This window comes from Phaseolus vulgaris, chromosome 8, assembly GCF_000499845.2.
Source record: "Phaseolus vulgaris cultivar G19833 chromosome 8, P. vulgaris v2.0, whole genome shotgun sequence".
In the NCBI taxonomy this organism is placed as follows: Eukaryota; Viridiplantae; Streptophyta; class Magnoliopsida; order Fabales; family Fabaceae; genus Phaseolus; species Phaseolus vulgaris.
Genome location: NC_023752.2, coordinates 36,981,102 through 37,053,190, shown reverse-complemented (window position 1 = coordinate 37,053,190; position 72,089 = coordinate 36,981,102). Strand labels below are relative to the sequence as shown.

The 72,089-nt window shown below is 40.2% G+C and overlaps 3 protein-coding genes across 3 annotated transcripts; 1 reads left to right on the top strand and 2 right to left on the bottom strand.

Annotated features, from left to right (window-relative positions):
• Window positions 1-11,760: 11,760 nt before the first annotated feature.
• On the top strand, window positions 11,761-36,109 carry LOC137823626 (protein ANTHESIS POMOTING FACTOR 1). Its single transcript, XM_068628835.1, has 10 exons — window positions 11,761-11,899; window positions 12,304-12,404; window positions 14,025-14,134; window positions 14,238-14,304; window positions 14,830-14,929; window positions 15,369-15,485; window positions 15,566-15,703; window positions 15,804-15,885; window positions 18,559-18,608; window positions 35,729-36,109. The coding sequence occupies exons 1-10, from the start codon at window positions 11,825-11,827 to the stop codon at window positions 35,912-35,914; spliced, it is 1,026 nt and encodes a 341-aa protein (XP_068484936.1). The 5' UTR covers window positions 11,761-11,824; the 3' UTR covers window positions 35,915-36,109.
• Window positions 36,110-36,597: 488 nt separating this feature from the next.
• On the bottom strand, window positions 36,598-37,605 carry LOC137823627 (P24 oleosin-like). The gene has a single exon (XM_068628836.1). The coding sequence runs from the start codon at window positions 37,504-37,506 to the stop codon at window positions 36,850-36,852; it is 657 nt and encodes a 218-aa protein (XP_068484937.1). The 5' UTR covers window positions 37,507-37,605; the 3' UTR covers window positions 36,598-36,849.
• Window positions 37,606-59,610: 22,005 nt separating this feature from the next.
• On the bottom strand, window positions 59,611-61,430 carry LOC137825042 (uncharacterized). Its single transcript, XM_068630716.1, has 2 exons — window positions 61,193-61,430; window positions 59,611-61,016 (listed from the first exon to the last, which is right to left on the bottom strand). The coding sequence occupies exons 1-2, from the start codon at window positions 61,428-61,430 to the stop codon at window positions 59,611-59,613; spliced, it is 1,644 nt and encodes a 547-aa protein (XP_068486817.1).
• Between the last annotated feature and the right edge of the window lie 10,659 nt (window positions 61,431-72,089).

Here is a 72,089-nt window from a genome sequence, read left to right as displayed (position 1 = left end):
CGGTATCCATAATCGCCTGAGAGAACGACATGGGACGTGCCCTGAGTGGTATGGGTGGGGCACGCTCATCCACCACGTGTTCCCCTGCTTGTTGCAAATCTCTGCGCAGTTTCTTATTGGTTCTTCGCAGTTCTTCGTTGTCCGCCTGTGATGCGGCTATTTCAACCCTAGATGTCGCTACCGCCTCCTGGAGGACGCGCATGGTTTCCATGAGTTGCTACATGGTGACGTTATCCCCTCCAAGGGACACGGCACCTGCAGCTACAGCAGATCTTTGCCTCGTACTCCTCCTATTGTTGGTAAAAAAATCTTAACACGATTGCGAGTGAGACCTTGTTTTATCGGGCCCCACGGTGGACGCCAAATGTTCTTGCCGGTTGACTCGCTTCGCCAGTTGACTTGAACGGCAGCCTTTGCCCTCCTATTTTTGCCTGAGAATCGAACTTCCTTGGTTGAAGAATCTCTCACCTGCAAAGACAAAGGGCGCCTTGACACCCGTTTGCACTCCAACGCTCAAGTCAGTATAAGGGCAAAGAAACACTAAGTGTATAAAGTTGTTTCAGTCTTATAAACTATGTACCTTGTTAGGGCTCTTAGCACCCTTTTTATAGGTTGAAACTAGGGTTTACCTTTGTTCCCTTACCCATGTCTTGGGTTCCTTGGAGAATGTCCCTGCGCCGCTATTATATAATCTTAACATAATCTGGCACATGGAACTTCCCTTAACTAGAGTGCAACGACTAACAGTATGGCCGCCTAGGTACCAACTTGTGCACCAAGTCTCTGGGGCCATCTGTTCAGCGGGTGCCCTAAGTGTTCATGTGTCATGCATGCAGCTTCCTTCGGAAACCCTAACCCTAATGGGCCTTAGCGCCTTTAAGGACGGTTTACTCGTGTTGCGCCTGAATGCGCTATACACACCACTTGCATGGATCCCTCGTGACTTAGGCTTTTCTCATATCTGATGTTTTCAACTGATAATTGTGTAATTCTGGGACCCACCTTACGTGGCCCATTATAACTATTCAGACCGTCGACGTCCGATCTCTCCCTCTTCTGTTGAGGTCTGATGTCGATCTCCAACGTCGAGGTCCATGGTACCGAAGTCCAAAGACTGACCAACACCCTGATATGTGTATATGGGGCCGACCTTATGTGGCCCATCTTTACTATCAGGCACCGGTGTGCGATGTCTGAGGTCAGTCACTGGAATCGATGACCGAGGAGTGGTCAGTACACAAACATATTACAAACATGAATCTTGAGGTCTTTTCCAGGGTTGTAATGAGGTTGGGCTTCCAAAAATTATTGGTTTTTCTTAGATAACAAAATGCACATCTTAAAGAAGAAGAACATACCTACAATTCAATTATAGAGAACATATATGTTATCTAATTACCATTTTCTTTCGATGTCACCTTTTTCCTTATTTTCTTTCTGACTTTTCATGATGATTTTTTTTTCCCTTTCTTTTCAATTTCTTTTTCTTCTTTTGTTTCTTTTTTTTTCTTTTTTTCAATAATAGGAAAAGATTCTTCCTATTTTCAACTTTTTGAGCTTTCACAATCAAAACCAACCATTCTTGTTTCTATATGTATTGCATCTATCTTCTCCTTCCTTAAACATGCTAAAGGGTAGGAAAATATATCATCAAAAGTTAAGGTGCAATAATAACAAAAAATCTTGGCTCAAAGGGGATACATAAAACAATGGAATTCTAATAAGACAAAGGTTGGCTATTTGGCCCCGAGTTCCTAATTAACACAAACAAATGCCTCAATCATCTTCATGTTCTTTTATGATGTAACAAAAATAAAAATTAAGCAACCACAATTGTCAATTTATCAGGAAAACTCTCAAATTGTTTAAGGTTCACACACTCACTTGGTTTAATTGGCCTCATTCCTTTTTGTTTTGTCATTCTTTGTTTTAATCAATCATCCTGTTAAATTTTCATGTATCACAATTTCAACTACATTTGAATAGAGATTCAATCATATTTTCTTTTCACACTTGTGTCTAATTCATCTCACTATTTAATATTTAAACACAAATTCTTTTATTCACAATTCAAAATTAATATTCTAGTTCTTTTTTATTTTAAAAAAAATAAACTAGAAAAGAAACAAATTAAAACTGAAATTTATTCAAGAAAGATAATTCAAGACATAAAACTAAAAAAACCAAATTTATTCAAATTACCAAAGAATCAAATAAACAACTAAGCAAATAAACAGAAAACAAAATAACCAAAAAAACTAAACAGAAAAATAAGACAAAATTCAAATAACTGAAAAGAAAAGAGAATTAGAAAGATAAAACCATATTTTTGCTCAATCCTCCCTTCTTAAGAAGTCATCCAACTTTTTGTTAAAATCTTTATCTAGAGTCTTGCTTCATTTGCTGGATCTGCCCCCTGAAAAATAGAACCTGTCCCCAGGCCAAAATACATAACATAGGTTGGGTTTCCCTTGATATTCTCCATGGTTTACCAGCTGGACTTATTTGATAGGAGTGATTGGCTAGACAGAATTTCCTAGCCACTTCATTATTAAAACCATATATTCTCTCTCAACTGGTAATAGGTATAGTCATCATCATCTCTCAGTCTTTTCTAACTTCTCATTTCTTTATTTTTAACTTCTATTCTTTTGAGTTGTCTTCTCAATTTCTCAATCTATAACAACTTATTTTCTTAATATCATAAGACAACTCAAGTAAGGATTAGTATAACAAGCAAACAATTTTTTTTTTATAAAATGAAATAAAGAAAAACAGAAAATTTAAAATAACAAAAGAAAGAGAAATAAATAGTAAAGGAAAAACAGAACAATAAAAAAATAAAAGAAACAAAAACTTACTTAAATAAAAACTAAAAACTAAATAAAATAATAAAACTAAAATTTTGAACGAAGAGAAAAATAAAATAAATAAAACAAGAATAATATATAAAAACTAAAAAAACTAAAAAATAAAAAAAACTTAAATAATTAACGAACTAACTAACTAAGAAAACTAAAACAAAATATACAGACAGAAAAAAATACATGCGTAAAATAAAATCTAAGAATGAAGTCAAAGAAAATAATAAAACTAAAAATAAAAAATAAAATAAAATAACATAAAATAAATAACTCTTAAGAATAAATAAATAAAATAAAACAAAAATAAAACAGAAACTAGTAGTAATAAATAATAAATTAATAAAAACTACGTAAACTCTAAATAAACAACTTAAGCTAAACGTAAAAAAAACTAAAATAAAATATGATAAAACAAAATCCAAATCAAAATAAAATAAAAATAAGAATAAAAAAAAGAAAAAGAAAATAATTACAGAAAAAAAAAACTATGAAACGAACATAAGAACAAAAAACTAAAACTAAAGAATAAAATAAAATATAACAAAACAAAATCAAAATAAAATAAAATATAACAAAACAAAATCAAAATAAAATAAAATAAAATAAATAAAATAAACAAATAAAAAAAACTTAAAAGAAAAAATATTAACATAAAAATAATAGTTTTATAAAAAAAAAACATATTCACATAAAAAAAAAACTTTTTACATATTCAAAACTAAGAAAAAAATCTTTACAAAAAATATATACAGATCTAGAAAACAAAAAAAAAAAACAAAATTATTGACATCTAAAAAGAAAAAAAAAATTATTCACATCTAAAAAGAAAAAAAAATTATTCACATCTAAAAAAAAACAAAATCTTTACAAAAATATTTAAATCTAAAAAAAAACTAAAAATTTATTTACATAAAAAAATAGTTAGTATATTCACAATATTTAGGAAATTATACTCAACAACTCAAACATGTTCTCCGACAAAGGTGCCAAAAACTTGATGACTTTTTACGGCAAGTGCATCGCGTTTGTCAGAAGTAATAATTGTCTCTAAGGACGGATATCGATCCTACAAGGAACAGTGAATTATCGAGTATAATATTCGTTAAATATAACAACAGAACAATAAAAAGAGTTTGAAGTGATTATGTTGGCACTGATCAATAAGAAAACAAACAAAGAATTAGTTGCTTCAATTGGAAAAATAGGGATTTGATTTCATCTATCTCACTCTCATGTATTTTGATTAGCATGTTAATATAAAGTTCTTTGATTGAAGTTGATGCCCGTAGAAAATTCCTTTATATCGAGATATAAAATTCTTAAGAATGTTTCCTAAATATCGATCTCTCGCATACTTATAAAAACAACTTAGAAATCACAATCAGACGTTAATGGCAATTAACATTTCAAGTCTATCTCTAACACTCAAATATGCTAAGTATTGATGTTTAGGTCTGAACCCCAAAAATACCTCTCGGTCATATTTAAGATTCTCAATTTGTCACGGAAAGTTAAAAGTAAAACAACAATACTAATAATCAATCAAGAACTGAATATTAATATATAAAATATCACCTCAATACATAAGAGTTTGAACAGATTACTCTCAATCCTAAAGGGTATAATTAGCCATGCATACTTCTAACACCTTCCATTCTCCCAATCGGGTTACAATTCACTCTATGGTGTTTTCCTCTCAATCTGGCACACTAGGGTTGAGCCTCTAGCCCCCTATTTAACCTAATTTTTTAGGGTTAGGTTGCTTCATGTGTCACGCTAATGGGCTAAGTGATAAAACATAAAAAAAAGGCTCAATTTATCTATGCATCTTTTTCCATTCTGGGACCTTCCATCTTTCTCTCTTTAGATCAAATCATTCCTCTTTAATCCAAATCTCCAATCTTCCCTAGAAATCTGCAATTAACACCAAATTTGGGAATACAATACTCTTATTCAAATAAAGATCATAAAAATATAAAAAGGTATAAATTCATAAATTAAGGATTATTTTATATGTAAATTAACAATAAATCCTCATAAGTGCCTATATTTTAATATGAAATATTACTGAAATTAGGCTCTTATCACCAATAGGACGTTAGTTCCTAAGCTGAAGGCGGAACTGGCCGAGTCAGCTACCATTAGTTTGTGGATGTTCTACCGAACTCGTGATATGCTTAATATGAAGTTTATCATAGAATTTCGCCAGGCTTCGGTCGGTTAATTGTCGACCATTATCGGTGATGATGACGTGGGGTAGGTCAAACCGGTATACAATGTTTTTCCATACGAAGCTCTGAACGTTTCGCGCGATAATTGTGGTAAGGGGCTTAGCCTTTATCCATTTGGTAAAGTAATTTATGCCTACCAACATAAACTTGCATTGTCCTTTACCTGGGGCAAATGGTCTGATGATGTCCATCCCCCATTTCACGAATGGCTATAGAGAAAGAATGTAGTGAAGGTTCCCAGGCTTCTGATGGTGTAGAGTGTCCTATTTTTGGCACTTTATACATTTTTGCACAAACGTTGTGCAGTCGCCTTGTATCGTCGGCCAGTAGTAACCTGCATGCACTACTTTAGCTGCCATTGTCCTGACTCCTAAATGAGTGTCGCAAACTCCTTCGTGTAGTTTGCGTATGACATAAGCTTCCTAGTCAGGTGTGAGGCATTTGAGGAGTGAGCGAGTATAACCTCGTCGGTAGAGTTTTTCATCTATTAGCACAAACCGGGTTGTTTGTTGCTTCATTGTCTTCTCAGAATGCTCTCCACACGTTCCATCGATAAAAAAACATTTAATAGGTGTCATCCAGTTCGGCTCAGTTTTAGTTGTCATGCATTCTTCTGAACCCACACTAGGATTAGTCAAGGTGACATGAATGACCGATCGATGGAGTCCCTTTTTCGTAGCTGTTGCCAACCGGGAGAGTGTGTCCGCTCGTGTGTTTTGTTCTCGTCTGATGTGATGGATAGTTACTTCGGAAAATTTTTGAAATAAGTTTTTCATGAAGTGATAGTACTGTTGCTATAATGTTTCCCGAACTTCAAACTCGTCCTTCAGCTAGCCTACCACCAGCTCATAGTCGCTCTTGCACAATAGCTACTTTATATCCAAATCAATAGCAAGGTTGAGATCAGCTATAATGGCTTCGTATTCTGCCTGATTATTCGAGGCTTTGAAGTCAAATTTCAAATCCTGTTCAATGAGGATGTCGCATGGCTTCTCTAATACTACTCCCACATCGCATGATTTGCTGTTAGAGGAGCCATCAACGCATAGGGTCCATAGTGTGCCATTTTTTTCCGCAGGTCGAGGACTGAGCTCCACTGCAAAAACGACCAAGGCTTAGGATTTGATTGCCCCCCTGGGTTGATATTGGATGTGGAATTCAGATAATTCCACGACACATCCTATCATCTGTCCTGCCAAGTCGGGTTTTGTTGAAATTGAAGCTTTGATATCTCCAAATCCATGAAGATTGCTTGGAGATTGTGTTGTTGCTCATGGGCATGGGTTCAGGGTAGTTTAGAATTTGTTAAATCCACTCTTAGTCAATTCAAATCTGAATCAATCCAGTTCCTTAAAAGAAAATGTGTTTTTAAAAGTAAAGTGAAAAACAACCTATTGATTTATCGTTTTAGTCGGTTGTGTTTTCTCTTAGTGTTTGAAAGGTTGTTAAACTGGTTTGGCTTTGGTTGACTTAACTGTCAAACTAATTCAATCGGTTGATTCGACAATTCAACCGATTGATATTTGAAAATCCTTAATAGATTTAGTTAAAACTGTTAAATTTGTTTTCTATGATTTCAATATGTTTTTGGCTCATGATTAACTGCCTTAAACGACTATTTTTGAAAGCTATAAAACTGGGATTACCTCCCTATTTCAAAAACAAAAAGAGAGATTCAAAAACACTTTTGTGAAAGATTGGATTCAAGATTGTAAGATTGCTTTGGCTTTGCATTGGTTTAAGAGTGGAATAGATTCAACTGTAATTCCTTGAAGTAAGTGTAATCCTTCCTGCTTCCTTATTGTTTCCAAGTTTGTAAATCTATAAATTGTTGGTACTGTAAGGTCAAAAGGTGTTCTGACTTTGTGTGTGTGGTTTATCAAAGAGGGTGAGTGTTATTGAGAGGTTAAAATCACCTCTTTGTTGGTGTGTGTGTTTGTAATCTGTTGTTGGTTACATAGTGAAATCTCAGAGGTTTTCTGAAAACTGGATGTAACTCTGGTAAGAAGTGAACTGATATAATTGCTTGTGTGATTCTCTCTCTCATTCTCACTCCTTTAAAACTATTTGATTTGTGATTTTAACATTTGTTGGTATAAACAATTGGTTGATTCGTATAAACAACTGATTGATTTTTTGGAATCAATTTAAAACAGTTTTTTTTCTTGGTTGATCTGAATGCTTTGTTTGTACTTCTTCATTAATCTTCATTCCACTCCATTATTTGCGAAAATCTTCCATTAAACAACTCACTCCCCTATTGTTTAAGCCATTAAATCTAATAGGATTTTGCCAGTATCTTCATGATAGGGTATTCCGTCTTGACCATGATTTGGTGATTTTGAAAATACATTCGCATTCGTCGTGCGATTATCACCAATGCCAAGGTGACTTTTTCAATTGTTTGATATCAAACCTCGACTCCGTGTAGTACCTTACTGACAAAGTAGACCGGTCGTTTCTCAGTGTCTATCTCTTGAACTAGCACTGCATTGATAGCGTCTTCTGACATGGCTAGATATACCAATATCAGTTCCTCGACAATCAGTTTTTGAATAACTGTAGGGGATGCCATGATTGCTTTTAGCTGTAAAATTATTTCCTCTCACTCGCCCGTCCACTTAAACTTGGAAGCTTTCCGTAGTAGTTGTACAATGGGCTTGGTCCGTTTTGCCAGCTTGGGCACAAATCTTGATAGGGATGTTAGACAACCGATCAACCTCTGTATCTCCTTTACACTTGTGGGGCTTCACATTTTAGCGATTGCCTTACATTTCTCTGGGTTGGCTTCTATGCCACGATGAGTGAGCATGAACCCTAAGAATTTCCCTTCTTCTACCCCGAACACACACTTGTCAAGATTGAGGCGCAACTGGTAGCAGCGTAGGGCTTGAAATACCTCTTGTAAGTCTGAAATATGTGGTTCGAATGAGTCGGACTTGACAACAATGTCATCTATGTAGAATTCAACACTTCTTTCGATCATTTCTCGGAAGACAGAGTCCATCATCCATTGGTATGTGGCTTTAACATTTTTTAGGCCGAAAGGCATGACTTCGTAGTAGAAGTTGTCTGTATCGGTTCTGAAGGTTGTTTTTTCTTTGTCCCCCGGATGCATCTGTATTTGGTTATATCCTGAATATGCGTCAAGGAAGCTTAAGATGTTATGACCGGCGACTCCATCGACAAGTCGGTTGGGTCACGCTTTATTAAAATCCTTGTAGTATACGCACATTTGCCATTTACCGTTAGATTTTTGGACCATCACGACGTTGGCCAACCAAGTCGTGTAGTGTGCTTTTCGGATGAACCTGACTTTTAACAGTTTTTCGGCTTCTTTTCGGGCGGCCTCACCCCTTTCTTCGCTGAGCTTCCTTTTCTTTTGAGCGATTGGTCTGGCCTCTTTGTAGATGGAGAGGCAGTGTATGATGACATCGGGACTCACTCCCAGGATGTCAGTAGTTGTCCAGGCAAAGAGATCAGCATTATTCATCAACGTGCTGCTAATTGACCATCGGACGTCCGATTTCAAAGATGACCCAGTATATGTTTTATGTTCATCATCACCGAGGGGTAGAGGTTGGAAATATTCGCCTTCTTCCATGCGAGCATCGTCCAGTCGAGGATCCGGGTCTATCAGTGCCACCATGTGATTCGCGTTTCTCTTCTTGGGGGGTTTTCGGGCGCCTGGCCTCCCTATTCTCGAGATCAGCCTCGTGGTGTAGTTTTGTATAACCGTTTGGTAGGTTCAATTTTTAGGCTTGTGACACAGCATTCACGCACGACCTTTTGATCCACATGGACCGTGGCAATGTCTCCAGTTGCGGATGGAAATTTCATGGCCAAGTGAGGGGTGGAGACTATTACCTTGAGGCAGTTTATGGACGACCAGCCGAGTTGTATGTTGTATGAGGTGTTGGCATTTACTAATAAGTATCAGATCTTTATAGTCTTCGCCAAACTTCCTTCTTCCCCGAACGTGGTATACAAGTCGATGTAGCCCCTAAGATCTATTCTTTTTCCTGAAAATCCAACGATCTATTCTTCATAAGGTTGGATTTCCGAGTCAGAAATTCTCATTTTGCGAAAGGTTTTCCAGTAGAGTATGTCCACTGAGCTGCCTTGGTCAACCAGGACTTTGGTGATTGCGAATTTATCTATCTCCACGGTTATTACTATGGGATCATCTTAGGTTGTGTCGATTGCAGTAAAATGGGATTTAACATGGAGGTATCCTTGGTTTGCTTTGGCGAGATTTAACATCGGACGACTAGATGACCCGAAGGTGTTTCTTCCTAGCCGAATTATAGCAGCCTCCTTCTGCAAAGCCTCCCTCAATTGAATTGATTTCTTCGTTCGGGATGCCAAACGATATTGGTCCAACTATTGCATTGATAACTTCTTGCACCCTTCGCCTGGTGTGGCTGCTTCGTTCGGGACTTTCACTTCGGTTTCTTCTGGTCGCCTGTTGGTGGTCATCCCGTCGAGGTACATCCCCTCTGGCGGGTCGGTCACTTGGATATCGCTGGGTGTATTCTTTCTGTCTTCGTGATGAATGTCGGTCTCTATGTGGGGAACGATTCACCACATCATTAGTTTTTATGAACCTTTGGAAGTGATCTGCCTGGATGAGTTCCTCCACTTTGTCTTTCAAGGCCTGGCACCCTTTGGTAGTATGGCCGTAATTGCGATGGTATTGGCAATGTTTGGATGTGTCAGCGTTTTGCGAGGTTTGAGATTGTCTCAAGGTCAGGATTAGCTCGGCTTGGAGGGTTTCATCCAAAAATCTTCCCCTTGGGACTGTGAGGGGTGTATAGTGTTGGAATTGCGGCCTGCGATTTTCCCTAGGTTGGTCCGATTGCTTTTATCTTTTTCCTTCTCTTTTCCCTTTTCGTCGGCTTCAGCCTAGTGTGTCCTATGATAATCAACATGCTCTTCTATTTGCATGAATTTCGTGGGTTTAGTTCTTAGTTCGTCCATGTCCCTTGCTGGCTGTTTGATCAAGCTTTATGTGAATCGACTCGGGCGGATGACACCAACTAAATGATGCATGGCTATCTCGGGCATCAAGTTCCTCATACCCATGCATACTTTGTTAAACCTCTCCATAAATGCTCGTAAGGACACACCTTTTTCCTGTTTCACATTGAGGAGAGACAGGGAGGACATATGATGTGGTCGGTTGGTCGCATACTGCGTGATGAATTTTGCGGTCAGATCTTTAAAATTCCCCATAGAGTTGGTCGGGAGTTTGGTAAACCAACCGAGTGGTCTCTCCTGAAGAGAAGTGGGAAAAACCTTACACCACAACGTCTTATCGGTTGTGTACAAGGTCATCTGCGTCTTGAAGACGTTGAGGTGCTCGTTCGGATCGGTGGAACCGTCGTAGGGCTTAATGGTTAACCCTTTACACATCGGTGGGAGTGAAGGGTCAATTATCTCTTTTGTGAATGGATGTCCCCTCAGGTCCTCTTCTTCAACAAAGTTGTTTTTGGAACTTTGGTGAGTCTGGACAGTGTGCGGTGTGGGATGAGTCGGCGGGTTTGGTGGCAAAGTCCTGGATTGGTTGGTTGTATGAGGCGTTCGGGATTGTCTTTCCCTTTTGGGGTTACCGATCCGTTGTAGTAAGCTCTCATTCTTCCTTCTCAATAGAAGCATCTCTTCTTCTTGTGGCCCAGACATTACTTGTAACTTGGCGTAGAATGGCTGTGTTGGCAATGCTCGAATGTCCACAAGTCGGTTGACCGGTGGATACCTGCGATTGCACTCCGACACTCAAGTCAGTGCTCAATTTAGGGATGTGTTATGGTGGGATTTGAAAATGTACCTTTCTCCTTTCTCCTTTCTCCAGCCCCCTTTATATGAGTCTGTTTCCTATCTCTAGCCCCCTTTAAATGAGTATGTTTCCTGTCTCCATCTGTTACACCTTGGAGATACTGCATCCCTACTTATTCAATGCTAATGATCACTATTAATGATATTTGTTATTCATTTAACGCTCATGAAGGCTATTAATGATGCCTATTATTTATTCAACGCTAATGATAAACCCACTAACACCCATTACTTACGATGCTCTTTACGTTGTTATTTGTTTCAGACGGTTAATTTCAAGCTCGTCCAGTACCGATCGGTACAATTAAAAAAAAAAAAGTTTTTATAAGTTTCTTCTCCAAACAATCTTTCTTATAATTTATAAGTTTTAGTTTAAGAAGATTTGGATAAACCTTTTCAATTTCTCTCGGCTTTACATAATTTCCGTTGCACTTCTTTTCTAAAATCATCCATGGAATTCAATTCAAACATCTTCTACACCATTTTTTTTATAATTTAAAAAAATATCAAAAATAAATATATTTATATAAAATAATATAAAATGAAATGATTAATTTTAATTAAAAAATTATGTACTTGCTATTATATAAAAGCTATAGTTATGCATTTAATTAAATAAAAAATAAAATAAATTTATTAAATAATGAGAGTCGTTATAAAACACTAGCGAAAATATATATAATTTTATTTTTTTTATGAGTAATTAACTAAAAATAAAAAATAATATAATTTAGAATATATGTAATCTTGTAAATATGATATTTAAAAAAATTTATATAATTATAATTTAAAAAAAGAAATTATTTAATTATTTAAAGAACTGTGAAAAAGAGACGACGGATTGTTCTGCTCTCTTACTTCCCTTGCACTCTGTTGATACTTTGCTCGGCGAAGATGACGTCGTCTCTTACGGAGCTTGACGATGATTTGGTTCGGAGCATGTCCATAGGAGCCGTCTTCTCTGAATTCGTAACTCTTCTATTCCCTTTAATTTCATTCTTTTCACTTCCATTTTAGTGCCCTCAGTCACATTTAGGCGTTTCTCGTTGCAAGGAAAAACAATCCTGTTAGGGTCCATTAATCTATTACGGAACCTTCTGTTCATATGTCTAGCGTTACGCTTTTATCTGAACTTATTGCCGTTGTTAGCTTGGATTAAATTACTGAGATTATTAAGCTTTTACTTTATAAATTAATATATTATGTTATTTTTATTTGATTTAAAGCGTGACTGATTTGGAATATCAACGAGTCAAATATCTTTGAGGAACAATTCATTGGTTTCTTATATTCTTGTTGTTTTTGGTGAGGAAATGGTGGCTTCATCACGACTATGCCTTTTCTGTAGGGTTTAATTATCTTTGTATTTGCAGGGTGGAAAGATACATTCCATTGATTTCCATCGAAAGGATGATTTACTTGTCACTGCAAGTGAGGATGACTCAGTGCGACTTTATGACATCGCTAATGCTAAGTGAGTTTACTTTTATGAGAAAGAAGCAAATCTTAGTCTTAATAGTTCAAAAAACTGGTTTAGTCATTGGAAATGAAACTCACCAAAAAAACATTATGAGCCTTGTTATTAAGATAAGTTGATATTTTATTTCTTTTTACCTTTGTGTGTCAGTAGTGTCTAGGAAGTGTTTAGCCAATAAATGGTGTTGGTTCCCTCGTTTTACTCATGTCCAAAATGTGTTTGATCCTAATTTTTTTTGTAATTGCGACACGGTTCAGAGGTTTTACTCATGTGTCGAAGGTTTGTTTTTCTGTTCCAAAAGTGTCTAACATGTTGACATGCTATTCTATGAGGTGTCACTGCTTCCTAGCTGTTTTCTTTTACTTAATGGTGGGTGATTTTAATTTGTTGTTGAGAATCTATGATAAAGTCAGCAAATGGCTCCAGTGGTATTGCAAATGTGTGCACTAGAAATGATCCAAATAGTTATTACAAACAATTGCTTTTCTGTTCAGTTACTATTTGATAATTTTTGTATCTTTCTAGTCATTCTTATTAACTTCTGTGTTTTTTCAACAAGTGTTAGTATCTTGGCTGTTATGATTATATTATCCGACACTTTAGACTTTCAAACTTGTCTTCTGACTAACGGCCTCATCTATACTTTTATATAAAGAGGATACACCTTTTTATAATTACATTTGGTTTCATTTTTAATTTCACAATTTTATTCTTTAACATTTAAAAATAATTTTTCTTATTTAATAAAATATGTAATTGCTCAACTTCGTAACCTCTTGACTTAAAGGTAGCATGACTCATCCATTGAAAAATATACCTACCACATACGTTTTCTTAAACTATTCTTATAACATTATATATTTTCTCGAAATTGTATTATTTAAATCTAATAATGCAGATACATTGGTGCGAGAAGATGAGGCTCGGACACGCCTCTTAAATGGTGTGTCCATGTCGGTGAAGTGTCAAATTCAAAAAATATTTGTTAGATTTTTGACCATTCTAACACGATTCTAACACAATTTTAAAAAGAAGAAATACATTAATTTTCTAAAAACTCAAACTTATTATATAAGTTTTTATTATGATTACAAAAATAAGAAACAAATCCTTTTGAATCAGCCATGAGAAACATGTTTCTGCTATAAAAAAATTTGAAACATACTTATGAACATAAATCTTTATTGTCAATTTATATATTTCATAATTATATAATATATAGATCCGTGTCCTCGTGTCCTACATTTTAGAGACTGTACATATCTCCGTGTCCATATCCGTGTCGTATCCGTGTCTGTGGTAGGACATGTATTTTGGCTTGTAGCTTATTATGATGATAAGTCCTTTGAGATTAAGAATACCGAAGGAAAGAAGCAAACACTAAGCAGCCATTTTAGTTCTTAAGTTTGTTTCGTTTTGTCCAGAAAAGATATTTGCTTTATTGCATAAGCTTAATTTGTTAATACAATAAAGTTTTGCCCACAGTTAATTATACCAATTAAGTTTTCCTTTGTTTCCTTGTGAAATGGTTTGTTCAATAAATGATTCAGTTTATATGATTTACTTACTGCTTCATACATGAATAATTTTTCTATGCAATTTTACCATGAATTCCAGGTTGTTGAAGACCACTTCTCATAAGAAACATGGTACCGATCGGATATGTTTTACTCATCATCCAAGCTCTGTTATTTGCTCTTCAAAGTACAATTTGGAGTCTACCGGAGGTGGGCTTCTCTATATAACCATTTTAGTTGACAAGTTATAGCTCATCAGCATCTACTACCACATATGATTGCAGTTATTGACTTCTTATTCCTTTTGTGCCAGAATCATTGCGGTATTTATCAATGTATGATAACCGATGCATAAGATACTTCAAAGGGCACAAACAGAGGTTAGGTTTGAATGTAGATAAATGATTTTTTTACCTTGCAAAAGGAAAAAGGGCTTCCCTTTTATAATTGCTACGCTTTAGGCAGAAAACAATTCTTGATTCTTATTGTTGTATCATTTTCTTTTTGTTTTGGGACATATTTGGCCTTTGTTAGTAAGGAAGGACTAAGATCATTGTTTATAATTAATTGTATAAGCACATGCTTGAAATTATATTTGGCCGCCAAGATTTTGATTTTCTTTATCATACATAATAAAAGGTCTTATTTTCAATTTTTGGTGGATGGTTATTTTATTTTATTTTTTGATTTCTTAAAACTTTTTACATGTTTATCTTGTGCTGTAAGTTTCATTGTCGCATGTAAAGTAAGCTTCCTTTGCCTCACCCTTTTTTGAACCCGATTGGACAATAGTTATAGTATTTTCATGTTCAATCAGAGTAGCAATTTGTCAATGACTCTGAGTATGTTAATACCTTCGTTATACATGACCTTACTGCTGATTTCTTTTCTATGACTTTCTTTAGGGTTGTTTCTCTCTGCATGTCTCCAATCAATGATAGCTTCATGTCTGGTTCTCTAGACCACAGTGTCAGGATATGGGATCTACGAGTAAACGCTTGCCAGGTTGGTAGTTTTCGTTTTTGGGGGAGGGAGATATTTAAAGTATTGATTTGAGTTTCGAATGTCAATTAAAATAATGTCTATTCTTAGTTATATTGGTGAATAACCTATATAGTACAAGATTACCAAGTAAAATATGTAGAAAACAGGCTACTTTTTTGACGTATGCTTCTTTTCAGTACTTAACATTGTAATATTTTGTTAATTGTTGAACTCATGTTTTTAGCTGTGGACTGCATCATATGCAGTTTTAACATTTTTGGCTGTGGCAACCACTGCAATTGCATTGACTGAAGTTGACATGCAACAACCATAATGCAACCATGAGTGCACCTACGATTTAAACCCATGTTTGGGCTTAAAAATGTTAATAATTTCACAGTGCACCATGGAAAAATTGTAGGGGATAATTACGATTTATGCTCACTGTTATAGTTTTCAGGGCATCTTACGTCTACGTGGTAGACCTGCTGTTGCATATGACCAACAAGGTCTGGTCTTTGCTGTAGCAATGGAAGGGGGGGCTATTAAATTGTTCGATTCTCGATCTTATGACAAGGTTTTGTATTTGTGACCTTCCTCTAGATTTTGCCATGCTTCTTAACTTCACAACTTTGACATTGCCCCATATTGGTGTAGGGTCCATTTGACACCTTTCTAGTTGGTGGTGACACAGCTGAAGTTTGTGATATCAAATTCAGTAATGATGGCAAATCAATGCTTCTGACTACTACTAATAACAATATTTATATTCTTGATGCATATGGAGGAGAAAAGGTTAACTTCTTTGATAATTGAATCTCTTGCATTACATTTTCCTCATGCAATGGTGTGTTTGTTCAAAATATGTGGAAGTTCATAGTTTTCTAACTTGCAGCGCTGTGGGTTTAGTTTGGAAGCCTCTCCTGGTACTACTATAGAGGCTACATTTACTCCAGATGGGAAGTATGTGGTGGCAGGTATTACATTTCATCTATTCATAATTTAGCTTTGTAAAAGTTTCTTTTTTCACTGCATCTCATTTCCAGCTGGTATGCACAAAACCATGTTTTTGTTAATTCCTACTATTATTTTTTGTGAAAATAGGGTTATTAGTTTAGTGTTTCTAGGTTTTGGTTGAACTAACGATATTTGTAGTTGATGTAATTATAATTATAAATGGAGCATCAGGTCTAGGCATTGTACATGTTTTAATTATAGACATAAGGGCTTGATCCTATATAATCAGGAATATTGTTATAATTACAGAGATAAGGGGCTGATCCTTTATATCTAGGAATATCTAAATTATATATGTACTATTAAATTAGAACACTTTTATTTGTTCCTGTATCATATATTTGGTATTTAGAGGATATCAAATCTCCTTTATCTATTGTATTGATTCATTTTTCTCAATATAAATAAAGCACTCCCGCTCTCACAGAAACACGTGGTTTTAGCTCAGTTTTTCTCTCTTCTCTCGAGTTTAACAATGTATTAAAGCTTTTCTCAAAACCGTGTTGTCCTGGTAGATCCACTCTCTAGGGGATCTTTTTTGCAAACCTTTCTCTTTTGTCCACTTTAACTATTTCGGCACTACCTTCGACAAGTTTTCCGACGAAGTTCCAGCGACAACCTTTTTCTTTATTTTTTTCCTCTTGATTTATCCCATATTTTTTAACCATCATGTTAGTATTGAGAAGATAGACAGGTCTAACCATTCCGCTTGGGCTTCGAAAATTGTGTTATGGTTAAGTGGGTTGGGCAACAAATCTCATCTCATCACCATTGCTGAATTCGTTCCTACTAAACACCCTGAACAATGGAAAAAGATTGATGCTCAACTCTCTAGTGTTATTAAATCCATTATTGACACCTCACTCAAACCTATTTTCCACCCTATAAGAATGTGCATTAGTTTGGAGTGAGGCTTGTGCCCTTTATACCATTGACGCATAGCGTCTGTACGGCATGTGCCAAGATATCTCTTAAGACTTCTTGTTCCACAATGTTGAGGGTCCTATGTCCTATGTCTTTACTTTAAGAATATTTAAGTAATTAATGTTAATAAGTAAACAGCTCATAGGTACAACAAATAGTAGATTTCTAATATTATATAACTATCAACTACCTATATTTAATACCTATTCTAACAAAATGCTTTGCTTCAGTTTGAAGATTAGCATTAAATTCTTTTTTTTTCTATTTCATCGTTTTTTTATAGACTATGCTCTGCTTAATAGTCTTGCACAGGCACTTGCTTCCCTTTTTTCAGCTTTTGTCACTTCATTGCTGTAGCAGAAAATAGGTAGCATTGACCCAACAAGCTTTTTAGAGCTTTCATACGTTATTCTTTTTGTAGAGCACACCTTTTGATGTATAGACTTGAGAGATGCTTTCAACCTTCAAGCTTTGAGTGCAAATATTCTTGTTGATGTCCTTTGTATTTATAAGAGATACATTTGATTTACCCTTTTAAGGGTTAGGGATTAGTGGGTAAGGTTTGGTCCCCCACTTTTTGTATTTTCCTCTTTCTTTTATGATATTTTTGAAGTGTTGATGTGATTGATGTTGTTTGTGGTGCCCACTACATAGACAAATAAATATATCAAGTTTATTTATATTAAATATTGAGATAGATGCATTGACAAATCATGTTTCTGACAAGTTTTGAAGCTTTTAAGATGCAGCATGTTGCAATGCAGGCAGATGCAAAGTCTGTTCTTAAACTTAAAAGGATAGAAAGACCCAACAAACAATGTAATTCTACAAGAATGATGCATGTTCAGACGATAAAATAGATTCTGTTCTTAATTAAAATTATTAATTAATATTTGTTTACACTAATCAAAACACATGAGCTAACAAATCTATACACTCCAACTTGAGGGGAAGTGTTAGAATTTTAACTTATTTGAATAGATTGACTTATTAGAATAATTTAACTTTTTTTTTGTAATTCTTATCTGTCACCTGTGTATGTAGTTTTTTGAGATCTTTAGTCTCTTAAGCATTCTTTCTCATATTTTCATTTTCAAGTGATTATATGCAATTGATAAGAGCAATTTACAATGTGGTCATTTCAATTAGGTGGATGACTGGCCAAACTGTAGGACTTGTTAAAAATGCCATTTTATTTTCAATTGTGATTTCCTTTTTATAGTTTCTTGTTGAATTTGTTGAGCTCAAGAGTAGTCCATAAGAAATGTGATTTTTAATATATCATACTGTTAGGCAAGAAAAAAGGACAGTACATGGAGGGTGTATCATAGAAGCAAATTTAAAAATAAAGGATAAGGGGGTTAGTGAGTTTGTTAGGGGGGTCTTTAAATAAAGACCAACCACCTATGGGTGGGGTTAGCTGAATTGTTGTGTAATGTTTGACAGGATCAAACCTGTGTGAAAGGAGCTATATTCCTTTGTAATCTTTTGTGAAGGCTGAACCGTGCTGGAATCAAACAGAGTATTCTTTCTGTTAACTGATTCCTGTGAGTGAGTCCATGTTTTTCTTTTTGGGAACCTAACACATACACGGTTCTTTAAATGAAATTATAGTCAATGAGTGTCGATTCATGACATTATGGATACTGTGCATCTACATTAAGTTACGTTTGTTCTACCATTAATATTTCTTAATTTTGATTTCTAAGGCTCAGGAGGTGGAACCATGCATGCTTGGAGTATTGAGATGAAAACTGAGGTATTCCCTATTTTCTACTATAATATGATTCTGGTATACATAATTTTTTATTTAATTCTAAAAGGACGCTTTGAATTTGACAGATGTCTGAACCCTCATCTATAATTCCTAGATGTAGACATGTTTATTGATGCATTAGTGGAATAATTGAAGTTGTGAAATATCTCCCATTACTTTTGTCTGTTGTTGAACTGATGGTGTTGTAGGTCCATGATGCATAGATATACCAAAAGTCTGCGGTTCGGTTTTGAGCATTACTGAAGTATGCCCATTGAATATGACTTCACTCTAGAAAGTGATAAACATACATGTATAAATTTAAAATTGGTAAAATATACGAAAAAAATAGCCCTTAAACTTAGCTGCTGTACGATTCACCCTCAGAATTTTCAAATTGGTAAAAGAAACTGCTTAATTAATGGGCAACTAAAACCCTTTAAACTTAATGTGCAAAAGCTTCCTTAGTTCATGAAACATTTACTCTATTTACTGAAAATTGTGAATGTGTATACTTTGTAATGAGAAATAAGTATGTGTTTAATGGGATGATGAGTGAAAACAGTAAAAATCACATGAATGAGTATATTCATATGGAGGGAAAAAGCAAATCGTTGTATCTGAGGTGATATTGGTGTGATACCTATCAAGGAAAATCTGACAAATCATTGTATCTGAGGTGATATTGGTGTGATACCTATCAAGGACAATCTGACAAATAAATTACGGTAGTTTGAACATGTGCATACAAGGCCATTGGAGGCACTAGTGTGGAAAGTATGGGCATTGGAGGTGAAGAGCCAATAAATGTCCTCATTTGAAGGCGTTGAATGTTGCTTGCGATGATAAACGGACTGACAGGTGGATCTAGTGTACTCCACATGTGTATGTGGGATCAAAGACAAGTAGGGTTGTAATGGAGGCTTGTGAAGTCTTAGAAGGGAAGGAAATTGATACAAAGCAAGGAGAAGACTGAAAGCTGATGTTAGCTAAACTCTAAAGAGATCAAGGATAGCCTAAGGAGATACATTATCAACAACAATTTATCAAGACCAAGACAGAGTTTATGAGAACAGGTGGACCTGAAAACACAAGGAGTTAAAGGGCTAGAGATTGATTAGGAAACAAAATAAAGTGAGGTATTTGATTGTTGAGAAGAGAAGATCACATGCAATTGATAACATAGCATGTCATTAAAACAACACCCCAAAATTGTTCACAACCACGAAGTAAAAGGGTTATTTTAGTAAGGTATATATTTTTGTGCTTTGTTACCCCATTTTGTTGATGAGGTTTGATGAAGAACACCATTGGAAGCCATGAATGTCTCAAAAGAATGGGAGAGGTATTCGTGAGCATTATCACTATAGAAAGTATGTATCAAAATACCAATTTGTTTTTAACTATTATAAAAAGATTGAAATATAGAAAACAACTCATGATTTTCATTAGAATAGCCTAGTACATCAGGAATAATTAACAATTTCTTGAACTCCAAATAATTGAGTGGATTAGAGTAAAAGAAGACAAAGCTCTACTGGAGATACTCTTAGGAAAATAACTACAACTATGTTTTTCTAATTGACATGACTCACACAATGTTGACAACTTAGACAAACATGGTACAAGATGTTGTAGCTTGGCAAAGTTAGGATGATTTAATAGAGTATGGATGAGAGAAGGGAAATCCTTCATTAAGCTAACATAAGCAAAAGTCCTAAGTTGATAGAGATCATGAGACTCACTTTTAATACCGATCATTTGACCTATCCTTTTTTAGATTGAGGGTAAGCTATTATGACACATTATTAGACTTAGCCAATAGTTTATCAAGGCCAAGACTTGGATTGTGAAGAAAAGATGTGGATATGAAAACATGAGGAGTTAAAGGGTGAAGATTGATCAAGAAACAAAATAGAGTGAGGTATTTGGTTGAGAATTGAAGACGACATGCGATTGATAAGATAATATGCCATTAAAACATCACCCTAGAATTGTTCACAACCACGAAGTAAAAGAGTTTGAGTAGTTTCAATAAAGTTTATTGAGTTTTGCTACCTAATTTTATTGAGGGGTATTTGTACCTGAAATTCGATTAAGAACACCATGAGAAGCTAGGCATGTCTGGAAAGAATGGGAGAGGTATTCATGAGTGTTACCACTACCTCAAAATATCAACTGATTTTCAACTTCTTTATAAAAATATTCAGATAGAAAATAACTCAAAATGAATTTTTATCAAGAACAACCAAACACATTGAGAATAATCATCAATGAATGCTAAAAAATATTGAAATCCTAAACGAATGGCACAAACTCTAGCCTTAAATATCTGACTGAACTAAATTAAGAATAGACAAAGCTCTATTGGGAACGCTTTTGGAAAAAATTCTACGACTATTTTGTCTAATGACACAACTCACATGACAAGGTGGACAACTTAGACAGGCATTGTACAAGAAGTTGTAGCTTGGCAAGGTTAGGATGACCTAATTGAGCATGGATGAGTGAAGGAAATTCTCCACCGAGCAAGCATGAGCAGAAATCCTAAGTTGATAGAGACCATGAGATTCACATTTGATGTCCAATCATTCTACCTAAACTCTAGTCTTCAAAGGAAGCAAAGTCTATAGTATACAATAAAGGGAATGAGTGAGACAACTAAAAAATAATAAATTAAATAAAGACTCAAAAAATTAATTACATTATCAATGGATAGAGAAGGCATAAGGTCAACAATACCAACACCATGGGGTGGGGCTTAGGAGCCATTAGTCGAAAGGGCTAAAGGTAAATAATTGAAAAAGGAAAGAGGAGAATAGAGATTTATTATCAGATGATTTTATTTGTGACCAAAGTCAAGGACTCAAACTAAGGAAGGTGGCTGAGTGAGACCAGCAAATGAAGTGTCTGTGTATGCAATTGAATTACTGGATTTAGAGGTCTAATCCTTATACCATATGAGACAGTTGTGAAAAAAAGTCTAAGGTCCAAAAACATCAAAAGGGTTGTCACTAGAAGTAGGGACATAGATAGAGGTGTGTGTGCAACAACAACAAATCAAGGGGGTGACCGTGTAACACATAACATATTATGAACCAAGGAAAAGGCACTCAAAGATAAACCAAGAACACAATCTACTGAATAATTTCTGTATTATTATTTCTGCACTTTACACTTAGAACATCCACAAAGGAATTGTTATTCCTTTTACACAAGACTTTCCCTGTCTACCAAACTGAATTCAAACACACATCCCTTCACTAAACCGGTTGGTCTTTTATTTAAAGACCACTAACCGCTACTAACTACTAATAACCACTACTAACCAACCGCACTAACTACTAATAACCACTACTAACCACCCTTTATTTTTTATTTTTCCTATAATATACCTTCCAAGTCCTATCCTTATTTTGTGTCCTAACATTACTCCTCTCAGACAAAGCAACCTTGTCCTCAAGGTTAAATTCTGGAAACTGTTCCTGAATGGTCTTCACATCCTCCCATGTTGCCGTGTCCCTATCCCCCTCATTCCACTTTATTAAGATTTGTGGAATGGATGCTCCTTTAACGGATAATTCAGGTCTATCCAAGATCTCTGTTGGATAATAATTTCCCACTGGTCCTTGTAACTCTTTAGGCAACCTGGGTTGAATTTCGTATGGCCCCACCGCTAGCTTGAGTTGAGACACATGGAACACTGGGTGTATTCGAGCTATGTCTGGTAATTGAAGTTTAAAGGCCTGAAAAAAGCAATTGGCTGTTTGTTCTGAGATAGCACCACTCCTATGCTTGTTCTCAATGCATCGCACTCGATACAGAAAGGTTGGTTGAAATCGGGCATCCTCAACACCAAGGCTGTTGTGATTGCCAACTTCAACTGTTGCACGACTTTCGTGCTTTCTGTTGTCCACACAAAGTTTCCCTTTTTTAACAACTGTGTTAGGGGTCTAGCCATTCTTCCATAGTTATAAATGAACTTCCCGTGAGACCCAAAAATCCTCTTAAAGCTTTCAAAGATTTGGGTATTGGACACAGCAGGATGACTGAAGTTTTGAGGATCCATTTGAACACCTTGTCCCAAAATGATATGTCCCAAATACTGCACCTTCTGCTTGCCAAACTCACGTTTCTTGTGATTTGCGTAGAACTGGTTGTGTTGTAGAGTCTTTAAAACCTGTTCCAAGTGTGACAAGTGTTCCTCCCAGGTTCGGCGGTTAATCAAAATGTCATCAAAGAAAACCAAAACAAACTTCCTCAAATACGACTGTAATATGCCATTCATGGTGCACTGAAAATTGGTCGGTGCGTTAGTTAGTCCAAAAGGCATGACAAGTGTTTCATAATGACCATGGTGGGTACAAAAAACGGTCTTATGTATATCTGCTTCATGCATGCGGGTCTGGTGATACCCCGCCCTAAGATCCACCTTGGAAAAATAGTGTGCCCCATGTAATTCGTCTAACAATTCTTCTATCACCGGAATAGGAAACTTATCCGGAATAGTCGCCTTATTCAAGGTCCCTGTAGTCAACGCAAAATCTCCAACTGCCATCCTTCTTCTTTATGAGGATCACCAGACTCGAGTAGGGACTATTACTTGGTCTGATTATCGCGATCTTCAACATTTTCCACCTGTTTTTCTATTTCCGTCTTCATTAGATGGGGGTATCTGTACGGTCTTACATTCATGGGGTCTACCACTGCTTTAATGGGTATTTTATGGTCAATTTCCCTGTTGGGAGGTAGTTGTTTGGGTTCTTCAAAACCCCCCTCATACTCCTTCAAAACCTCCTCCAAATCTGTTGCCTGTGACAACGTGAAACCAGTGAGCTCCTGATGACTCCAGGACTGATTTGGGTTTGATTGATCAGCACTTTCCATCCCCCATACAAGGGACACCGCCTCGATCTCCTTCTCTTTTTTGAGTGCTTTCGGAGTTTCTAACGTTCTATCCAACCTATGGTCTCCTCTGATATGCACCTTTTTACCTTCCATACAAAAATCCATGGTCAACGTCCTTCAATTTACTTTCACTTCCCCCAAAGTTGCCAACCACACCACCCCTAATATCACCTTCACCCCCCTAATTCAAATAGGAAGGCCGCCTTGACCATATAGTCTCCTATATGTGCCTCTACCTCAGGACAACATCCACTTGCTGTCGTTTTATGGCCATCCCCTAGTCTCACATTTTACGTAGGTGTGGGTTCCACATGTAATCCTAATTGATTGACCAACGCTGTAGAGATAAGTTGTGACTAGCCCCACTATCAATTAACACCATTGCGGCTCTACCCTTCACAGTCCCTTGTAACTTCATGGTATGAGGTTGTGTTAATCCCCCAGCAGAAAAAAGGGATAACTCCATTTGTCAATACTCCTTCCCATCTTCTTCCTCCTTTACATTGTCCTACATCTTCTTCAGCAACCCTTGATTCTCCTCTTTTGGGCCTCCCTCATCCTCTGCACAAATAATTACCCTCAAATTCTTCTCTGGACAGCAATGTCCTGGATTACGCCCCTCTGCAGTGGAAGCTTCTTCCTTCTTCCCTTTGTCTCCCATACTCTGGATAAGGGAGTGTCCTGGAACCCTTGTTCCTTGATCCTTCTCCTGGCTGAAACTCTCTGCTGGAGGAAGCAGTCTCCTTTCTCGCATTGCTAGCCATACTAGACGTCATCGACCCATTGTTTCCCAATACACTTCAGTACGATCTGTAATTCTCGTATGTCCAAATGAAGCCATACTCCTCTACCCATTGTTGCCCCCCCTTTTCTTCCTTGAAAGCCTCTTCTACATCAAGCGCAATCTCCATTTCTCTCATCACCTCTTTTGGATCATGAGGTCTGATCTGGTTTCGAATCTTGGGTTGTAATCCCGCAAAGAAATACCGCAACAATTGCTCCTCCCCTATCGACCGTGCCTGTGACACTAACCCTTCAAATTCTTGAATGTATTCCTCCACTCTCCCATTTTGTTTGAGTTTGGCCAGCTTCTCAAACACGAAACACCTCTCTTTTCCGCCAAACCTTTGGTTCAATGCCATGGAGAATTCTTCCCAAGAATGGTTCTTGGCGTTCTATCTCCAAAAAGTGAACCACGAATTGGCATTGCCCTCCATGCTGATGAAAGCCAACTACAACTTTCTCGGGATGAGACACTTTGTACCTCGAAGAACTTCTCGGCTCTGGCTAACCATCCCGAAGGATTTGCACCCTCAAAACTAGGTAACTCCACCCTCCTGGTTCAGGGTTTCAATTCCCCTTCCTCTTCCATATCTGATTTGTTCCCGTGTCTGGACCAGTCTTCCCTTCTTTCTTCTCCGTTCACCGAGCTTTCCCCTCCTTCAGACATTCTATCTCCCTTCTTGAATTTCCGTAGCAATTCCTTTATGTCAAGAATGCTCTCATTTAGCCTGCTAATGTCTATCTTTAGGCCATTAATGTTTGTCTTCATCGCCGCCATTAACCTCCCTTGTTCGCTGGTTACTTTCTCTAAAGCCACGGTTCTCTGTTCCATTCTCACTTCCCTTTTTTTTTTTATCCGGCAGGTCAGAGCAATTTGCTACGAACCAAGGAAAAGGCACTCAAAGATAAACCAAGAACACAAAATCTACTAAATAATTTTTGTATTATTATTTTTGCACTTTAGACTTAGAACATCCATAAAGTAAAACTGTTATTCCTTTTACACAGGACTTTCCCTGTCTACCAAACTGAATTCAAACACAAATCCCTTCACTAAACCTGATGGCATTCTCATGGAGCTCTTCTTGGATGTTGTGAAAAATGGTGCGGAAGCTATGGATTGAGATGTGCAAGATCCTCCTAGGAGCTATGGTGATCTTGAAGGTGCATGATGTGTATGGAAGAAGGGAGGTTCGGCCAGCCCTATGGTAGGTGATGAAGATGAAGATTAGGTCCTAGAAACTAGGCAAAAGCAATGTATGGCACAATGTGGGCAGGATAACATTACTCATTAATCTTGCAAATACAAGTGATGGGCTTCTCCTTTTATAGGCTAAGGAGGCCGTAAATCCTAAGCTAAGAGAAGATGAAATGCTTCCTAAATGAAATGGAAATTACTCCACATGGAGCACATGGGCACATGACCGGCCATGTGAGTCAAAGTTCAAGAATGTGCACAAAATCTAGGGTAAATCACATATAAGACAAGTTTATGCTTTCTAACACTACCCTAACTACTAAGCCACCCCTAATGGGCCTCCATGTAGCATGTATAGGTTCTTCTCCCTCCAATCCGTGGCTTGACCCATTTGTGCGTGAAGGTGCTTGGTCATGGACCTAGTGATAGGTCCTAGACGGTCTAGGCTTCCTCCTAGACGCTCCTCTTGTAGCCGCCCCTTATCTTGTGCTAGACGCTCTCCTCTTGAGTCTAGACGCTTCCCACATGGTTCTAGACGGTCTAGACTTGGAACTTGGCTTTCATAGTGTGGTGAGCTTGGCCCTCCTCCATCAAAACCGGTTGGTCTTTTATTTAAAGACCACTAACCGCTCTAACTGCTACTAACTACTAATAACCACTACTAACCAACCGCACTAACCACCCTTTATTTTTTATTTTTCCTATAATATACCTTCCAAGTCCTATCCTTATTTTGTGTCCTAACATAACACTAGTCAATTGTGTGACCAAACTTGTAACAATGATCACACTTGGGACAACCTTTGCTTCACTTGCAAGATCTATTACAGTCATTCTGTTTAAATACCAAAGTCGAGGTATTATTAGGAGGGATGTCTGAAGGTATGTCAGTAGGTAATTGGTCTGACACATAATAAATCGAACCAACAAAAGTTCAATGTGGGTATAGTAAGAAAAGTTTAATGTGGGTATAGTAGAGAACCCAAAATGTCATCATGAATTGATGAATATTCATCGATAGCAAGAGAAAGTTTGTTAAAGTCATATATAAGATCATGAACTTTGTTTAAGTACTTAATCATAGTTTCACAAAAATGTAAATGAAAGGAGAAATAAGGTCTATGAAAGGAGAAATAAGGTCTATGAAAGGCGATATAAGGTCTATGAAAGGAGAAATAAGGGAGAGAGGTACAACTATTTGATTTAATTCAAGTATCTAAAGAGTTTGTTAGTGGTTTTGTAGCTGTTATGTTGGGAAGTTGTGTATATAAGTATTTGCAAGATTTTGGGGGAAGATAGGGAGAAAAAGATTGTGTAGTTAGCAGGAGGTTCTGGACCCTTGAAGTGTCGAAGTTGTATGTGTAAACTTTTTGTGCATTGTAAGTGTAATACAACTAGTTCTTTTTCCCCCTTTTAGAGTTTCTTATCCTACGAGTTTTTTGATATAGTTTATATAAATTGGTAAAGCTTGTTCTGGGCTTTGTGGTGTTATACATGGTGACTACAAGAATGATGGAATCAAGAATGGAAGCTTTGGGGAGAACATTGGCCATTGGGTTACTGCTGCCTAAAGGCTTTGAAGAAAAAATGGAGGCAAGATTGTCTCGTATGGATGCAAATTTCGAAGCACAATTTGTGCAACATTATTCTCCCATTGCTCATTTAGAGAAGATTGTGGAAAGATTTGTAAAAGAAGGGAATGGGAAAGCTATGAGTGCAGAAACTTCCATGAACTAGAGGATCTCTAATGATGATGCGTAAGAAGGGTCAACAAGTGAGGGCGTACACGGGGAATAAGAATTGTGATAAATGGAGGTAGTTGGATATTCCAATCTTTGAGGATGCTATGGGGTGGATAGGAAAACTTGAACATTATTTCTGCCTGATAGGGGTACAAGAAGGGGAGAAAATGAAAGCAATTATGGTGGCAATGGAAGGCAATGCACTGCCTTAGTTTTAGGGGTGGGAATGTGCTACCCAAACCAGTCTTGGTTTGGTTTGAAGAATGCACTCATTCAAAGGTTTCAACTAATCTTGATGGGAGACCCTTTTGAATCCCTTTTGGCTTTTAAGCAAGAGATTAATTTTGCGAGTGACTAATTTTGGTACCCAGTTCGAAAGCTAGAGTAGTATTTGATAAGAATTTTTGTCAATGGATTGTGGGATGAGATCAAATCAGAATTGAAGCTATACAAGACTGAGAATCTCTCAAAGATGATGAATAAAGCCCATGCTATAGAAGGAAAGAGTGTAGTTGTTGCAAATGCAAAGGCATCATGGGACTATAGGCGGCACCAAAAGTAGTAGGAGTTTTCCTATTCTATAGAGGAACAAAAGATTGGACAACAATATCTCCAAGATCAATGGTATCAACTATCTCTGCACCACCCAGATATTTGGCTCTAATCTAACTAATTCTTTCTCTCAACATGTTACTAACAAGGGGAGTAATAAGGTAAGAGCTATTATCAAGGGCCACAACAAAGGAAACTCTAGAAGGTTGACATAGTCCGAACTTCAAGAAAAGATTAGGATGGGGAATGTTTTCGTTGTGTTGAAAAGTATAGCACAATACATGTCTACAAGAATAGACAACTTAACGTCATGATGTTAATAGAAAGGCAAGAGGATGAAGAAGAGCACAAAATTGGGGAGTTAATTTTGAGAAGCAACATGAGACTCAATTATCTTTACATAGTATAGCAGGACTCGTAACTAGAAGATCTTTAAAGTTGTTGGGTTAATTGTTGGGACGCGAGGTGGTGGTTTTGATTCATTGTGGGTCAACTTATATTTTCATATTTCTACAATTGCAACCATGCTTTAGCTTCCAATGATTGATACTTAACCTTATTCGGTTGAAGTGGGAGATGGTCACAAGATTGTGTGTAGGCATGTGGGAGGGATTAGTACTTGTTAGATATAATTAGATATTATTAGATATAATTAGATATTATTTGATATTATGAGATATTATAGATATTGTTAGATATCTCATATTTATGTAATGGGCTTAGCCCATATGTTTCTTTTTCCTATATAAACATAACCCTATGTGTTCAATATACACAAGGGATTTACCCTATTCTTTCTTTTCCTTTAATATGGTATCAGAGCATAAGGTTAGAGTTTAGGGTTTAGGGTTCAATTTTTATTGGTGAATCCACTATTCACTGGAATTTTCCAGCCACCACCCCCACTGTCTCACCGGACCTTCGCCGGACCTCCGCCGGACCTTCGCCGGACCTTCGTCGGAACTTCGCCGGACCTTCGCCGGAGACGCTGCCGGAATCGCTGTCGGAGCCTTTATCTTTGTTGCTCCCGCCAATTAACCGGTTACTGGATTTGTCCTTATCTTTTATGGCTTCTTCCGCTTCCGCTGCCACTATGGCTTCTTCTTCAGTCATTATGTCGGATTCATCTATTTATACTAATTACGTCAATGTTCATCTTTCCATTGACAAATTGGATGGAACCAATTATGACACTTGGGCATCAGATATTAAATTATGGCTTAAGAGTCAAGGTTATGTTGATCATCTTACTCATCCTACTCTTCCTGAAAATGAGGTTGTTCGTTGGTCGAAAATTGATGCTCAATTATGCATTGTTATCAAATCGACCATTCACTCATCTTTAAAACAAATTTTTCGTACCTATGAAACATGTTCAGAAGTTTGGGAACAAGCAAAATTATTATACACCAATGATACTCAACGTCTATATGGTGTGTGTCAAAATCTTCTCACAATTGTTGCTCCCAAACGTCTTGATGGTACAATGGCAAAATATCTAGGTAAACTTCATGCTCTTCTTCATGATTTTAATGAGTTATTACCTCCTGCCTCTACTCCTTCTCAAGAACTAGAACAAAGATCCAAGTTCTTCATGTTATTGGGTTTACATGGTCTTCCTGATGATTATTCTCACGTTCGTGATCAAATTTTGGGATCTCCTATTGTGCCCAATTTTACTTCCACTTGTTCTACCCTTTTGCGCGTGCCAGGTAAACACACCGCTGATATAACGTCTCATGTTGATGACTCTTCTGCTTTAGTATCTCAGCATAATGATCGTACTCGCCCTCACAAGCCGGGCAAAGGGCGTCACAAGTGTGACCATTGTGGCAAACTTGGCCACAAAATTGACAGATGTTATGCCTTACATGGTCGTCCTCCTAGATCTGTTGCGGTTGCTCAAATTGCCCCTGTGCAACCTTCTACCATGGACCATACTTCAATTGATACCCCAAGCCAGCCTGCTATTTTCAATGAATTTCTTAAATGGTATGAGGATCGTCAGAACCCTAGTTCCACGGCTTCTGTTGCACATTCAGGTACATCTTTTGTTGGCCTCACTCACTCCACTTCCCATGGCCCTTGGGTTCTAGATTCAGGTGCCACTGATCACATTACTGGTAATAAATCTTTTTTCTCTTCCCTATCTACTACGGGTTATTTACCTTCAGTTACCATGGCCAATGGATATAGGGTACCATCACATGGTGTTGGTACTATTAATCTTTTTTCATCTTTATCTATTGATAATGTTCTTTATGTCCCTGGGTCTCCATTTAACTTATTATCCATTAGTCGTCTCACTCGTTCCCTTGACTGTGTTATTTCTTTTACCAAAGATTCTGTTACTTTACAGGACCGGAGTTCGGGACGGATGATTGGCACCGGATGTGAGTCTCATGGACTTTATCAACTACAAATCTCTGCACATGTTGGCGCAATTATGGATTCTCCATCTCTCATTCATGCTCGGTTGGGTCATCCTAGTCTTGCCAAGATGCAACAGCTTGTTCCAAGTTTGTCTAATGTGTCTACTTTATCGTGTGAGTCGTGTCAGTTAGGGAAACACATTCGTAGTTCTTTTCCTCGTAGTGTCTCACAACGTGCTTCATCTCCTTTTGCCTTAGTTCACTCTGACATTTGGGGACCAAGTCGTATTAAGTCTAATTTAGGATTTCAGTATTTTGTTACTTTTATTGATGATTATTCAAGATGTACTTGGGTATTTTTAATGAAAAACCGTTCTGAGTTGTTTTCTATATTTCAAATATTTTACAATGAAATTAAAAATCAATTTGGAATTTCCATCCGAATTTTGCGCAGTGATAATGGACGTGAGTATCTTTCTCATTCTTTTAAAAATTTTATGGCTTCTCATGGTATTCTTCATCAAACTTCATGTGCTTATACACCTCAACAAAATGGGGTAGCTGAGCGCAAGAATAGACATCTTGTTGAAACAACTCGTACTATTTTAATCCATGGTGATGTTCCTCAGCGTTTTTGGGGTGATGCTGTTCTTAGTGCATGTTATCTCATTAATCGCATGCCATCTTCAGTTTTAGATAATAAAATTCCTCATTCTATTTTATTTCCACATGACCCTCTCCACTCTTTACCTCCCAAAGTTTTTGGGTCCACATGTTTTGTTCATAATTTTAGTCCTGGTCTTGATAAATTATCTCCTAAGTCACACAAATGTGTCTTTTTAGGGTTCACTAGATCACAAAAAGGATATAAATGTTTCTCACCGTCTTTAAACCGTTATTTTATTTCAGCAGATGTCACCTTCAGTGAATCTTCCCTTTACTTTAAGTCTTGTCCTTCTCCTTCAATTTCTTCATCTAATCAAGTTAATATTCCTCTTGTTGTGCCTAGTGCACCTAACAATTCACCACCGCCGCCAACTCTTCAGGTGTATAGTCGTCGTCAACCGTCTCATCGTCCATCAGCAGACTCTATTCTGGTGCCAACACCTCATCCCCCTCCGGCTCCTATAGTTGAACCTCCGACTGTTGAACCTGATCTTCCTATTGCTATCCGTAAAGGTATACGTTCTACTCGTAATCCCTCTCCACATTATACTGCTTTGAGTTACCATAGACTATCTCAACCCTTTTATACCTGCCTTTCGTCTATTTCTTCTGTATCCATTCCAAAATCTGTAGGTGATGCCTTAGCCCATCCTGGTTGGCGTCAGGCCATGCTTGATGAAATGAATGCGCTTCAGAATAATGGAACTTGGGAACTTGTTCCTTTACCATCTAGGAAATCTGTTGTTGGTTGCAGGTGGATTTTTGCTATCAAAGTTGGTCCTGATGGTACTATTGATCGTCTCAAAGCTCGTCTTGTGGCTAAGGGTTATACCCAAATTTTTGGTTTAGACTATGGTGATACTTTTTCTCCAGTAGCAAAGATGGCCTCTGTTCGCTTATTCATAGCTATGGCTGCTCTTCAACAATGGCCTCTTTATCAACTGGATGTTAAAAATGCTTTTCTTAATGGGGATTTGCAGGAAGAAATTTATATGGAGCAACCTCCCGGTTTTGTTGCTCAGGGGGAGTCTTCTGGATTGGTATGTCGTCTTCGCAAATCCTTATATGGCCTCAAGCAGTCTCCTAGGGCTTGGTTTGGAAAATTTAGCAATGTTGTTCAACAATTTGGTATGACTCGCAGTGAAGGCGATCATTCAGTTTTTTATCGTCACTCGAGTGCTGGGTGTATCTATCTTGTAGTATATGTTGATGACATTGTTCTTACAGGCAGTGATCACCATGGCATCTCACAAGTAAAACAACACCTTTGTCAACACTTTCAGACCAAAGATCTTGGCAAACTCAGATATTTCTTGGGGATTGAGGTAGCACAATCCAATACTGGTATTGTTATCTCTCAAAGAAAATACGCATTAGATATTTTGGAGGAAATTGGGTTGATGAATTCGAAATCTGTTGATACTCCCATGGATCCCAACGTCAAGCTTCTACCCAATCAGGGGGAGCCTCTTTCAGATCCTGAGAAGTACAGGAGATTAGTTGGAAGATTGAACTATCTCACTGTTACTCGTCCTGATATTTCCTTTGCAGTCAGTGTGGTGAGTCAATTTCTTAATTCTCCATGTGAAGATCATTGGAATGCAGTCATTCGTATAGTGAAGTACATTAAAGGCTCTCCTGGAAAAGGTTTGTTATATGGTCATAATAACCATACTAAAGTCGTTTGTTATTCAGATGCTGATTGGGCAGGATCTCCATCTGATAGAAGGTCAACTTCTGGTTATTGTGTCTCCATTGGTGATAACTTGATCTCTTGGAAGAGCAAGAAACAAAGTGTTGTGGCAAGATCTAGTGCAGAAGCAGAATATAGAGCTATGGCCTCGGCTACTTGTGAGCTTATTTGGCTTAAACAGTTACTTAAAGAATTGCAATTTGGAGAGGTTACTCAAATGACACTGATATGTGATAATCAGGCTGCTCTTCATATTAGCTCAAATCCAGTTTTTCATGAAAGGACAAAACATATTGAGATTGATTGTCATTTCATTCGAGAAAAGATTATATCAGGAGATATCAAGACTGAGTTTGTTAATTCAAATAATCAATTAGCAGATATTTTTACTAAACCCTTACGAGGACCTAGGATTGATTACATTTGTAACAAGCTGGGTACATATGATCTATATGCACCAGCTTGAGGGGGAGTGTTAGATATAATTAGATATTATTAGATATAATTAGATATTATTTGATATTATGAGATATTATAGATATTGTTAGATATCTCATATTTATGTAATGGGCTTAGCCCATATGTTTCTTTTTCCTATATAAACATAACCCTATGTGTAGGCATGTGGGAGGGATTAGTACTAAAGATGAATGAACTGACAATTCGGCAAAATTTCTTCTTGCTTGGGTTGGCAGCAGTGGATATTTTGTTGGGTTTAGAATGGTTGGCTAGTTTGGGTTAGATTAAAGCCAACTTTGACACTTTAACTCTCCAATTCAAAATCAATGCGGAAAAGAAATGGTTGAAGGAAGAATTGGAATTAATTAAATTGGTGGTTACCTTAAAGGCCATTCGTGGCATGCTCCAAGAGGAGGAAGGGTACATTCTGAAATGGAGATAGATTTTAACGGAAGATTAGACCAAAGTTGTTCAGTTGGTGCACCCGGTGATTGAGGAATACCCAAGCTTTTGAGGCCCCGGATGCTCTTCCTCCACATAGGAGACAAGTCCATGCTATTATTCTAAAGTTAGGTTCTTAAATACCTAACAACAGACCATACAAATATCCCCATTACCAAAAGATTGAGATTGAAAAATTAGTGATGAAAATGTTGGAAGCAGGCATCATTCGTTCGAGTGTAAGTCCTTATGATAGTCCTATTATATTTGTGCGAAAGAAAGATGGAAGATGGTTTCTACATTGATTATAGAGCCTTGATCAAAATGTTGGTTTTCTTTGATGATATACTCCTTTTTAGCATCAACCAAAAAGGAACAATTTGCAACATTGAAGATCAGTGTTGGATGTTTTGCAACATGATTCGAGAATAAATTGGAAGAAATGTATTTTTGGGTAGCCAAGTTTGGAATATCTCATAATTTTGGTTGTGGGTGTAGCAGTTAACACAGAAACTAGGAGCTATGTGGTTATGGCCGGTGACAAAAAACATAAAAGGGTTGAAAGGATTCCTAGGCCAGGGTATTCCAGGGGCTTTGTGAAAGATTTTGGTAAGCTTGCCGAATCCTTCGATATGTTGTTAAAAAAGAACGCTTTTCTTTGGGATGCTGTTGCACAAGAAGCTTTTGAATGATTAAAAGTTGCCATCATTACGTTATCTGTATTGGATTTTCTAGATTTCACCAAACAGTTTGCGTTAGAAACTAAGACATCCGATACAGGTTCGGGGCAGTCCTGTTACGAGAAGAATGTCCTCTAGCCTTTTGGAGTCAAGGGCTTTCAATTAGACCACAACAAAAATCAATACATGAAAGAGAGTTGATACGATTCTTTTAGCAGTTAAGAAATGGAGGCATTATTTGTTAGCAGGACATTTTATCATACGAATTGATCAACGAAGCCTAAAATTTTGACCAATTTTGTTGGATTGCCAAAGTCAGTCTACGCAAAGCAAGCATCACCAATTGGTCGTACATATGGATGAGTGTGGTAGTTCTTCATGCACACCCATCATACTTTGGAAATTGTCAAATAACGGCACGTACAACACATTAACTAATGTCACTTTTTTCAACAAAAGTTGTGCATCAAATCAAATACAACAAATATCAAATAAGTCTGAGTTGCGAACTCCCATATTTGATGTATGATGGATGCATTTCTCCTACTCTTTCCCGAGGTTGAAAGAAGGTAAACATGTTAGTAACAGAACCTTCTTTAAAAAGGTCCAAGGGATAGGCTACGTAAGCAACCATTCCTGGAATTTTTGTGAAAGGATTCTTTTACTAATGCAAGAAAAAAACACGAAAATTTCAGGATAACAAACATTTTCTAGAATTTTGCTAATGAGAAGTAAGTTAAATATAAATATAAGGAAGAGGAATTCGTTCTTATCAAGTATGAGGTGCAGTTGAATTTTATGGGATGCAGAATGCAGAGCCCTCCGTCTCATTGGCATATGGGTCGACTTTTGTCTTAAAGGAGATAAGTAAGTTTTTACAGAATGTCAAAAACACACTTGAATGTACTAACCGTAGGTGAGAGACTTTGATCTAGAACAATATAATATATATTTTAGGTTTAAATAGGAATTTTCACCAAAATTTGACGATTTTATTTTAGTTTTAATCCTATAGAGTTTTATGAATTTAGTCTCTACATTTAACCAAAAAAAGTAATACTTCTAATTAAAAGAAACAATGCTATCAGATCAGCGTGAAGTCCACTCGGCCGTCTGTCTCCAATTGGAAATTAAAGAATTACTTTGATTTGTTTGTTATATAACATAGAGAAGAAGACAAAAAATTGAGCTTAAAATTCAGGGATTACAATTTGTACCGATATTTTAATAAAGTTAAAAAGAAAAACAAATACAATAATGAAGGGATCTAACCAAAGTTTACTAAGAAAATGAAAATATGTAATATGGAAGATCTCATTTATTTATAAAAAAAGATCAATAAGAGTTCAAAGGTCATAAGCAGTTAAACTAATCATATTTATTTATAAAAGAAGATCAATAAGAGTCCTGGGTCATAAGCAGTTTAACTATTCTTACACTTGTTTTGCATCCTAAAATTGTGTAAAAAAGTAAATTATCTTTCTTCAATAAACTTCGAAACAACATTATTTGGCATGGATTGCGAGTAGATAATTCTTTTAGTTTTGAGAAATAAAAAAGTCACTTTAAGCCAATATTTTATATTTGATAGCGAAAAATATGACGAGCATCTGGTTTTGTTCCACGCAGGTGGCATGCTGGAGCAGCCATATCGGCGTGCCTTTGTGCTTGAAGTGGGCCCCTCGCAGAGCCATGTTGGCTGCAGCTTCAAGTGTTCTCACGTTTTGGATACCCAGTAATGATTCAAAGCTGAAAACTGATAATGGTGGCAATGACGCTGAACCTGGACCTCAACCCCAACCACTTCTCAATTGAACTGAATATTCTCTTCCCTCCTCCCACCCTGCTACAATTTTGTTTTGCTGTTGTATCAAGAAATCAACTAAGGCCTTGTTAATTTCGTAAACATCCTATGGTTACATTTCTTGAAAATTTTGTGATGCCTGAGGATGTCGCCAATTGTAAATTCCATCACTTAAATGCAATTTATTTAATTTAATGTTTTAACTACATTGAATGTTCTTCATTGATTAGACAATTTTTCTCTAGTACACTCTAGGATCTTTCACACTGTAAACACGTTTTAACAAGCTCACGTAGCAAAATTTTTTAACTACATTAAAACATTAATTCACACTGCGGATCTTGCTTTAGAGAAGAAGGCGTTATGTTTTGACTATATATACGTTAGTTAACTGTTTCCATTGGAGAACAAATTTAGAAAAGCTTTTAAGTTAATTTCCTCTTTGGCATTTATATTTCTGAAGCTCAAAGCTTCCTTATGCTGAAAAGATGTTAGTGTCGAATCTAAAAGGTTTCTGGTTAAAGTCCTCATCAGTTAAGAAAACCTTCCTAAGTGCAATCTGCTAGTAATTTGATTTTCATTACGTTAATAAAATTAACAAATCACAGTTTAAAAGTATCGCTGTTCTTGAGCCACATGGGTTTTGTTACGTTTTTGTATCCTGTATGAGAAGAAAGTGATGACCACAAAAACCAACGACAAAACAAATTTCACATTGAATTCTACAATGAAATGAAGAACTACAGAACACATTTCTAGCATCTATATACACCAGAGTGGTAGCTAGTACCTCTTTTTATGAAATGAACCGAAGTACGTCCCTCTACTAAGAAACTAGACAACAAAACACAGACCAACATACAATACAAGAAGACACAGCACTGACAACTGCAAACCAAGAGGTACATTATTATTTGCCGACATAAACCGCATCATATCACAATACTTAGTCTGATGCAACTATTCCTGTTACTGTTGTTCTCTTTATCTCCCTTGCATCCCTTGCCTCTTTTGCATCCTTTGCACTCTTTTCCTTTGCATCCTGAGCCTTATTCTGTATATCTTGCCCAACTTCCTTTGTCTTCTGCCCCACTTCCTTTGTCTTCTGCCCCACGTATTCAGCAGCATCCGCCAGCTGATGCTTCGCCGCTGCCGCCAGGTTCACCGACGCCGTCCCCTGGCTCTCCCGGATGTAATTCAAGATCCACGAGAACGAAGACACCGCCGTCAGCTCGAAAGCTCCCGCCGTCAAAAACCCCGCCACGGACAGCCCGATTACCACGGTGGCCGGAACCAGAATCGGGCTGAACAGAATGAAAACTGGGGTCGTCACCGCTAGCGCGGTTAGAGTTCCGGCCAGAGTAAGTCCGGCCAGAAGAAGGAGGAGGCCGCCGATCGGAAGGCCGATGATAACAGCTAGGATCTGGGAGGCAGAGGGAACTCTCTCGGCAACGTTAGAGCTAGTCTTACCGCCGCCAGGTTCATAAAACTGTGGGGGGAAAGCAGCACGTTCATAGCCAGGTCCAGGAAGCACACCAGCTTCGTAGCGTTGGGTTGTGGTGTGGACTTGGACATGGTGAGGTACTTGTGTGCGCTCAGTCATGGTGGAGTGTGAAGTTTAAGGTAACAATGAAGAAATGCAAACAAGAGTTTCTAGAAAAAGATTTGGTAATCTGCGTTTGCGTTAGTGAGAGAGAGAGAGAGTCTGAAGGGTGGTCTTATATAGAATAGTGGGAGCTGCTGCTGATGACACGTACCTGATACACGGTGCATAGAGGTGTTGCATGAGGAACAGCTTTCATTCTGCACTCGCTTCTTTATATGTATCACAAAAGTTATTGCATCAATAAAACGGACAAAATGGGAAGAATAATATTATTTTTCTTAAAAGTTATATAACTATACCAATTTAGTTTTTATTTTAATATTTTAGTTTAATTTTATTTTTACACCCTTATATATAATGCGGCTATAATTTTGTTTCTCATATTTTAAATTTTAGTATACATTTTTAAAAGTGATCAATTTGATTTTCTAGGTCTTTAAAGTTTTAATATATAGTTTGATTTTAGCTCATTCTTAATTCATCTTTATCATCAAATTTTTAGCCCATGTATCACATAATTTCATATAAAAATTGTGAGATACATTAAAAGATAAATTATAATAAAAAATACAATTAAACTTGAAACAAAATAGTTTGCGGGGTGGATTAGTAATTATATGATATGATGAAAAGAAGTGAATGTTAAAGAGCAGTGTTGAAAGTTTGGGGCTGTGGAAGTGTATTTGTAGAAGTAGGAATTTGTGTTTGTGACTCGAGGATGGTGTGTTGTGCGCGTTAGAGGGAAACAAGTGGGAGTTTTGGGGTTGGTTGTGGTTGTGGTTGTGATGCATGCATGCAGGTACCCAATGCGGGCTTCACTCATCGATAGTAACTTCTGCACTATTCCGGTCGGTTTGTACTGGCTCAGTATTTATAGGCGGTTAACAGCCTCTTTGTTTAACTAAAAATGATAATGATAATAATTTCTTATACTTTTAAATTAATTTAAATATTATTCTAAATATATCTGGTGGTTTCAAATATTCTATCCATCTTCTAAATAATTTTTAATATTATAAAATGATTATTGTTTTGCAAATTAGGTTTTCAAAAGAAAAAAATCATTAATCTTGGTGTTATTATAAAATGAGTAATTTTTATTTTAATATTGAACCGTCCAAGCCCAACTTGATGTTTGGATGAGATTTCATTTCTTGGGCACATTTTGACAAGTCTTTTTGCCTTCTAGCTTAAGGGTAGAGGACTGTAAATCATCCACACCCAAATTGGGGTTTAGGTGAGGCTTATGACTTGATAATCGGTGGAAGAAAAAGTTCTTTTACTTTCTAGTATAATTTCCGAAAATTAATCGAGATATTTGGATTCTCATTTAAATACCCTACAAATTTGTCTTCAAGTTATTATTATAATTTACACAACAAAGTTAGGTCATAATCAACCTTATTATTACAATTAGTATAATTATTTGATAATTGAATTTAGTATAAGATATTACATAATTAATGTAATTTATTATTAATCAAGATATTGGAAATTCCCTGAATTATCTTCACATTATTACCTTAATTAACTTAATTAAATCTCGTCACAATATCACACCATCAATGTAATTCTTTGATAATTAATTTTTATTACGAGATATTGTTATTAAATTTGTTTAGAGTTAAATATATTTTTTGTCTTTGTACTATATAACGTAAAAGTAATTTTTGTTCTCAGTCCAAACTTTAGACATTCGGAGTATTTGTAATAAGGATACTATTGGAATAAGTCTTTACTAGTGTTTTTTTTACATAACAAACCAATTTTCAATGTGGATTGTATTATAATCTTATAACATCCACGTTAACGATGAATCAACATGAAATATTTTAACATCCTAACCCATATTGAAAATTTGTTAGTCACGTAAAAAAAACTGGCAAGGACCCATTCCAATAGTTTCCTTACTACAAGTACTCAAAAGGTCTCAAATTTGGACTAGAGACAAACACCAATTTCGCGTGACAATGCAAGAACGAAAACACATTTAACCCATCTATTTATGTCTCATAATAATCCAAAACAATTAGACTAGGGAAGGCCTTTAAATATACAACAACTCTCAGGGAATACTCTATTTTTTTCAGACTCACTATAATCACCATATTTTTCTTTGTTTACTTTTGCTTTGCCTCTTACTTTGTTTGTTCCTTACTTTGGAAATGTTTTAAGTTTTCAATATTATGAAAGAGTCTCGTGTACTACGTTTGGATTCATATGAAAGAATCTTGGGACTTTTTAAGAAACTTGAGTTCGATGCTCGAGAACTCAGTATCTAAATTCTCTAAGTAAACCGAGAGTGATGTTTGGAATCTGCTAGATCTGGATATAACGCCCAATATCTAAATTCTTTAAGTAACTTGAGAGTGATGCTCGAAATCTGTCAGATCTGCGTATAATGCCCAACATCTAAATTCTTTAAGTGACTCGGGAGTGATGTTTGAAATTTGCTAGATCTGGGTATATTTAAGTAACTCAAGAGTGATGCTCAAAATCCATTAGATCTAGGTATAATGTCCAACATCTAAATTCATTATGTAAATCAAGAGTGGTTCTTGGAATCCATTAGATCCAGGTATAATGCCCAATATCTAAATTTTTTTAAGTCGAGAGTGATGCCTCAAATCTGCTAGATCTGTGTATAGCGTCCAACATCCAACCTGGGTATGGTGCCCAACATCCTTTGAACCTGGGTACAACGCCTAACATTCATATATAGATTTTGGAACTTGAGTACAATGCTCGATATTCCCTAGAATCAAGAACAATGCTCGGCATCCGTTGGACTTGGGTATAGTGCCCAACATCCGGACTTGGGTACGATGCCCAACATCCAAACCTAAGTACCAGATCAAAAACCTTAAACTGTCTGGGAATCACCTTACTTTTTTGCCTCACTTTAATCCTTCATTTCATGGCTTCTTCTTTGATTCTTTCTCCCTCTTTTATTTATTCTATCATATCCAAATTTGCTCGTATGCCTTCCTTTGAGTGACTTTTCGATAAAATGATCACTCGAAGTGATGATTCAGACAATTCTATTGGAATAATTGCATTAGTCTCATATACAAGTGTACTGGACAAGAGTGCTCGTGTGTTCGGGACCTCGGTCCAAGCATCTGAGTATGGTCAGCTTGGTTTTTGGGTCCAAAAGGCAGGTCATGGGCTCACTCAGTTTCATTGGTAAGTCTGGTGGAAAATAATTAAAATAGAGAAAATAATAAGTTTTTTCATATGTTAATACAAAATTGTTAGTTAAATATATATATATATATATATATATATATATATATATATATATGTTGATATATATTAAGTTGTTAGAATAGAATATATGTGAATATACACAGAGTTGTTAGTTAAATAAATATATGCATAAAGTTGTTAGTTGAATATACAAAGTTGTCAATTAAGTGGTGAGCACCCAAAATAAAGGTGCACGAGATTTTCTTTTGCTGTTAGCACCGTGAGTAAAGGTTGTTGAAGATGAGAGCTTTGGTGTATCAAATCCACATGAAGCCTGGAGCTTGTGCTGCTTTCTAGGTTTGGGTTTAAGTGTAGGGTGTTTAGAATCTTTGTAAGATCAATCCTTGAAGCCTACACAAAGCTTGATTAAAACTGTTTTAAAAAACTAAGTGTTTTTCCAAGCAAAGGGAAAACAATCGATTGATTTATCAATATAACCGGTTGTTTGTCACTTAGCTGGCTGGAAGTTGTGAAACTGCTTTTTGAATCAGTTGTGTAACTGTTTGATTCATTCAATCGTGATTTCAATCGGTTAAATGTGTGTTTTCATAACAGTATTTTGAAAACCTGTTTTAACTGTTTTAGTTGTTCAAATTTGCCTTTAACGGTAGCTTTTCAAAGGCTATAAATATTGCTTCGTTTTCAAATCAAAAGTGATGAGAAATAAAACAAGTATTAATTCAGATTTGAGAAAGAGATTTGATTTTGAGAAAGGATTTTAAAAAGCAAGATTGTTGTCAAGCTTTGCTGTGTGGTGACAAGTGCTAATCATAGGACCTCTGGTTCTGTAAATCCTGGTGCTTTCTATCTTGTTTAGTATCTTGTAATTGTTCATATTACATACTGTTTGTATTTGAAAAGCCTGTAAAGATAGAGGGTGTTCTGTCTAGAGGTGTGGTGTGTGCAAAGGGGGTGAGTAGGCTTTGTGAGATTGAAAATCACTTCTTTGTTTTTTTTTTATCAACAAAGAATTAATTTAATTAATGGGACACTTCAGGGGTGTCCCAACCCTTATACATGAACCACCACTCCTTCCCTCATGTTTACAGATCAAACCCAGAATGAATAATTAGCTTGGTACAAAGGAGATTACAAAACAAAGGTTTTGTTGCACTAATCCTAGTAAGGCATGAGCCAACCTCACCAGGATAGAACCAGAATTACACCTTTAGGTCAGGATCAACATTTGTACTTCTAATATGGTATAGCAGAAACCATCCAACCTGCACCTACAAAAAAATTCATCACACCAGCCAATATCACAACCTCCCAAATGGCATGGACACCTTTGTTGAACCAAGTGGTGTTCAAGCTTTGAAGAATCCAAACCCTTTGAAGGATGTTGAAGCCTTGGCTGTGCTTGCTGTTGCTGAGCTGTTTTAGTTAGGATCTGGGGTAGATTGTGTATTGTAATCCACCTCTTGATTGAATCCAAAACATAGGCATTCTCAATCTTTTTGAAAGAAAAATGTTTTTCAAACTAAGTTAGAAACAACCGATTGTTTTGTCGAAACAACCGATTGTTTATACTTAGATGTTTTTAGAAAAGATTGAAAACTGTTTTTCAAATGGTTAAGCTGTTAAAACCAAAACAACCGATTGATCGAGGAAACAAACGATTGTTTGTTTTGGTACCATAACATAAAAACTGTTTTATCTTTGACTGAGCTTTAAATGTTTTAATTGCTTACGCTCCAGTCTTTAAATGCTTTGACCAATCTTTAAATGCAATTTAAGAGTTTGTTAAGATTTGATAACAAACAACATCTTTGAAATATTCAGAAAAACAGATTTAAGGAACAACATTTTTTGAATACAGATTTTGAGTTTTTCAAAGAGCTGAGATTGCTTAGAGTTTGTGATTGATCAAAGTGTGTGGAATAGGATTCTGCTTGTATTGATTTCAGATTATCTTCTGTAAAAAGTGTAATCCTTGTACTCTGTTGAACAAGTTTTCGTTTGTGTGTTTGCTGAGATTTGCTATGTGTTCTTGAGGGGATCAAGATCAGAAATCTTAGTGTTGGTGTGTTGGCCAAAAGAAGTGTGTGTCTTGAGGGGATCAAGGTCACTTTCTTGGTTGTGGTGTAAGTGATCAAGGTGTGATTGCTTAGTGGATTTCCTCAGAGGTTTATGAGAAGACTGGATGTAGCTCTGGGTTTGGAGTGAACCAGTATAAACATCTGCGTGCATTCTCTCTATCCCTAACTCTTTAAATTCAGTTTTAATATTTGTTAACTGGTATAAACAACCAATTGTTTATGCGAAACAACCGATTGTTTTACTGTTACTGTGCTTTTTGCTTTGTGCTTTGAAAAACTAATTTCTCAATCAAGGTATTCGCGAAGTATTTTGATATGAGTTGGATAGACACTTAACAAGAAACAACATTAAGGAGAGTTAAGGTCATCTCAATGGAGGATAATGCCATCCAAGAGAGAAGCCAAACTCATTGAACAATTAGTGCCATGTCCTTATCACAAACACTTGGCGGAATTGAAAGGAAAGCAAAAACAAAACAGAATGCTGAAAACAGAATTGGACTCAAGGAAGCTTCAGGAATCATCAATGGAGACAGAGCCATCCAAATGATGTTCCAAACTCAAATAAGAGTGCTATCTCCTTGTGAACATCCATGGAACAAGATTACAAATCAAAACTGAACCAAGAACACAAAGCACCAAACAGAAACTTAAGAAACAGCATATGAACACAAAATTAAACGGTGAAAAGATGAAGAACACTTAAGAACTCTAGACTACCGATTGAAAACAGAAATGGAGATGAAAGGAAGGAGACTTAGGTGATTGAAGATTGGCTGGAATGGGAATTGGAGTTGCTCACGCCACTTGGTGATGGAGTCCCAAGATGAGTGAAGGAAGCCGCCACTTGAAGCTCTCCAAAAGCTCACAAGATGAGACTAAGCAAGGAGATCCAAATCTCACACAAATCTCTCTCCAAATGAGTAGAGTTTCTCTATATCAATTATCCAATTCTGAATTTTACAAAGGCAAGCACCTTATTTATAGCCTAAGAGGTGCTGAAATGAGAAGCTAAATCAAATTCAAATTCCCCGCTAAATGACACTAAAATGGCGCCAACTAGAGCATGAGGAAGGTGTGAATTCCTTTCTAGTTTTGGCACCTCCTATATGACATCTACACCCTCCCACTAAGTCACATGGGCAATGTGACTCTCTCTAATACATTCACACCTATTTATTTAATATCCACACCACCTACACTATACAATAGAAATAAGAAGAGTCATCATTTGACACTCTTGTCCCAAAGCTCTTGCCATGCTCCTAGTGATTCTTTGGGCTTGGGCCCCTTCTTGGGCTTGGGCGTCATCGGCTTGGACGTCCTTTACTTGGTTTCCATCATACTCCCCGGGTTGGAGAGAATTCGTCCACGAATTTGGAAAACCTGCATCAAAAGGAGTTAGATCAGTAACATTGAAAGAATTACTACCAAGATAAGTATTAGGCATATCTAACTCATAGGCATTATCATTAATCCTCTTGATGACTTGGAAAGGACCATCACCACGAGGCATAAGTTTGGACTTCCTTAGAGAAGGAAATATATCCTTTCTGAAATGAAATCAAACCCAATCGCCGGGCTCAAAGATTAATGCCTTGCGCCTTTGGTTGGCAGTTTCAGCATACTTACCAACTTTCTTCTCAATTTGTAACTTGATGTGGGTATGCAAGTCTTTAATAAAAGAAGCCTTTTCAAAACCGTCCTTGCATAGAACCTCATCAAGTATAGGAATGGGAAGAAGATCTAGAGGTGTGAGGGGATTAAACCCATAAATAACCTCAAAAGGGGAATGGGCAGTGGTGGAATTTACTACCCTATTATAAGTGTACCGATCAGGTAATCGGAAGTGATGACGTGGCAGCAAGCGATAATATAGGCGTGTTGAACGGGACACCTGGCTGACAGAAGGGAAGTACATCGGGAAGTCTGTGTAGTCGCCAATCGTTGATTTGGCGCTCTCCGATCTCTAGTGTGTGTAATTGGCGGTCGCAAGAGTTGCGCCATAGTCGCCATATATGAGTACTAGGAGATCAGGTGGTTAGAGACCGCCGAAAGGGGCACATCGCCGAAAGATCAAGAAAGCTTGCCTAAGGCTTTCAAGTGGTACAAGTACGAAGAAGGCGCCAATGATATGCTTATCATGCAGCAGTGGAGGATGAGGTTATCAGATGATCATTCCCTAGCCAGAGGTCGAGGAAAGGGAACAGTTTCCCAGAGCATGCATGACGTGCAAGTGAAGCAGATCGTGATAGCGGCAGGCGAGACTACAGGGAAGGTGTGCATGGTGACACCCCGTACTCGTCACTTAAAGGGTCGCGCTCCAAGGTAAGCTGTGCACCAAGTTACTCCTTGTATGGGTAACTTAGTCGAATGACTTGAAGAGTAGAGGTGACGCTCAAGTGGAGGGAGCTCCAAATGGTGACACGTGTACAGCTGGATGCGAGCCACGTGTCCAGAGGTGTAACCGTCAGGAGAGAGAAAGTGCTCAGGTATATAAGGAACACTTAACAGACTTTTGAGGTACGCTTTCAGAATACTTTCTAGTACACTGAGATTCATTGCGCACGGTTCCTTGAGTTGAGATATTCTCTCTGAGTTTTTGGTGATTCCGTCACTGACTTGAGCGTCGGAGCGTGATCGGCCGCAGCGGCGCCACTTTGTTTTCTTCAGGTTCTTTTGAGGAATTAGGGCGTGAGGAGCAAAGGCTAGTGTGGTGCGAAGCTGATCAAGAGGAGAGACCTTTGACGTGGCAAGACTCGTGCACTCAGGTCAACCGACAGGATCATCAGGCGTCCACCGTGGGGCCGTGTAAAACGGGTTTCCCATCCACAACGTGAGTTTCTTGAAGTTTCTACAGTTCTTGTGTGGTTGTGTGCTGGTGCAACATTTTTGAAGTTCTTCACCGTTTGTTTAAGTTTTCGATCGGTAAATTGAAGCTTTTCACCGTTTGTGCGAGTTTCAATCGGTAAATCGAGGTTTTTACCGTTCGTTCGAGTTTCTGATCGGTGAATCGGGAGTTTTAGTGGAGAAGCGGTAGGTTCGTGTTGAGATTGCGAGTTTCTGTGGAGGTTTTGGCATCCGAATCAATCTCGCACTGTTGTGGTTGCGTTCTTGGAAGTTCTTTGGAGTTATAGAAGTTTTGACCAATTGGTTGCTAGATCGACCGTTCCGCTGGCGAAGGTTCTGGTCGTTGGAGTTTGATCTGTTGATTTTTCATGAGAAAGATGAGAAGCACGCGTCCAAGTCCTGTTGTGTCGACTGCTGAAGAAGGCGCCATGACCATGGCGCAAATGATGGAGATCATGCGCGCGTTGCAAGAGAATGTGGAGGCGTCGCGCGTCCAGCAGGCGAAGATGCACGAAGACCTGGTCGCCTCTCAGGCCAGGAATGAGGAACTCACCAAGGTCACTGAGGAGCTGCGTCAGGCTCTTCACGAGAAGAGAGGACGCGCAACTGAGGAAGAAATTACACCGTCATCGCCGCCACGCGTCTTTCTGATGCCGTTTGCTCAGGCGATCACGGACACGGCGATCCCTGCGAGCGTGGTAGCCGTGAAAGCTTCTTTCACCGGCGTGGAAGATCCTGAAGCACATCTCACTGCGTTCCACACGCAGATGATGCTGTCAGGAGGCTCAGACGCATTTTATTGCAAGATGTTTATGAGCACACTCCAGGGAACAGCACTGGAATGGTTCGTTAGCCTGCCTACAGGTCACATAACCAACTTCCAGCAGTTCTCAAAGCTTTTTGTCGACCAGTACATTGTGAACAAGGCGCCACCTAGGTGTCTTACGAATTGTTCGATGTGAGGCAGTATCAGGAGAGTCCGTCAGGGACTATCTGAATCGTTTTGGAGCACAGATGGTCCGCTCGCCTGCCAAGGACGAGGAGATGTTGGTATACGCCTTCAAAAAGGGCGTGCTGCCTGGACCTTTCAGCGAGGCGTTGATTAGGGGCCACCCCGCCACGTTTGCTGAAGTTCGGCGACTTGTTGTGGCTCACATCGCCGACGAGAGCGAGGTTGCAGAAAAGAGAGGGAACGTGGCTCCTGCTAGGCCACGGGCCCAAACTAGAATTCAGCCGCAGAGGGTGCTGGAGACAGCGGCGGCCAAAAAGGATCAAAGGACTCGCCATCCTTACGATCCAAAGAAAAACAAGGGGAAGGGTCCAGGGCGCCCTAGGGAGTTCAATTGCCCCCCGAGGTACAAGTTCGTCATGAGATTGGCGGACCTGATCGCCATTCCCAACATAGCTGCCAGGCTTAAGGCGCCTGAGAAAGTCTCGGACAAGGTGTTAGGGCGAAAACCGAACGCATGGTGTGAATTCCACCAAAGTTTTGGTCACTCCCTTGATTCATGCTTGGCCCTGGGTTACCAACTCGACGATTTGGTCAAGAGCGGCTTCTTGAATGACTACCTGCTGGACAAGAGGACGGGGCAAGCGTCGAGCTCTCAGCCGGCGAGCAGTGAGGGCCAACAGCATGAAATGCCCACTCACGGCGAGATCCACACCATCGCTGGAGGTTTCTCGGGTGGTGGATGTACTGCATCACAGAGGAAGAAATATGCAAGGTCTGTGATGGCAGTAGATGTGTTCGAAGATCACTCGCCAGATGTGGACATTACGTTCACGAAGGAGGATCTCAGGGACGTTGTGCCTCATGACAACGATCCCATAGTTGTCTCGCTAGTCACGGCGGGAAGGAAGGTCTACCGGGTACTGGTGGATCAAGGAAGCTCGGCAGATGTCATGTTCTGGCCGACTTTCACCAAGCTGCAATTACCCCTTGACTAGTTAAGGCCCTACGGAGGATGCTTGTATGGGTTCGCCGGCGACCAGGTGGAGGTCAGGGGGTACATTGAGTTGAGAACCACGTTCATAGACGAGGCGGCCTCAAGGACGGAGAAGATCAAGTACCTCGTTGTGAATGCCCCCTCGGCGTATAACATTCTGTTGGGAAGACCGACCCTCAACAGAATAGGAGCTGTGCCCTCAACCACGCACATGAAGGTTAAATTACCGTTAATGGAAGGGGTGGTGATCACCATAAGGTCTGACCAGAAGGAGGCAAAGAAGTGTTATGAAAACAGCCTCAAGACCAAGAGGTCGGTGAGCTACGTCACCACGGCACCACCTCCCGGTGTGGAGCCTGGGACGGCAGAGAAGCGAGTTGTCGACACGGCGATGGAGGTGACCGCCGGAGGCGATGTCGTCATGGTGGACGCTGAAGCAGGGGGAGAAAATGCCGGTTGGGAGGAAGAAGCAAGAAACCGCCCAGAAGAGGCTAGGGAGTCGGGAATCGCCAGGGCGGTGATCGCCAGTGAAACAAGGCCCAAACCCGTCGAGGAGTGGCTTGAGAGGGAGATCGGGAGCAAGGTCTTCAAGTTGGGAAGATCTTTGGAAGGTGAGATGCAAGACCAGATCGCCAAGGTGATAGAAAGGCATCTGGATGCTTTTGCATGGTCTGCTTCAGACATGCCGGGAATCGATCCCGATTTCTTGTGTCACCACCTAGCAATGGACACACAGGTCAGACCAGTGCGACAGAGAAGAAGAAAGTTTAATGAGGAGAGAAGACAGGCGATTAGGGACGAAACGCAAAAGCTCCTCGCCGCAGGCCATATCAGGGAGGTCCAGTACCCTGAGTGGTTAGCTAATGTCGTGCTAGTAAAGAAGAGCAACGGGAAGTGGCGCATGTGTGTCGACTTCACGGATCTAAACAAGGCTTGCCCAAAGGATTCATACCCTTTGCCAAGTATAGACGCCCTGGTCGACAGTGCAGCAGGGTGCAAGTTGTTGAGCTTCCTCGATGCCTTCTCTGGGTACAACCAGATTAAGATGCATCCTATGGATGAAGAGAAGACCATCTTCATGAGTGAGAGATTGTGCTACTGCTACAAAGTGATGCCCTTCGGGCTGAAAAACGCAGGGGCCACGTACCAAAGGTTGATGGAAAAGGTACTTGCACCGATGCTGGGAAGGAATGTGCAAGCGTACGTAGATGATATGATCGTGACTTCGTTAGAAAAAAGCAAGCACATCTCAGATCTGGAGGAGCTGTTTACCACGATCAAGTACAAATTAAAGCTAAACCCCGAGAAGTGCATTTTTGGCGTAGAGGCAGGGAAGTTCTTGGGTTTCCTCTTAACTGAAAGGGGAATTGAAGCAAATCCTTATAAGTGTGCTGCCATCTTGGCGATGAGAAGCCCGGCTACCTTGAAGGAGGAGCAGCAGCTTACAGGTCGGATGGCCGCCCTATCTCGTTTCGTGTCAGCTAGTGGAGAGAAAGGCCACCCGTATTTCCAATGCTTAAGGCGAAACAATAAGTTTGTCTGGTCGAAGGAATGCGAAGAAGCTTTCGTGAAGCTTAAAGAGTACCTGGGGAAACCGCCGGTTTTGTGCAAACCTTTGGTAGGAACCCCTCTCAGTTTGTATTTTGCTGTAACTGAGAGGACGGTGAGTGCGGTGCTTGCCTAAGATCAAGATCAGGCTCAGAAACCTATCTACTTCATTAGCAAGGTGTTGCAAGGCCCAGAAGTAAGGTATCAAGCATTGGAGAAAGCTGCACTGGCAGTCGTATTCTCGGCGAGGAGGTTGCGCCACTATTTTCACAGCTTTACGGTGCTGGTGATGACCGACTTGCCTATCCAGAAAGTCTTAAAGAAGCCGGATGTAGCTGGGAGAATGGTGAAGTGGGCAGTGGAGCTGTTAGAGTTCGACATCAAATACGAGCCCCAAGGACCGATCAAGGGGCAGATTTTCGCTGATTTTGTGGTCGAGCTCTCGTCGGAAGCAGCGCGAGTTGAGGGGGACGATTTTCGTTGGGTGCTTTCGGTGGACGGATCGTCTAACCAGCAGGGTAGTGGTGCTGGAGTCATTCTAGAGGGGCCCAACGGCGTGCTGATAGAACAGTCCCTGAGGTTTGCCTTTAAAGCTAGCAACAATCAAGTAGAATATGAGGCGTTGATCGCAGGTATCTTGTTGGCTAAGGAGATGGGGGCTAGGGTGTTGATGGCTAAGAGTGACTCATTGTTTGGTCACGGGACAAGTAACAGGCGAGTTCCAGGCCAAGGATCCACAAATGGCGGCTTACTTGGAGTATATGCAGGAGTTGAAAGGTTCCTTTGCCTCGTTTGAGGTGGTGCATGTACCCAGAGAACAAAATGCCCGAGCTGACTTGCTAGCCAAGCTCGCCAGTTCAGGCAAAGGGGGTAGGCAGAGGACAGTTATTCAAGAAACTCTGAAGACGCCCAGGGCGTTTGTGGCAGACCACCAGGTTCTTCAAATAAGTAAGTCGACGGAGAAAGCGGCGAGGAGTCACAGGTCCTTGACCCAGGAGACCTTGAGATTGCCGAGAATAAGAGCATGTCGAGGGGAGAGGGTGAACGTGGCGCAGGTCTGCGCTACGTATAAGCCAGACACATGGATAACGCAATACTAGCGCTGCCTGGCAGATGGCGTTCTCCCGCTGGATCCGGCGGAGGCTAAGAAGATAAAGAAGAACTCTAGCAAGTTCACCTTGATCGACGGCGAGCTGTACAGGTTTGGGTTTACGCACCCACTCCTAGAATGTGTGCATGGAGAAAAATGTACAAGAATTATGGCCGAGCTCCATGAAGGTATATGTGGGAGTCACATCGGGAGCCGAGCTCTGGCTGCAAGAGTTCTCCGTGCAGGTTATTACTGGCCAACGATGAGGGAGGACTGCAAGAAGTATGCTCAATGTTGAAAGCAATGTCAGCAGCACGCCGATTGGCACAAGGCACCCCCAGAAGAGCTGAAGTCAATTTATAGCCCCTGGCCGTTTCACACTTGGGGAATTGACATTCTGGGACCTTTCCCATTGGCGGTCAGGCAGATGAAGTACTTGGTAGTGGCGATTGAATACTTCACCAAGTGGATCGAAGCTGAGCCAGTAGCCCAGATCACCGCACATAAGATCGAAGGCTTTGTATGGAAGAATCTCGTGTGCCGGTTTGGTGTGCCTAAACGCCTGGTGTCGGACAATGCGACTCAGTTTGCAAGTCACCTGTTGAAGAAGCTATGCGAAGAGGTGGGAATACAATAGGTGTTTGCATCCGTTGAGCACCCACAGACGAATGGCCAAGTGGAGTCTGCCAATCGAGTGTTGCTGAGAGGTTTAAAGAGAAGGCTCGAGAAAGCTAAAGGATCGTGGGCTGAAGATGATGGAGATCAAGATCAAGAGAACATAGATGATGGAGATCAAGCCCAAGAGAACATGGAGGCCACTCATCAAGCTCAAGAAGAGGTGGAGGCACAAATGGAGGACGCCCATGGAGGTCAAAGTCCACCTCAAAGGATTACAAGAAGCATGTTCAAAGCCTTGGGAGCTAGAGGACATTTATTTTCTCTTTTTGTAGTGTCTTTAGTTGAAGGTGCTTAGAGGGAAACCTTAGAAACCTCTTTTGTTATAGCATCTTTTAGGTTTTAAATAGGACCTTTAGGGGGGTGTATTAGTAGATAGGTGTAGGAGTAGAATAGGGGGTGCCAAAGTGAAGGAAGGGATCACACCTTCCTTGCTTAGGCAATTAGCGCCGGTTCTAGTGGTTTTTGGAGGGAATTTTTGAATTGTTTAGCTTTCATTTTTCAGCACCTTAGGCTATAAATAGAGGTGCCTTCCTTGTAAATTTCAGATTTGAATTTTATCTAAAGAAACTATACTCAAAATTGGAGTGAGCATTTGGAGAGCTTTGAGCTTCTTCTCTAGTCTTATCTTGAAGGACCATGGTTTCCTCAAGTGGCGGCTTCCACACTCATCTAGGAGCATCCATTCTTCTAGTGGCGTGATCATCCAACCATTCCTCCATCTTCATGAGCATTCTCTTCTCCTTCCTTTCTTCTCTTTCAATTACTCTTGTTGTCTTGTGTTCTTGAGCATGTTTTGGTTCGGCTATTCCTTTTTCCAGCATCTATTTTCTTTTTGTTCTTAAATCTGTTCGGTTCTTTTGTTTAAGTTTCAATTTCTGTTCGGTTTCTTCTTTTCCTTCTCCTTTGTTGATTCAATTTGACAATATTTGGTTCATCCAAATGAGTTTGGGATTTGGTACTTGTTTTGGTGAGTTCTTGATCTTAGAACCATGATCCAACTTCTAAGAAAGTGCCTCTACATTTTCCAGCTCAAGGTGATTCCTCAAAGTGTCAAGAATCTTGTTCTATGTGGCTATTGGAATCACATCATGTGGTATCATGAGTCTTAGGTTCATTCTTGTTTAATTGTTGAGTTGTGTGCACTTTTTTTTCAAGAGCTCTTTAATTTCTTGCAATTTAAGTTTCTGTTTTAGAATTTTATTTGAGTTTTCTTGCTGTTTTTTCTTTTGCTCCAAGTGTTTGAGGAAAGGTTTATGGCACTCATAATTCTTATGAGTATGGTTGCTCTTTTGGAATGGCATTATCCTTCCTAGAGTTTACCTTAAGCTTTCTTTCACTTGTTACAATTTGTGTTGTGTCTTTTAATTTTTGAATCATGTCAAGTTTTGTCTTAGTCATGTTATTCCATATATGTCATTACTTCTAGTAGTACTTTTTTTTTTGTTTTGATTGTTTCTTGCTTTGGTGTCATATAATATTCTGAATTGATGTTGATCCTTTGTGCATTTTCTTTTTAGAATTGAGTTCATACTTGTATTCTAGACCTATACAAGTTCCAATACATCATTTTCTATTATGTCTTTGCTAGTTCATCATTCTGTTTTTTATTCCTATTAGGTTTCCTCTGTTTCTGAAAAGAGTGCTTACTGTTTTTCCTTATTGCAACTGATTTACGTACTGTAAAATTCTGAAATTCTGGATTTGAGATATTCAAAGTGTTAGAAAAGAATAGAAAAAAGAATCATTCAAAAATATGAAGTACACAAAAAATGATAAATAAAATAAAAAAAGTGTACATTCCTGCCGAAAAAAATACGGTAATCTGGCAGTGATTTTAAAAAATTTATTTCTCTCAATTGGCTTACTGTTTTTAATTGATTCCAGTGCCATTTTTGAGTTAACATCTTGAAGTTTCTGTGGTATAAATTTCATAATCCAGTTCGCTCTACAACGTTCCAGTTAAATCAGTGAATATCAAACACAGTTTGCATTAAAAAAAAAAATTTTCCAGTAGCTAAATTTTTTTGTTTTCTTCATCTACTCTAGTGCTTTTCCTTAGGTATTCTTTTGTGTGCCTACTTTTCTCATTGAGTTCTTTATTTTTCTTGATTGTCTTTCATTCTTACTCTTTGAGTTTGTCTTACATATAGTATTCCTTTTGCAATTACCTTTCCTTGCTTATACCTTTTCTAGTTTGTCTTTATTGTTTCTTTGGTTTTGTGGTGGTTTGCTCTTAAGATTGGTGTGCTTGCTTTGACATATTTCATTTGAGGATTCCAAGGCCTCAAGATCAGATTGGAGCAAGAACATTATTTCTTTGAGAGTGATATCTTTTTCAGCCTTAAATTCACTTCGGCAGTTTCAATTGCAAAGCTCACTGTTTTTGCTAATTTTTAACTTGTTTGCTGTTTTGTGTGTTTGCTGTTTTTTTTTTTTTTTTTTTTTTAATTACAAATGGCTGGATCTTCAAGTGATGCATCCTCCAAGCAGAATTCTCCTTCCAAAGCTTCAATTCTTGGTGAATTACATGAAGTTCAAAGAACAATTAGAAGGTTGGAAGAGAAATTGCAAAAGATGGAGGTCCAACAAACTAGACCATCTCCTTCTATCCATGATGGACATCATTCTCATAGACCATCTTCAAGAGCTTCTTCAAATGATGTTGGCCGTGAGGATGAGCATAGGAGAAGGAGACCTCCACCCCAAGTCCATGGACAAAGACATCATCACCAAGGGGAAAGAATTCACTACGGCAATGGCTTCTACCATGATGCAAAGTCCAAGCTTCCTTCGGTCAAACTACCTTGTTTTAATGGTTCTAGTGATCCAAATGTGTATTTAGATTGGGAGGCTAAGTGTGAACAAATTTTTGAGATCCATGAGATCCAAGATGAGCATAAGCTCAAGCTAGCCACCCTAGAGTTTAGTGATTATGCCATGAAATGGTGGCATGGGATTGTAAAGGACATTATCTATCACAAGGGTCCTCCCGTGGACTCTTGGAACTCTTTAAAGGATCATATGCGCGCTAGGTTTGTGCCCCCACATTTTAGGAAAGACCTCATGTTGAGACTCCAACGGTTTCAACAAGGCACGCTAAATGTGGATGAATATTATAAGGAGCTTGAGACGCTTGTGCTTAAAATTGAATTAGAAGAAAGTGAAGAAGCCATGGTTGCTAGGTTTGTGAGTGGTCTTAGGAAGGATATCCAAGACATTGTTGAGTTACAAGAGTATTCATCATTGGGCTCTTTAGTTCATCTTGCAATGAAGGTGGAAGCCCAACTTGCTAAGAAAAACTCTTTTAAAAATGCTTCCAATAATGGATACTACTCCAAGTCTTGGAGAAACAAAACTTCTTTTTCAAAACATCCTTCCAAAGATTCTTCTTTCAAACCCAAGGAATCTAAGCCATCAACATCTAGACCTAAGTCACCCACTAGAACATCTAACACTAAATGCTTTAAATGTATGGGTTATGGTCATATTGCTGCAAATTGTCCTTCAAAACGAAGTATGTACATGCATGAGGGCATTGTAGTTAGTGAGCATGATTCGGATTCTTCAAAGCATTCATTGCATTCTCATGGATCCAGTGAGGAAGAGAGTGAATGTCCACTTGAAGGGGACTTGTTAGTTGTGAGAAGACTTCTTGGACAAGTTTCACAACCTTTTGATGAAAGTCAAAGGGAAAATATTTTCCATACAAGATGTCTTATTCAAAACAACATTTGTTCCTTGATAGTGGATGGGGGTAGTTGTGCAAATGTGGCTAGTACAAGAGTAGTAGATAAGCTTGGATTGCCTACTATCTCTCATACAAAGCCCTACAAATTACAATGGCTTAGTGAAGTAGGAGAAATAATTGTTAATAAACAAGTCCTCATCCATTTCTCCATTGGAAAATACAAAGATGAGGTATTATGTGATGTTGTGCCCATGGAAGCCACTCATGTTCTTTTGGGAAGACCTTGTGGGGCAAGCTTGGAACTAAGCTTTTATTTTCTACCACTTGCCACCCACAAACCGATGGTCAAACCGAGGTGGTAAATAGAACTTTGGGACAACTATTGAGATGCTTTATTTCGGGGAATCCTAGAGTGTGGGAGAATTTACTACCCCATGTTGAGTTTGCATATAACCGAGTAGTAAATTCTACCACCTCCCATTCTCCTTTTGAGGTGGTCTATGGGTTTAATCCCCTAACACCTCTTGATCTTCTTCCTATTCCCCTTCTTGACGATGTCTTGTGCAAAGATGGGGATGAAAAGGCTTCTTTTGTGAAAACTTTGCATAAAGACATCAAGAAGAGAATTGAGAAGAAGGTTGGCAAGTATGCTGAACTTGCCAATAAAAGGAGAAAAGCATTGTTGTTTGATGAGGGCGATTGGGTTTGGCTTCACTTGAGGAAGGATCGTTTTCCTACTCAAAGGAAGTCCAAACTAATGCCTCGAGGGGATGGACCTTTCCAAGTCCTCAAGAGGATTAATGACAATGCTTATGAGTTAGATATGCCTGATACATTCTTAGGTAGTCATACTTTTAATGTCAGCGATCTAACTCCTTTTTCTGTAGGTCTCCAGAATTCGTGGTCGAATTCTCTCCAACTCGGGGAGTATGATGGAGATCAAGCCCAAGAGAACATGGAGGCCACTCATCAAGCTCAAGAAGAGGTGGAGGCACAAATGGAGGACGCCCATGGAGGTCAAAGTCCACCTCAAAGGATTACAAGAAGCATGTTCAAAGCCTTGGGAGCTAGAGGACATTTATTTTCTCTTTTTGTAGTGTCTTTAGTTGAAGGTGCTTAGAGGGAAACCTTAGAAACCTCTTTTGTTATAGCATCTTTTAGGTTTTAAATAGGACCTTTAGGGGGGTGTATTAGTAGATAGGTGTAGGAGTAGAATAGGGGGTGCCAAAGTGAAGGAAGGGATCACACCTTCCTTGCTTAGGCAATTAGCGCCGGTTCTAGTGGTTTTTGGAGGGAATTTTTGAATTGTTTAGCTTTCATTTTTCAACACCTTAGGCTATAAATAGAGGTGCCTTCCTTGTAAATTTCAGATTTGAATTTTATCTAAAGAAACTATACTCAAAATTGGAGTGAGCATTTGGAGAGCTTTGAGCTTCTTCTCTAGTCTTATCTTGAAGAACCATGGTTTCCTCAAGTGGCGGCTTCCACACTCATCTAGGAGCATCCATTCTTCTAGTGGCGTGATCATCCAACCATTCCTCCATCTTCATGAGCATTCTCTTCTCCTTCCTTTCTTCTCTTTCAATTACTCTTGTTGTCTTGTGTTCTTGAGCATGTTTTGGTTCGGCTATTCCTTTTTCCAGCATCTATTTTCTTTTTGTTCTTAAATCTGTTCGGTTCTTTTGTTTAAGTTTCAATTTCTGTTCGGTTTCTTCTTTTCCTTCTCCTTTGTTGATTCAATTTGACAATATTTGGTTCATCCAAATGAGTTTGGGATTTGGTACTTGTTTTGGTGAGTTCTTGATCTTAGAACCATGATCCAACTTCTAAGAAAGTGCCTCTACATTTTCCAGCTCAAGGTGATTCCTCAAAGTGTCAAGAATCTTGTTCTATGTGGCTATTGGAATCACATCAATAGAGGCCAATCAACAAGATCAAGAGGAGGTGGAGGCACAAATAGAAGACGCCCATGGAGGTCAAAGTCCACCTCAAAGGCTTACAAGAAGCATGTTTAAAGCTTTAGGAACTAGAGGACATTTATTTTCTCTTTTTGTAATTTCTTTAGTTGAAGGTGCTTAGAGGGAAACTTTAGAAACCTCTATTGTTATAGCATCTTTTAGGCTTTAGTTAGGAGCTTTAGGGGGTGTGTGTTAGTAGATAGGTGTAGAAGTAGAATAGGAGGTGCCAAAGTGAAGGAAGGAGTCACACCTTCCTCATGGCTTGAAATAAGCGCCGGTTTGAGCTTGCTTTAGGAGGGAAATTTGAATTGTTTTAGCTTGCATTTTCAGCACCTTAGGCTATAAATAGAGGTGCTCTCTTTGTAAAATTCAGATTGGAATTAATCTAAGAAAACTCTACTCAAATTTTGAGTGATCATTGGAGAGCTTTTGAGCCTTCTTCTCTAGTCTTATCTTGATGGATCCATGGAGTCCTCAAGTGGCGGCAACACTCTCATCTAGGAGCATTCCACACTTCTAGTGGCGAGATCATCCATCATCCTTCCATCTTCATGAGCAATTCTTCTCTCCTTCCTCTCTTCTTTGTTAATTCTTTGTTCTAGCTTGTTGTCTTGTTGTTTGGTTCGGCTTTTCTGTTTTTCCAGCACCTATTTGCTGTTCTTGCCTTTTTAATTTCACTTTGTTCGGTTCAAATGTGTTCTTATTCAATTCTATTCGGTGCCTTTTAGTTTTACCTCTTTTTGTTGGTTCAATTTGACAATATGTGGAACATGCAAATGAGTTTGGGATTTGGTACTAGTTTTTGGTGAGTTCTTGTCTTAGAACAATGATCCAACTCTAAGAAAAGTGCCTCAATAATGTCCAGCTCAAGGTGATTCCTAAGAATGTCAAGAATCATTCTCTTCTATGCTATTGGAATCACTTCAGAAGAGGTACCCCGCATAGTTTGGGCGTACCATACCACTGAACAGTCAGGAACCCACGAGACCCCGTTTTGCTTGGTTTATGGATGTGATGATTCCAGTTGAAATCCAGGAAAGCTCACCGAGATTTCAGAACTTTGTGGCAGAAGACTCGAACAAAGAAAGAAGAATGAATCTGGATTTACTGGATGAGGTCAGGGAGGAGGCGAGAGTGAAGGCCGAAGCAGTGAAGAGGAGGATTGAGCGAAGGTATAACTCTAAGGTAATGCTGAGGCGGTTCAGAGAGGGCGACTAGTGATGAGGAAGGCCCATCAATACGAGATGGAGAACAAGTTATCACTTAAGTGGACGGGACCGTTCAGAATAACCGAGGTGCTTGGGAACGACGCCTACCACTTAGAGACGTTAGAAGGAGGGGCGATTCCTCGCACTTGGAACGCCACGCATCTCAAATTATATTACAGTTAAAGCCTTGTAAGTAAAGACGAACATGAAGAGATTTACATGCTTTCTGTTGAAACAGTTCAAGGGGGCACTCTTTTTTCCCTAAGGAGGGTTTTTAATGAGGCCACCCAATAAAGAAGAGTTTTCAAGTTTAAAGTTTCTAAGATTGCATGCTTTCTAGTTAAAAGTTTTAAAGTCCCCATCGTTTTTCGGCGATTGGCGGCATCAGTTAAAGGTTTTAAAATCCCCATCGCTTTTCGACGATTGGCGGTATCTAGTTAAAAGTTTTAAAGTCCCCATCGTTTTTCGGCGATCGGTGGCAATAGTTAAACAGTTTAAAAGACCTCATCGTCTTTCGGCGATCGGAGGCACCAGTGATGATTAAAGACCTCAACGCTCTCGTGCGTCCTGAGGCAACAGAAGAAGTCCTCCTCGCCTTGAGCGAGTGCAGGCGAGAACAGAGGAAGTGCTCCTCGCCCTCGAGCGAGTGCAGGCGAGAAAGTCCTCCTCGCCCTTGAGCGAGTGTAGGCAAGAACAGAAGAAGTCCTCCTCGCCCTTGAGCGAGTGCAGGAAAGAACAGAGGAAGTCCTCCTCGCCCTCGAGCGAGTGCAGGCGAAAAAGTCCTCGTCACCCTTGAGCGAGTGCAGGCAAGAACAGAGGAAGTCCTCCTCGCCCTCAAGCGAGTGCAGGCGAGAAAGTCCTCCTCGCCTTTAAGCGAGTGAAGGCAAGAACAGATCGAAAGACCTCTTTGCATAAGCAGATTGAGGCAAGATTAAAAGTCCTCAATGCATCCAAGGGGGAGGAGATGTACACCCTGGGCAAACTAGGGCACCAGAAAAAGTCCTTCTCACCTCGGAGTGAGTTCAGGTAAGATGAACTGAAAAGTCAGAGGTGTTTGTGACCTTAAACGGCGGGAAGGGAAGGTTGATCGAAAACCCCTTTCCCCTTTTAAGTGAAACATCAATATTGGCCCAGTACGACCAGATAAAGCTTCCACGCTAGCAGGCAGCGCGAAGGTAGATAAAATCCCTCTCGACTTAAAAAAGTTCAGATCATTGTTCTAAAACTCAGGGAGGTAGAGAAGGATCTGAAAGGCGCCTCTACCCCCAGATGAGGGCACAATGATCAAGTTATGAAAGTAAGAAAGACTGCATCGCCAGAGCCCTACGGCGTGAAGGATGAGATAGCAAGTGGGCTGTACGGCGATCAGTTCCAGGCGATGACAGGAGTAAGAGGTCACCTCGCTTGGCAGATCAGGTAAACTGTATTTTAATACTAGTTTGAGTTAAAACCTGCTGCCTTGTAAGTGATTTATGCTAAGGTTTGTTGCCTTAAAGTTCACAAGTTGTGTTAAATATCATCGGTTAAAGAGTTAATAGTTGCTCAAGTTTACTTAGAATTAACAATTTGGTAAATTGTTATAAGATTAACAGTTTACTCAAGTTAAAAGCAGTGTATGAAAGGTTGAGCCCGAGTATTGCTAAGTTAATGCAGTTGAGTGAGTTTCACTGGTTACGCTAGTTAACCCCACAACAAATAGAGGCAAAAGTATGCAAGGTAAGAAGAAAGACGATATTCATGAAATGAAAATTATATAAAGCAACGTCAAAACAAGTCTATACACAAATAGCTATTACAAACAAAAGATGAACGACAAGTTTCAAAGAAGAGGTGATGGGGAGAGGCAGTTAGTCTTCGGAGGGTACAATCTTCCCATCCACCACTTCGTTGCAGATCGACACCATGGAAAGATCGAGCTCAGGGTATTGGCATGCTACTTGCTCCAGAGCGGCGTCGAACCCAGCGGAGAGGACTTGAGCAGCGCTCTGCTCGAGCTCATGAGTTTGCTTCTTCAGACCTTCTTCCTCCTCATGAGATCGAGCAAGTTCTTCAGCAGCTTTTTTGCTCTCGTCCCGAGTTTGGGCCAGCTCTGCAGCGATCTTTTTGGTCTCCTCGCGAGCTTCGGCGAGCTCGGCGAGAGCCTTGTCCCTTTCATTCTCGACCTTCCCCAGAAGGACCTCCCTATCTACCGACCTTTTCTCAAGTTTTTCCACCAGGGAAGCTTCAGCTTTTCGTGCAGCCTCCATATCTGCAACCTTGACCCTGTATGGAACTAATTTGCTCTCCAAGTCAATCTTCTCTTGAAGCTGGGTGTGCAGTTTTTGGCGCAGATCGGAGGCCTCCTTGCGTGTGTTCCTTAGCTCAGCGTCCAATGCATCCTCCAACCTTGAGTGTTCCATCTCAGTCATCAGCAGGTTGCAAGTGAGCTTATCCGCCTCAGCCCTTATCATCAGATTTGATTCCTTGAGCGCGGAGTTCTCCTCTTGAAGCTTCTTGAGTGAAGCCTTTACAGCTCTTGATACAAGCAAAGGAAGATCTTCCGCCATGGTCTTCAGTTGGGTTGTGAAGGGTCCCAAGGTCTCTTCGAAGGAAGCTGGGAGGCTTGAGGCTGATGCTTGAGGCACTGGCGGGGTTTGATGTTGACTTTCACCACCACCCTCTTGAGTTTGTAAAGCAAGGGGAGCTTCTAGGCGTGGTGGTGAGGTCGGGGATTCTGTTATCAGTATTGGCGAAATTTGAGCGCCCTCATCTTCTCCTAGTGCGGCCCCAGCGATGGATGTTGTGGAAGGAGGACCCTCTCCGACAGATACAAACGGTGTTGAGGCGCTTGGAGGGTTTTCCACGTAGTAAGGGTCGCTGCTTTCAACTATCGGGGGCGCGACGGCCAAGGGTGTTGCTTGGACTGGTCCTAGCAGAGCTGGAGGTGAGGGCGGTGTTGGTGTTGGGAGTGTAGGTGGTGTAGAGGTGGCCACCCTTGTCCTCTTAGTAATAAGGCCATCCTCAGTATCTTCGTCGTCATGTTCTTCCTCTTGCACCACCTGAGGAGTCTTCCTTTTGGGTTTCCTCAAGATTAGTTTTTTCCTTTCTGGGGCGGGTAGTACCCCAGAAGAAGTTGGACCTCGGGGAGGAGTTTTGCCTTGGGTAGCGACGATCGCCGCCACCGGGTTGGGGACAGCTTGGGAGCCCGCCGCGAGCTTGTGGGATCGGGTGATCACCCTTAATTCCGCCAATTTCCCTTTTCCCAAAATGTTATCTGCACAAGGTAAAGGATAGATGAGCAACCAAAACAGAAGCAGAACATACAAGTATATTTATACAGAGATAACACAAGCAGCACATGGATTAATGATCAAGGCCTATACAGAAGGGTAAAAATGCTAAGTCAGTTTAACACGAAGCAAGAGTCTTGGTATTGAAGTAGGGGCTAACCTATGTGTATTTCGAGTTGGCTCTCGAAGAACTCGAAGGGAATTATTGAGGCAGTAGGGAAGGTGATGTTGGCAGCAGCCACACTCTTCCAGAAGAGACAAAGATCTTTGTCTAACTCCCCCATGTTGTCAGGACTTCTTGGTCTCCTAAAGCTGTCCTTGGAGTCCTTGTTCCCCTTGTTTACCCAATACTTCGATCCATCTGTCCCATCACCAGAGGCGGATATGTGCCCAGTCATCTGATGCCTTTAGGACCTGTAAGGGAAATCAGTCATAGGTAGGCCCCATAGCCATCTCCATTCATCAGAAACTATCAATTACGAGAAGCCGTCAAGCAATGAGGGGTCTTGATCGTTTTGGCACACCTTCACGAACTTCCCTTTCCAGTCTTTATAAGATTGCTGGAAGATTGAGAAGATTGATCTCCCAGCAATCCCGTTCAAGCTGACCCAGGGGCGATCTCCGGGATTCTTTGCCTAAAAAAGGAAGAGGAAGACATCGACTGAGGCTGGCAACAACAAGTGCGCGCAGAGGATTTGGAACGTCCTTACGAACGCCCAGCTGTTGGGATGAAGCTGGGCAGGGGCGATGTTGAGCTCGGTCAGTAACTCTCTCTCGAAACGAGTAAAAGGAAGCCTAAGCTTCACTTTCTTGAACAATGTAGCGTAGATGAAGCAGAACAACTTGTCGTTGTTCCCCTTATCGTCCGCGCAGATCGGTTCTCCCGAGAGGCAAGGCAGCACGGTCACTTTGCTATCATGCTCCTTGTGAAATGAAAGGTCGGGTTGATCTCCTTTCTTCAGTCGGTGCACGCCCAACTCAGTATTTATTGAGGAGGTCTATTTTAGCAGAGTTGGGGTGGCCCAAGGATAGAGCTCTTTATAGTCTTGCGGAGGAATGGAGGCTCCTCCGACGAGTGGTGGAGTTGCCTGGGTAGGGTTGGCATGAGAAGAGGCAGGCCTCTCAGCCTGTGTGGAGGGAGCACCAGAGGCTCGTGAGGGTTTGCGTGTTGATGGAGGATTTGTCCCAGGGACAACCCTACAAGTTTTGGGCGGAGGGTTTCGCGATGAAGAAGGAGGATTAGCGGTGGACTTCGTGTGAGCCATCGCAGGAACTGCATAGGAAAGAAAAGGGATAAAATGAGGACAGCAGAGAATGACTCGATTGAGGACGAAGAGGATAGAACGAACAAATAAGGGTTCGCTGGGATAGACGTTATCAAGGACGAAACCTTAGGTTACGAGAAAAAGAGATACAACCCACAACGTATGCTTCAGACAGTTAATGGATGATGCAAACCGATTAAAATGCAGTAAATGTCAATAGGAGGGGTAAAAGGGTTACCTTTTTATGATCGGATGAACGCTGAAGAAAATTGGAGATTGAGATAGACGAGAAGTTTCGTGGTTCGCAGAGAAAGCGTTTGGAATGCTTGAGGATGAAGAAAGATGATGAAACAGTGAAAAACGCGAAGGGTTTAAGGGTTTCGAACGTTGTAGGAAGCGCAAACGACGGTTAAAAACGACCGTTGATGAGGCCACGTGTCGTTTGATTAAAGAGGGGGTTGGTGGAGCGTCAGAGAGTCAAAGGGTACGAACGTACGGAGATCCGTACAAGCGCCACGTAGATCGACGATGATTTGACTTCCTAGTCTTTTCGCTGGCCAAAGTCTCAGCTTAAGACTGGGGGGCTTGTGTACCGATCAGGTAATCGGAAGTGATGACGTGGCAGCAAGCGATAATATAGGCGTGTTGAACGGGACACCTGGCTGACAGAAGGGAAGTACATCGGGAAGTCTGTGTAGTCGCCAATCGTTGATTTGGCGCTCTCCGATCTCTAGTGTGTGTAATTGGCGGTCGCCAGAGTTGCGCCATAGTCGCCATATATGAGTACTAGGAGATCAGGTGGTTAGAGACCGCCGAAAGGGGCACATCGCCGAAAGATCAAGAAAGCTTGCCTAAGGCTTTCAAGGGGTACAAGTACGAAGAAGGCGCCAATGATATGCTTATCATGCAGCAGTGGAGGATGAGGTTATCAGATGATCATTCCCTAGCCAGAGGTCGAGGCAAGGGAACAGTTTCCCAGAGCATGCATGACGTGCAAGTGAAGCAGATCCTGATAGCGGCAGGCGAGACCACAGGGAAGGTGTGCATGGTGACACCCCGTACTCGCCACTTAAAGGGTCGCGCTCCAAGGTAAGTTGTGCACCAAGTTACTCCTTGTATGGGTAACTTAGTCGAATGACTTGAAGAGTAGAGGTGACGTTCAAGTGGAGGGAGCTCCAGATGGTGACACGTGTACAGCTGGATGCGAGCCACGTGTCCAGAGGTGTAACCGTCAGGAGAGAGAAAGTGCTCAGGTATATAAGGAACACTTAACAGACTTTTGAGGTACGCTTTCAGAATACTTTCTAGTACACTGAGATTCATTGCGCACGGTTCCTTGAGTTGAGATATTCTCTCTGAGTTTTTGGTGATTCCGTCACTGACTTGAGCGTCGGAGCGCGATCGGCCGCAGCGGCGCCACTTTGTTTTCTTCAGGTTCTTGCGAGGGATTAGGGCGTGAGGAGCAAAGGCTAGCGTGGTGCGAAGCTGATCAAGAGGAGAGACCTTTGACGTGGCAAGACTCGTGCACTCAGGTCAACCGGCAGGATCAATAAGCAAACTCAACATGAGGTAGTAAATCCTCCCAAACCCTTGGATTCCCGGAAATAAAGCATCTCAACATTTTACCCAAAGTTCTATTAACCACTTCAGTTTGACCATCAGTTTGAGGGTGGCAAGTAGTAGAAAAAAGAAGTTTTGTGCCAAGTTTCCCCCATAAGGTCCTCCAAAAGTGACTTAAGAACTTGGAATCCCTATCGAATACTATACTTCTAGGAAGTCCATGTAAACGAACAACTTCCTTAAGAAGAGATTTGCAATATGGCATGCATCATCCACTTTGTTGCATGGAATAAAATGAGCCATTTTAGAAAAACGGTCCACTACCACAAAGATGGAATCCTTACCCTTCGATGTCTTGAGAAGTCCTAAGATGAAATCCATAGAAATATCAACCCAAGGCATTGTAGGGATAGGAAGAGGGGTATATAAACCATGGGGTTGGAGTTTAGATTTAGCTTTCATTTATCACAGAAGCTATGTACGGATTTGCGCATGTGAGGCCAAAAGAAATGTTCATGCAATGTTTCTAAAGTCTTAGCTACCCCAAAATGGCCCATAAGCCCACCCTCATGAGCCTCTCTAACAAGAGATTGTCTTATGGATCCTTAGGGAACACAAAGTCTTTTTTCTTTAAAAAGAAAACCATTATGTAAGAAAAAGTCTTTGTGACCTCCCTTGGAACACTCTTGATAGATTAGAGAGAAATCTAGGTCATCATGATAAAGTTACTTTATGTGATCAAATCCTAAATATTGAACATGCAAAACATTTAACAAGGTATATCTTCTTGAAAGAGCATCGACAACCACATTAATTTTACCTTGTTTATGTTTGATCACATAAGGAAATTGTTCAATAAACTCCACCCACTTAGCATGTCTCTTATTAAGCTTGCTTTGGCTTTTCAAATATTTAAGGGACTCGTGATCACTATGGATCACAAATTCCTTTGGAAAAAGATAATGTTGCCAATTTTGCAAAGCTCGAACAAGAGCATAAAGTTCTTTATCATAAGTGGAGTAATTGATATGACTCCCTTTGAGTTTCTCACTAAAATAAGCTATGGGGTGTCCGTCTTGAAGGAAAACAACCCCAATGCCTATATTAGAGGCATCACATTCTACTTCAAATGTCTTAGCAAAGTTAGGAAGGGCTAAAATGGGGGTTTTAGTCAATTTTTCCTTCAAAGTTTGAAAAGCGTTTTCTTGCTCTTGTCCCCACTTAAAAACCACATCCTTCTTTACTATGACATTTAATGGTGCGGCAATTGTACTAAAGTCTTTCACAAACCGCCTACTGGAATTTTTTGTTAAAAACCGTGTGTGACTTAAAAAATTTAACTGGAACTGTAGAAAGCGAACTGGAATGTGAAAATGTAACCACTGGAAATTCAAGATGTTATCTAAAAATTGGCACTGGAATAACTCAAAAACAGTACGCCAATTAATTGTAATAAATTTTGCAAAATCACTGCCAGATTACCGTATTTTTTTCGGCAGTATTACACACTGTTCGTATTTCATTTATCATTTTTTTTGTATATTGAGTTTTGATGTACTTCGTTTTTTCACTCTTTTGTAACACCTCAAACTACTTAATTCCAGAATTTCAGAATTTTCCAGTAAACACAGAAATTTTGATAAACCAAACAGTCAGCACATTTTTATGAAAAACAGAGGGACCTATACTGGAATGAAAAACAAAATTAAAGAAACTACAAAGACACAATAGAAATGATGAATAAGAACTTGTATAGATCTAATACACAAGCATGAACTCAATACTAAAAAGAAAATGCACCAAAGGATCAAGAAAAAACAGAAACCAAAATTAGTACTCAAATAAAAGCAATCAACTAAAGATAGCAAGAAAAAGACTACAAGAAATTGATGACATTATAGGAAAAAACATGACTAGACAAAACAAGTATGGATTCAAAAATTAAAATGACTCCAGCACAATGTATTAACAACAATTAAAACAGCAAGAAATACTCAAAAAACACAAAAACAGAATCACTAATCACAAAAACAGAATCAAAGTGTCCAGAAACTCAAAATTTTTTTTGCACACAACCATAGCTCTAGATACCACATGAAGTGAGTTGGATAGACACTTAACAAGAAACAACACTAAGGAGACTTAAGGTCATCTCAATGGAGGATAATGCCATCCAAGAGAGAAGCCAAACTCATTGAACAATGAGTGCCATGTCCTTATCACAAACACTTGGCGGAATTGAAAGGAAAGCAAGAACAAAAGAGAATGCTGAAAACAGAATTGGACTCAAGGAAGCTTCAGGAATCATCAATGGAGACATAGTCGTCCAAATGATGTTCCAAACTCAAATAAGAGTGCTATCATCCATGGAACAAGATTACAAATCAAAACTGAACCAAGAACACAAAGCACCGTACAGAAACTTAAGAAACAACATATGAACACAAAATTAAACGGTGAAAAGATGAAGAACACTTAAGCACTTTATACTACCGATTGAAAACAGAAATGGAGATGAAATGAAGGAGACTTAGGTGATTGAAGATCGGCTGGAATGGGAATTGGAGTTGCTCACGCCACTTGGTGATGGAGTCCCAAGATGAGTGAAGGAAGCCGCCACTTGAAGCTCTCCAAAAGCTCACAAGATGAGACTAAGCAAGGAGATCCAAATCTCACACAAATCTCTCTCCAAATGAGTAGAGTTTCTCTATATCAATTATCCAATTCTGAATTTTACAAAGGCAAGCACCTTATTTATAGCCTAAGAGGTGCTGAAATGAGAAGCTAAATCAAATTCAAATTCCCCCCTAAATGACACTAAAATGGCGCCAACTAGAGCATGAGGAAGGTGTGACTTCCTTTCTAGTTTTGGCACCTCCTATATGACACCTACACCCTCCCACTAAGTCACATGGACAATGTGACTCTCTCTAGTACATTCACACCTATTTATTTAATATCCACACCACCTACACTATACAATAGAAATAAGAAGAGTTATCATTTGACACTCTTGTCCCAAAGCTCTTGCCATGCTCCTAGTGATTCTTTGGGCTTGGGCGTCATGGGCTTGGGCGTCCTCTACTTGGTTTCCATCATATTTTCATTCAAGGCTTAAAAGTTTGCGAAAACTCTCTTTAAACAATTCACCCCCCTCTAGTTTAAAGCCATATATTCTAACAACCTTGCCAGCAATGCTTCCTACCATAGGACATATTGGGAGCACCCACCAACCCCCTTTCCTCTTCCAACTTTGGCATCACAGCAGATGCACCATTTAGTAGCCATGCATAGACCATCAAACCTCTACATTTGCTTGAAATTGCCCTGTAACTATTGTGCAAAAGGCCATTGGCTTCCACCTGGCCAGCGTCTCCAACTTACGAATTAGACCAGCACACCACCAAACCAGTCAACAACTTAACCAACACCAGCATACCAGACTGGTGGCACCATTTAGTAGCCATGCATAGACCATCAAACCTTGATCCTGCCTGTTGACCGGAGCGCTGGAGAATGCCTCGTCCAAGGATCAACGTGCGCGCCGCTTCTCACCTCCGTTCCTCCTCTGGATCTATCTCAAGAACCTGCAAAGAAACGATACGGCGCCGCTGCGGCCGATCGCACTCCGACGCTCAAGTCAGTGGCGGTATCACCAAATACTAAGAACTGGAACCGTGCAAATCTCTCTCACAAACAGCTCTGTCACTCGCAAGCGTAAAGTGTATGAACTGAACGTGCGTACCTTAGAAAATCTGTTAGGAACTCTTATATACCTGGTGGTTTTCTCTCTCCTGGCAGTTACAGACTTGGACACGTGGCTCGTATCCAACTGTACACGTGCCATCATCTGGAGGCTCCCTGACTTGGCGCTACTTCTACTCTCATTTTGGCTAAGTTACCTATGCATGGTGCTGCCCAGTGCATAGCTAACTCAGGAGTGCGATCTCTACTGAAACTGGCGAGGTAGGGCCTTCATACACCTTCCCTGTGGTCTCGCCGGCCGCCTTCATAATCTGCTTCTCCTTTAACTTCGGCGATGTGCTTGATCTGGCGATCTCCGACTGCCTGGTCGTCTGAGTCTGCATCTGGCGACTTCACCTTTCATCCTGGCGATCGCCTATTCTGGTAAGCTGGAGATCGGAACACGCCAACTTAACTATCGGCGACTACACGTGCCTCCCGACTTCCTTCCCAACTGCCAACCTGGCGCCTTGTCAACACGCCTACACTGTAACAGGATGCCACGTCATCGCATCCGACCATCAGGGCGGTACACAAGCCCCCCAGTCTTAAGCGAAGACTTGTCTAGCGAAAAGACTGAAAAAGCCTTCGTTAACACCGGTCTACGTGGCGTGGGCGCAGAATTCCAAGCGGTAGTACTCTCTGCTGCTCTGACGCTCCACCAAACTCTTCGCGCATCGTTCGACACGTGGCCCTCATCAACGGCCATCTTCATCTGCCGTTAGCGCTTCCCAAAACCGTTCGAAAACCCTTAAACCCCTTACGCTCCTACTGTTCCATCACTTTCTTCACACTTGCATACGCTCTCATTTCTTTCTGCGAAAAGCTCTCAACGTTCCTCGACGCTCTAGATCACCACCTCCCTTCAACATTCTCCCGATCATCGAAAGGTAACTACTTTCCTTCATCTGCTGGGTTTTCTTGCATTTTCACCGATTTGCATCATCCTATAACTGTCTGGTGCATACGTTGTGAGCTATTTTTCCATTTCTCCTTCTGCGTGACTTAGGGCTTTGCCGATTGTCGCAACGAACTCACATTCGTTCGTCTTTCACCTTCCATTCATGATTGAGTCAGCCTTTGTAACCCTCCTGATTATTTTTCCTTCCTCCTTCGTTTGCAGTTGCTACCATGACTCGCACGAAGATCACCCCGAACCCCCCTCCGTCAGCGCGAAACCCCCCTTCACAAGCACACGACTCTACGCAAGTTCGTGGTGCTCCCTCTTCGCAGGCTGTGAGGCCCGCGCCCTCTCAAACCACTCTGGCCCAGGCGACTCCACCAAACGCCGGAGGAGCCCCCACCCCACTGCCAGACTTTAAGACGTTATACTCATGGGCTAACTCAACCCTCTTAAAGGAAACGTCGTCGGTGAACACCGCGGGAGCGGTTCTGCGATTGACCAATGGGGACGAGGCCCACCAATCATTCCACAAGGAGCACGATGAGAGAATGATGGTGCTGCCTTGCCCAGCCACCCTGCCAGTGTGCGTCGATGATAAAGTGAGCGCCGACGGGCCCTTCTGCTTCGTCTACACAACTCTCTTCAAGAAGGTTAAACTCAGGTTTCCTCTCACTCGATTTGAGAGGGAGCTCTTAACCGAGCTCAATATCGCTGCCGCCCAGCTTCACCCCAACAGCTGGGCGTTTGTCCGAGCTTTTGAGGTAACGTGCGCCCACCTGGGGTTGCCCGCGTCAATGGACGTGTTTCTATTCCTGTTTGAGGCCAAGCACCCAGGAGATCGCCTGTGGGTCAGCCTGAACGCCATTGCTGGGAGATCCATTTTCACCATCTTCCAGCAGTCGTACAAGGATTGGAAGGGGAAATTCATCCAGGTTCGCGCAAACGACAAAGACCCTTCCCTTCTCGACGGTTTCCCCTTGTACTGGGTGGACAAGGGGAAAAAGGAGTCCAAGAGCTGCTTCAGGAGGCCCAGAAGTCCTGATAGCATGGGAGCTTTGGACAGAGACCTTTGTCTCTTCTGGAAGAGGGTGGCAGATGCCCACATAACATTCTTGACCCCCACCCTGATTTCCTTCGAGTTCTTTGAGGACCAGTTGGAATTTCAAATAGGTTAGGACGCTACACCTTTGTCTTGACATTGCTTCTGATATTGTTTCTGGGCGTCTTGTGCGATACACACAAGACTTTGGTTTTATCTTTTCTGCGTATGCCTGCTTTTGCTGTCTTATTGTCTTGTACACTTATCCCTTTCTCCTTTGAGCTAACTTATACACTTTCATTTCATGCAGACACCATGTTGGGTAAGAACATGCTCGCCGATTTAAAGGCGCTCGCCCGCAATCATGGGTTGGCGACCGGCTCCCAGACGGTTCCCAACTCAGCGGTCGAGAAGGCCATCATCCAGGGGCGATCACCGCCTAAGGCGCCCGCCCAACGAAAGAAACTGGTCCTTAAGAGGCCAAAGCGGAAGGCCCCCCAAGTTGTCCAAGAGGATGAGGAAGAGGACGACGAGGTCACGGAGGATGGCCTTGTCACAAAAAGGAAGAGGGTGGCACCATTTTCTCCACCTGCCCCGCCCCCTCTTCCATCTTCAACACCACCATCAACACCCGCTCCTCCTCCTTCACCACCAGCACCACAAGCCCCTTCACCACCAGTCCAAGCAGTTCCATTGGCCACTGCGCCACCTGCAACTGGGGCTCAAGAGCCAAACTTCTTAGAGGACCCCCTGAGCGCCTCTACTCCACATATATCAGTAGGAGGGGGCCCTCCTTCCAACGCCTCAGCTGCAGGAGTCGTTCCAATCGGGGATGAGGTCGCTCACACCTCTCCAATCCTAATCACCGAGTCCCCGATTGCGTCGCCGCGCCAAGAAGCAACCACCGAAAATATTGTTAAGGAAGGCGGCGACGAGAACCCTCAACAAGCCCCCCTGGCGCCTCTCCAAGCTGCAAATCTTTCCCTCGAGGTCACGAGGATGTGGGAACCTCTGACTGCTAAACTCAAAACCATTGCAGAGGATATCCCGTCAATCATAACAAGAGCTGTGGAGAGCTCCACCAGGCGGCTACAGGATGACATCTACAACCTCAAGACCGAGAACAGCACAATGAAGGTCGAGGTGGAGAAGGTGTCATTCAGCCTAACGCTCGCGGAGATGGAACATTCTCGAGTGGAGGATGCCCTAAACACCGAGCTTAGGCTTGCGCGCAAGGAAGCTGTTGACCTTCGCTGCAAATTCCATGAACTTGCCCAAGAAAAAGTCGAGCTTGAAAGCAGAATCGTGCCTCTACGTACCAAGGCGAGAGACCTGGAGGCTCAAATTCAAGCCAATGCCGATAAGGTACAGAAGCTGGAGCAAAGGTCGATCGACCGTGAGAAGCTACTTGGGCAAGTAGAGAAAGCAAGAGATGACGCCATGGCTGATCTCTCCGAGGCAAACAAAGAGAAGGTGAAGATGGCTGCCGAGTTGGCTCAAGCTCAAACAGAATCCAAGAAGGTGGCTGACGACCTTCTTGAAGCTCAAGAGACCAACAAACAACTCCGAAAACAGGTCGAAGAGCTGGAGCAGCAGAACCAGGAGCTTAGGCAGCAGGTCGAAGGATTTCAGAAGCAAATTGAAGAACTTAAGCTAAGTTCCGCTCAGATTCTGGTTGCCGGGTTTGACGCCGCTCGAGAACAGTTCGCATGCCTATTCCCTGATCTCGACCTCAGCATGGTGTCATTAAACAATGAAGTAGTAGATGGAAAGGTCGTTCCCGCCGAAGGCTCAACCAACTCTACCCCATCTGCTTCTTTATGAATTCACTTGTATTTACTTTGTAAAAAACTCTTGCACACGTATTTTGAACAACTTCTTATTTCATCAGCGAAACTTGGACATTTCTTCTGACTCCTTTTGAGCGTTTTACTTTCTTTGTATGTTTAACTCTGCTGCGTTTAACTTAGCGATTTTGCAAACATGACCTTTGGCGTAACCGCTTCGAGCCGATTCGAACTTAAGTGATAATCGCTTTAAACAACTTGTACCCCTGAGGCACTAACCTGATCGTAAGAAAAGTTCCAAGCAATGAACTGTGATTCAATCATTGGTTCAAACAACGTCCCACTTGACCCGCTTTATCAAACAAGTCTTTCAACCTTCTCGCCGTGTTTGAACTTTTCGCGATCACCTAGACCTCTTGGCAACACCAGCTTTCCTTAGCCTCAGGCTTTGGCAGTCATTTCTTTATCTGAGGCAGAAATGCCCTTTGGGATCTTCCTTTGCCTCCCTGAACCCCAGAGCTAAAGACTGGCTGGCTAGGCGTTCTCTTCGAACCTACCTTAGCCACCTTTCAAGCTTCTTCCACCCTTTTCGCCATACCTGAACTCGTTCAAGACGAGAAGGATTTTATCTTGCCCATACTCGCGCACAGGCGAGAAGGTCTTTAAACTCGCCTGAACTCGCTCATCGGCGAGAAGGACTTTTACTCGCCTGAACTCGCTCATCGGCGAGAAGGACTTTAAACGGCCTTAACTCGCTC

What these genes read in the sequence shown, in the direction of transcription:
- LOC137823627 (XM_068628836.1), bottom strand. Translation starts at nt 37,506, where the DNA reads ATGACTGAGCGCACACAAGTACCTCACCATGTCCAAGTCCACACCACA.
- LOC137823626 (XM_068628835.1), top strand. Translation starts at nt 11,825, where the DNA reads ATGACGTCGTCTCTTACGGAGCTTGACGATGATTTGGTTCGGAGCATG. An exon ending in TTCAAAGGGCACAAACAGAG is followed by an intron (nt 14,305 to 14,829) that starts GTTAGGTTTGAA and finishes GACTTTCTTTAG; the next exon opens with GGTTGTTTCTCTCTGCATGT. An exon ending in TACGAGTAAACGCTTGCCAG is followed by an intron (nt 14,930 to 15,368) that starts GTTGGTAGTTTT and finishes TATAGTTTTCAG; the next exon opens with GGCATCTTACGTCTACGTGG.
- LOC137825042 (XM_068630716.1), bottom strand. Translation starts at nt 61,430, where the DNA reads ATGACTGGGCACATATCCGCCTCTGGTGATGGGACAGATGGATCGAAG. An exon ending in CCAACTCGAAATACACATAG is followed by an intron (nt 61,017 to 61,192) that starts GTTAGCCCCTAC and finishes TACCTTGTGCAG; the next exon opens with ATAACATTTTGGGAAAAGGG.